This window comes from Leucopleurus acutus (assembly GCF_964270905.1).
Source record: "Leucopleurus acutus genome assembly, chromosome: 8".
Lineage (NCBI taxonomy): Eukaryota > Metazoa > Chordata > Mammalia > Artiodactyla > Delphinidae > Leucopleurus > Leucopleurus acutus.
Window position 1 is genome coordinate 100,797,056 of NC_139151.1, and position 69,970 is coordinate 100,867,025.

General features: G+C 51.0%; 2 protein-coding genes and 1 pseudogene across 4 annotated transcripts in view; all 3 read right to left on the bottom strand.

The window, feature by feature from the left end:
* Positions 1 to 17,599: 17,599 nt before the first annotated feature.
* LOC309965515 (solute carrier family 22 member 6-like) lies at positions 17,600 to 35,754 on the bottom strand (annotated as a pseudogene). The gene is made up of 6 exons: positions 35,386 to 35,754; positions 30,095 to 30,198; positions 27,920 to 28,069; positions 26,433 to 26,601; positions 18,006 to 18,209; positions 17,600 to 17,662 (listed from the first exon to the last, which is right to left on the bottom strand). The product of its transcript is annotated as a solute carrier family 22 member 6-like (transcript).
* An 8,502-nt stretch (positions 35,755 to 44,256) lies between these two features.
* On the bottom strand, positions 44,257 to 51,073 carry LOC309965367 (solute carrier family 22 member 6; the record flags this gene model as incomplete). The annotated part of the gene is made up of 10 exons (XM_082844811.1): positions 44,257 to 44,344; positions 44,655 to 44,858; positions 46,177 to 46,285; positions 46,396 to 46,610; positions 47,666 to 47,781; positions 47,924 to 48,047; positions 48,470 to 48,638; positions 49,860 to 50,014; positions 50,269 to 50,372; positions 50,705 to 51,073. The coding sequence occupies 10 exons, from the start codon at positions 51,071 to 51,073 to the stop codon at positions 44,257 to 44,259; spliced, it is 1,653 nt and encodes a 550-aa protein (XP_082700937.1).
* An 8,179-nt stretch (positions 51,074 to 59,252) lies between these two features.
* The window catches only part of SLC22A8 (solute carrier family 22 member 8), a 20,640-nt gene continuing 9,922 nt past the window's right edge, over positions 59,253 to 69,970 (bottom strand). The window contains exons 3-11 of one of the 2 annotated variants that reach the window (XM_082844805.1): positions 65,794 to 65,897; positions 65,115 to 65,269; positions 64,470 to 64,638; positions 62,220 to 62,343; positions 61,895 to 62,010; positions 60,738 to 60,952; positions 59,918 to 60,026; positions 59,578 to 59,781; positions 59,253 to 59,499 (exon numbers count right to left, since the gene is read on the bottom strand). In XM_082844805.1, coding sequence (XP_082700931.1) covers positions 59,400 to 59,499; positions 59,578 to 59,781; positions 59,918 to 60,026; positions 60,738 to 60,952; positions 61,895 to 62,010; positions 62,220 to 62,343; positions 64,470 to 64,638; positions 65,115 to 65,269; positions 65,794 to 65,897 — 1,296 coding nt within the window. In that variant the 3' untranslated portion in view covers positions 59,253 to 59,399. Of the gene's footprint in view, positions 59,782 to 59,917; positions 60,027 to 60,737; positions 60,953 to 61,894; positions 62,011 to 62,219; positions 62,344 to 64,469; positions 64,639 to 65,114; positions 65,270 to 65,793; positions 65,898 to 69,970 lie in introns of both variants that reach the window. The other variant, XM_082844804.1, reaches the window with a different exon arrangement.

Below are 69,970 nucleotides of genomic sequence, written 5' to 3' on the forward strand. Positions count from 1 at the left end.
CTCCAGATAAGGTTCCTGCTCTGGTCCTTGCTGGGTGACCTTGGGTGAGTCTCCTTATCTCCTTATTGGGGGCAATCCTCTGCCTCTTCAAGGCTACTGAAGGGTCAGCGAGTTGATGGCTGAGAAGGAACATGGCTTCCGGTGATTGTGGCTGATTCCCCTGCGGGGACGAGCTCTGGGCTGAAAGTCAGGGTGCCAGGGTTCAGCCGCAGCTCCAGAATTTCTACGAAGGAGGGGCTTAGGGTTAGCCGTCTGGTTGAAAGGGGGGCTGGAAGCTGTATTTGCATAGCATATTCTGTGAAAACATCCATGGGGTTGGGGGAGTTGGTAAATGAGGATTGCAGGGCCTGCCGGGGAGACTCCTCAAGGAAGTCCTTGCACTGCCTCTGCTTCAAGCCCCATCTCTGCTCTTGTCTTGCTGTGTGACCTTGGGCAAGTGATTGTCCTGACCTGGTCACCCTCCTGTAGGATGAGTGTTTGTATGTGAGGGTGTGTGCATTGCTGAGTGAGAATAAGAAATAATGAGGGTGAGGATGGGTTGGGACTCATCCTCTGAGGGTGTCTGGGGTACAGGAAGGTGGAAAGGAAGCAGGCGGTGCTTTTCTGCCCAGCGCTGTGGCTTCCTGATGAAGGTTGTTGGGAGCTTTTAATAATATTATTAATAATATCACAGCAACTAATATTTACAGACTGCTTACTATAACTAGACACGGCTCTAAGCATTACATACATGATTTAACTGACCTGTTACAAACCCTTGGGAAGTAGGTTCTATTATCTTCAATTTGCAAAAGGGGCAGTGAGGCTTTCAGACCTTAAGGACCTGACGGCTCATCAGCAGTGCAGCCAGGATTTGGACCCAGGTAGTCTGCCTCTGGGGCTAACCTCTTGGGCCCCTACCCTAAACTGCTGTGGGGATTGGGGGGTGCAGAGCCTCCTTGCCCACTTTGACTAGCTAGATTGGCCAAACCCTAGTTTGAATCAGTCAATAGGGAGGAATCAGTCCTTCCTTTAGAATCTGGCCTCTGCGTGTGTATGTGTGTGACAGTGTCTGTCATCTCTCTAGGGATGTATGATCACAGTGCTATGGGAAGGGGGTGGCCCAGCTGTAGCTCTTTGCTTGGCACACATCAGTTGCTCAGTAAATATCTGTGGAGTGAATCCATGAATGTGTACACGGGATTCTCCTGATTGGCTTCGGGACTTCGGGCACGAGGATGAGCCTGTGGCGGCGGGGGTGAGGGCATGGCAGTTTGAACTGGCTGCAGAGTGTGGTGTCTCTGCTCTGTCCAGTTCCTGCATCCCTTCACCTGCCAGGTGCCTGTCCCCTCGGTGAGGCCCTACCTGGCTTGAGAGCAAAATACCCAAGAACATCCTTATCTGTAAAATGGACCAAGGAAACACTGCCTCACCTGCTGCAGGGAAGTCGAGTGAGGTAACAGGACAGGCACGGGCATGGGATGGCGCCTGTCAGCGTTGGGGAGGAAAACTTCAGCCTGGGCTCAAAGAGTTAAGGGATGAGGTCAGAGCCTCTAGCAGAGCAGGCCAGACTGTTGACCGCCAGCGTCCTGGACCAGTCCCCGGGGGCCGGGCATCTGGTTGGTGAGAGGAAGGGGGAGGGGAGAGATTGCTGGGGAGAGGGATTCCTGAACACTAGGGCTTTCTGAATCTTACCACTGGCCAAGGAGAGCAGAAGGGGAGGCAGAGAATGAGGGGGTGCTGGGGAAGAGATTCAGGAATGGGGAGTGAAGCCATCTTGTGATTCTGGACGTGGAAGACGGCAGAACCCTGGCTGGAGAGAATGGACGATATTGGGGAGAAGGAGGTACGAGGTGAGGGATGTGGGGCTGGGCACCTGGGACCTCACAAGTGCATCGAGGGCGCTCCTCTGGCCAGGCCTACTGACCTGTCCCTTCTGCTGGGGCCTTAACCCAGAAGCCAGCCTGTCAGAGGTGGCTCTCTCCCCCGGGCTTAATTTTTCTCTGAAGGTAGCACCATTAAAGGTACATAAAACGTCCACCTCTGATGTCTGGCCTTGGAAAGGAAGGGGTGAACTGATACAATTTATCACCTTTTCAGGCTCAACAGTCACCACTGGGAGTGCCAACTAGCCCTGCGGAGGGCAGCAGCCATCAGTTAAATTTTCATAAACGCACGGCTGAACCGGAAGAGGAGCGTCAGCCTTAGAATCAGTGCCACATACCCTCGCTGTTGGTGGACCTTAACCAGTTGCCCAACTTCAGCCGGACCATGTCAGAGCCTGGCAGTTAGCAGGCTGGGCCCTAGACCTCACTCTGCCAGGTGGCATCAGAAGTGCCCTGCCCCTCGTTCTACACTCCGCATGCCCCCTGCTCTTCACTCCTTGCGCTCCCCTCCCCGCTCCCCTCCCCATTTCCTTTCTTGTCTCTCCCTCCCTCCCTCCCTCCCTCCTCCATCTTTCTAGGCATCACCATGGCATCACAGCAGAACGGAAACCTAGGGAGATATTCACCCACCTCTCCCCCGCCCGCCCAGAAGCCCAAGCTCCCGTTCACAGAGCTCGCTGCTTCCCCCACCCTGTCATCCTGATCAGGGAGGTAGGAGTTCAGCGCCGTGCTGAGGGTGAGGAGTATGGGGTCCAAGCCCCAGCTGCACCCCTAAATATCCCTTCTGTGACCATGAGCACATCCCTTCCCCTTCCTCAGCCTCAGTCTCTCCATCTGTACAATGGGGAGGCTCCTTTTAAGTCTGATGTGACCTCTACCTACTCCCTTCTTGACACTCTGACTCCTCTTCGCACTTGGGAATCTAGTTCTCAGACCTCAGGCCCCAGCCGAAGAGCCAAGAGTCACACCTTCTGCAGCCCCACTTCGTCATTTCCTCCCCTGCCTTCCGGAATGCAGTGGCGATCATGGCTTGCCTGGTGGCTGAGGTCAAGGGGCAGAGAACTAACTCGTACCTGACAGCTCAGTGAGCAGCTGATTTCTCAGGGGCAGGAGACTGTCCGGCTGCTTCCAGCCAGTTGGGCAGGAGGCCCTGGGTCCATCCGCAGGTATGTTTTGTGGGAAGCAGTGAACCCCTGTCCACTGGCACTGATAACCCCAGGCAGCATTTGTCTGAGTGACCCAGTGAACGCCGCCCGACCCCTCCCCGCTGCCAGCTCAGGAGCTGGCGCCCTGCGAGAATCAGAGCTCCTGGCCTCCAGCCCATCCCCACATTGTGCTCTGGGGGTCCTAGGATGGGTACCTGGCATGGGTGCCCATTAGTAACTATGCATCACCTGGACTTAGGGTTGACACCTGCCCTGCGGGAGCCCGAGGTGCTATGGACATAGGGAGGGCCCTCTGGGTGGCTGCACACACCGGGACCGTGTTCCCTGGCTGGCACGGCCATCCATGTGCCCATACGCCCCAAGAGCCCGGGAGCTCTTGACATGGTCTCCTGCTGGCTTCTGGCCCGGCACCCACCTTGGTATCCTGCTTGTCCATCGGGCCAGCAGCCTGGTTCAGTCCATCTTGGAGGGGTTGAAGGTGGATGGGGGTGGTGGGATTCAGGGTTCCCTGAGGGAGGAGAGGAGGAGGTTCTGGGACTGGCACCCCAGTTTTTTTGGGGGTCAACTTCCCACAGGATCCTGGTGGCAAGGGCTACCCCCTGGCCCCCTGCCCTCCCCACTCTGTCCCTGGGATTTGGGGACTCTGACTGCTATGTGGCAACCTAATCCCTTCTGGGCTCCAGGTCCAGTTTCCTAAGGGGGTTTCCATCTCCTTTCCCAGCTGAATCCCAGAAAAACATTAGGTGTATCCACTCGAAGCCAGGAGATGGGGTACTTGGAGCAGCCAGTGTCCAAAGCTACAGAGCCCCCTTGGCCTCTAGAGCCCCCCCGGCCCCCTCGTCTGTCTGGGGTCCATCCCCATTTCCTTCTGGTTCTGGTCCCTGCGTTGCTCAAGGACCCTGCTTCTCCTGCCCCCACCTCGGTGGAGCCCCTCCCAAATGTACTCACCATGGGGCTGGAGAGAGGGCTGAAGGTTCCTCAGTTCCACTGCCTCTCCGGGGGCCGACGGTGTCTCCAGGGACCCAAACACCTGGCTCCTGGGGGGAGCTGTGCCCTGTGCTGGCAGCCGGAGAAGCACAGCTAGTGATTGGCATGTCCCACCCCCTGGCACGCCAGCCTGGGGGGGGGGGAGGGAGGAAGAGAAAGAGAGGGAGGGAGAAAAGAGAGGAAAGGAAGGGAGGGGGAGCTGGAGGGAAGCCTTAGGCAGCGTCTGGGGTTGGACTGGGTCCTGGAGCGTGGCCCCCTTCTCCACTAGGGCACCAAATTCGAGTCCTGAGAGGGAGGGTGTAGGGCATGAGGAAGATGAGCCCAGGAAGGCTAAAAGTCCAGAACGGGAGAGAAGGCAGATACAGGGAGACAAACACCCACACCCAATGCACACAGACTCGGCGGCGCACGCACACGCGCGCACACACACACACACACACACACACACACGTACACCCTCACAAAGGCATACTGTTTCCCGGGCTCCTTCCCCCCCCAACCTTAGAGACCCCAACCCGCGTGCACCATGCCCCACCATACACACCCCGGCATTCGCATGCCTGTTTCCCTCCACATACGCCCTGCCCCCTGCACATGCCCACGCGCCCGCCCGCCCAGCCCCACACCCTGCTCTTCCTCCCTACTGCGAAGGAGCTAGATTCCTTCTGTTTGGAAATGACACATTGGGCCTCACGTGAGAGGCTCCAACTTGGAACAGACCCAGAGGGCTGGCTCACCCGCCCGGGGCCGAACGGATGAGCCCGCATGCTGGGCGGTGCGCTGTTTTCTGTCCCTGCCACACAGCTGGGTGTGAGGGCACACGGGTGTCTGGTTTGCGGGGACGAGTGGGGGGCCGTATGCCTGCTCCACGCGTTGCTGAGTGCCCCGCACATGTGTGTCCCTGAGTCGCATGTCATCACGCAGCCGGTGTAAATGCAGGTGTCGCCCTGTGGGTCTGGAGCCGGGACGTGTGTGTGTCTGTATTCGGTGTGTGTCTGAGTGTTGCCCAACTGTGGGACTTGCTAATTCTGACAAGGGAGGCAGCCTCTACCACCCTGCCTGTTCCACCCCCAGCTTCCACTCGGAAGACAGACAGGCAGACAGACAGCTCTCCTCCCAGCTTGTCAAACTCCGTCTCCCCTGACTCCCACTCGGGGCTCACAGGTGTGCACCTGGGAAGTGATGAGCCTGCCCTTCCTCTCCACATCCCTTAGTCCAACTGCTTGGCCAGCACCCCTCTCCCCCAGGCCGGTTTGGATTTCTGTGTTGAGTTTCCTCAGAGATAGAACCCCTGGGGGCCTTTAGCTCTAGAGACCTGGGTCCTGCCCCACCCTCACCTGGCCCTTGAGACCTCCTGGGGAGCTGACTGTGGAGCAGACATGGGGAGGCTGCCGCTGGGCTGCCGGGCCTTTGCTTCACTGGGCCATGCTGAAGCCCTGGGTTGGAAGGTGGGAAGGACCAGGGTCAACTGTCATCCCCACGATGTAGATGAGAAAACCGAAGAGCAGAGAGGCGTGTTTAAAACGTGGTTGGCAGGTGTCTGCACTCAGGTTCCGGGCTCTGAGCCCACGGCTCTGGAGTGGGTCAGGCGGTTGGGACCTGCCCCACCGCTTGCCCCCTGCCCTTTCCGCCACCCAGCACCCCCTCTCAATCCTGATGCCTGGGGGTAACCTGGGGCTTCCTCAGGCTGGAGCCCGGATGCCAAGGGAGGCCGGTGGAGCAGAAACTGGAGTCCCTGGGGCGTGGCCAGCAGCCATCATGCCAGTGGTAGGCACACGTGGCAGGTCCATGTGGGGGCATCTCTGCTTCTCGAAGCCAGCTGAGGCGAGAGCAAGCGCCCTGTACCCCTCCCTTCCGAAGTCCAGGAGATGCTGCCGCTTGGAGAGGAATCTGAGCAACCCCTCCCGCCCCGGAGCCAGCTGGCGGGTCAGGGGCGGGTCAGCGCTCCACCAGTCCCCGCCCGCGGCCGCGGACTCCCGCTGCCCCTGCTGGGTTGTGCTCGGTTTGCGGCTGCGGCTTGTGCGCGCGGTGGGGCTGCGTGTACTTGTGCGCGTACACGTGGCTGAGTGTGTGGGTGTTAGGCCTCCACGCTCAACATCCATTTCCGAGTCTGAATCAGGCTCTCTCCTTGCCCCCTCCCCCCAGTCTCCTTGGTCTCCCTTCTCTTCTCCCACCGCCTCTGCACACGTCCCTTTAGAAATAAAAACACTTATTTTGTAGGCGGGAGAGGAGGGTGTCCAGCTTTCCCTTGCCTCCTCCTGAGCGCCCCTCTTGTCCCAAGAGGTTTTTGCGCCTTAAGTCCGTGCAGCCGCGGAGGCAGGGGGTTGATGCCCCCCGCCCCAACCCCGACTGTATGGCTGTTCTAGGCCCAGGCTTGGCTAGGTCCCCTCACCAGATGGGGAAACTGAGGCAGGAAGGGAGAAGGGAGGTAGGGCCGGGAGAAGCTCTCCCGCCCGGCTCTCTCGCCGCCCCCGCACCCGCGCCGGATTTAGCCGCAGGGAGGCTGGGAACATTGTCTTTATTTTAAGCCACCGAGTGCTGCACGAACGCGGCTGCTCCCGACAAAGGGCTCGGCTAAGCAGCGGCAGGCGGCGCACGTGGGGGTCCAGCCGCGCCCCCGCGCGCCCCCCAGCCGCCCTCGCGCGGCCCGGCCTGACCCCAGCCAGTTCTCTTTTCTCTCCGGCCGCGTGGGACCCCGGTCGGTACAGGACCCCTGGGCATCGGCTCCTGTCGGCTGCTGTTTTTGGTCGCTGGGCGGAGGGGTCACTCCTCCAGGCCACCGAGGGAACACGGGGTCGCCCCGCGTGGCTGGGCCCCTCTCTCAGCTTCCTCACGTGGGCGAAGAGAGAAGCTGCCTTGGGTGCGAATCCAGGTTTGCCTCTTGCCAGTGGAACCGCGCAGAGCAAGTCGGTGCCCCTCTCTACGACTGTTTCATCAGCGACGGCACTAGAACTACTTTCCTGACAGCCCTGTTTGATCATCGGTTGCAGGTTAAACTTGGCACTGGCGTTTGCTACAAGTGACAACCATTATCATCGTTATTTATAACTCGTATTGAGCACTTACTACGTGCCAGGCGCTGCTAAGGGCTCTTAATTCATTAACTAGTTTGTTTCTCACAACAGCTCTCTGAGGGAGGTTCTATTATTATTCCCATTTTACAGATGAGTAGATGTATAAGCGGCGCGCATCCCCCGGGGGTTTCGTGTGGGGTGCGGTCAGTGTGCCTGGGGGCATCCTGGGACTGGGGTCGGGGTGGGAGCGTGGAGGCTGCAGTTTCAGGGTTGCCAGAAACCTGTGACAGCATTTTTAAAAGGTCGGGGATCCCGTCTGAATGCCGCGCGGGGGTGGGGAAAGGAAGTGAGCGCGCTCATGCTGCGCGCTCGCAGCCCCTCAGTTTAACCCTCACCCTCGGCTTGAACTCACCTAAGGACCTCAAACCCAGATAAACTTGCCGCTTCTCAGAGCTGCTTCCTCTGTTCTGGGAGAAGGAGGCGGCAGTGGGCTATCCTCTTGGCCCCCACCAGACCTAGGAAGCTGAGCTGGTTGGTCCTCAGTGCCCTCTGGAACGGGCCTGGGTTGGTGGTCTCACCCGCGGTGGGAAGTGACCTCCATTCCGACCCCAGGAGGGAGGCAGCCCGTTGTCCTCAGGGCACCCTTCCTTGATCCGCCCCCATCCCGCCCCCCACCTCCCAGCCCCCATTGCTTTAGGCCCCCAGTCTCGTTACCCCCTCTGTCTCACCTTCCCGACGGCGGGGATTCCGGGAGGGACTAAGTCCCAGATTTAAAAGGAGAAACTAAAATCCAGGGCGGGGCTGCGGATAGAGCAGGCCTAGGAAGGGACCCCCGCAGTCCCTGCTGCCCGAAGGCCGGGGCGAAAGTGGCCACAACAAAGGCATCATCTTGGACAGGAAATCGGGGTTTTCCGAGTCTAGTTCCGAAGTTAAGCCTCTTAGAAACAATCTCCCCTTCACCTCCCGGGCGCTTCACCTCCCCGGCCTGGCTCTGTGCTGGGAGCCTCGGGGCACGTGGAGAGCCCTCAAGAGCCCCGCTCCACCAGCCCCGAAGCCTCGAGGTCAGCTTCCGAAGAAAGGATGGGTTCGGGCGGCCCGGAGAGGGGCTTCTCGCGCCGCCTGAACCTGCGAGGCGCTGCCTAGTCCTTTTGGCGGGTGGGGCTGAGTTAACAGGACGCCCGGGGTCGGACGGTGGTGGTGATCGCTGAGAACCGAGGCAAAGCATCCTGGACGAATCTCTGGATCCCGGCCGGACTGGGCCGCGGGGAGGAACTGTGTTCCCACAGGGCGCCGGTTAGCATTCTTTGTCCTGCCTATGAGGACAGGACCTCGGAGTCCAGGTCACTTGCTGCCGCCTAGGAGTCGGACGCACTGTGGACGTGCGGCCCGGATGGAGGAAAGGCGCACTTTTCCTCGCACTGTGGAGGCCCGTGCCTCTCGCTCAAATCTCTATGGCCAAAAACAGCTCGAAAAATCTGATTAACAGAGTCGACTTTGCTATGCTTGGTCAGTGGACATTGGGCACCCATGTCTCCCGCCACATGGTATAGGGGCCCCGGCCCAGCACTAGGACGACATGAGGCTGCTGGAGAGAAATCGTATGGAGCTTTGGGCGGAAACTTCAGGCGGGATCCCGGCCCTGAGGTCCGGATGCCCAAGGCTTCTCCCAAACTCTCTGTAGCTGAGTCCGCGCGCCCAGGGAGTGACCGGGGGAGGCAGACCGATTTCGGGGTCCCCTGCCCCCGACACAGCTAAATTTGCTTCTTTTCCTGGTAACACCCCTCCCTCCGACTCCCGTGGGCGTGTACGCTTTGTCTTCGAGTTCCCCACCGAGGCGGAGACCGAAGCTCGAAGCCCACGAAGGCGAGGAGTGGGACGGAGCCAGGCGAGTGGAGCCTACGCCGGCTCACTCTCCCACCAACCTCTCGGCGACAGCCTAGCCCCCGCGCGGGCGCAGCGCGTCCGTCGGTGGGCAGGGGGCTGCCTCTCACCCTTCCCGCCTGCCGCATCGCGGACCACCCAGGCTCGGCTCGGGGTTCCCCCCTCCTCAGTGCCGGCTGCCCGGGACGCTCCAGCGGTACCCACTGCGCTCCGCACCTCCCGCAGCGCCCCCTAGCGGCCCGCCCAGCTCTGTGCCCGGGAACGGGGCAGCGAGAAGCCGGGGTGCCGGGGGCTGGCGTGTGCCTGGTGCCCAGCGCCCATTTTCCTTCGCAGGGAGAGAAGTGATAGTACACATTCATCCTTCATGGCCTACAGTGCGGGCCTTTCTTTGGCAGGGGTGGGTAAAGGATGGTGCAGATCCAGCTCTAGGAAGAAACAAGAGCTGGCTGCCCTTCCTTGCAGCGCTCGCTACTGGCTATCGCATTCATAAATGCTTTCATGAACTTTCTCATTCAATCCTCCTAACAACTCCGTGCTATAGGCGCAGTTATGATCTCCATTCGACAGAAAACTGGGGCCCAGAGAGGTTAGGTTAACTCATTCTGCCCTCCTGACTCCACCAGAGTTTGCAGGTTTTGCAGTCTAACTAGACGAGAACTCTTTAGGCCATTTATAAGGCAGAGGAGGATTGCCGGAACTTGCTAAGCCGGTGTCTCTCCCAGTCATTCATTCTCTTGTCCCATTTATTTAACAAACACATAGCCCCAACTGTGTGTGGGCACCGTTCTCAGTGTTGTACCTGTTTCCACTAATTTAATTTTCATAGCAACCCGAGGAAGTAGATAGAATTATTATCCCCATTTTATAGATGAGGAAACTGAGGCACTGAGTGTTTCTGTAATCTGTCAAGGTCGAATGGCTACTAAGTCCCAGAGCTAGGCAGTTGATTCCCGATCATTGCTTTTGCCCCTATCCTAAAGATGCCCCAAATGTCAATGTCAGTGTACCCACATCTCTCCTTTCCTCCTCACCCATATCCCTGGCTTGTGGGGCAACCAGACTTTCTGCCAGGGTCTAACACGACCCTGGTTCCGTGGCCCTCCTTCCCCGCCCCCTTGGCGCCTCCTGCCAGCCCCAGCGCCAAAGGAGGCCCGACCAAGGCAGGGATTGATGAGTTTGAGAGGACCTCGGAGGCCGCCTGTTTACTCCACCGGCAGGCACAGGCACACGCTGTGATTAACGGTGCACAATCGAGTTAGGGCCCGTAGCTCCAGGGCTGAGGCCAGGGTGGGGGAGGGGCCTGCTGGCTGGAGCTGCCTTTCCCTCGGGCACATCGGTGGTTTGCTTGAAGCTGGAGTCCCCTGGGGAGGTGGAGAAGGGGATGTGCCCAGCCAGCAGGGGTAGGGAGCACACAGCCCTCAGCGGTGGGGGACCAAACTTCCCCACCCTTCTTGCCCTTCTTCCCCTTCCCACAGAGGACCAGAGACTCAGAAAGGGAGGGATTGGGTGCATATCAGAGGCAGGAAGCCCTTGTCTGAAGGGAGACCTCCCAACAGAAAATGGCGGCAGTGCAGGGAGGGAGGGAGGAGGCCGGGCTGGGTCTGGGTTTTCGATGGTGGGGAGCAGCCTTGCTTGGGCCTCAAGCTGCCTCACTTCTGGGGTGAGTATTTATCTCTGTGTTTTTCTCCCAGGGATGTGAACCTCTTCCTTGAGCACACGCTCAGCCTGCTCTAGCTTTCCTGCCGCCAACAGCCAGTGGGCCGACTCTGCAAACCACCTGGGGTGGGGGGAAGATGGGAAGAAAAGCCCACTCCAGTTCAGCCCTCCTCCTGGGGATCTTTTGCTCCCTTGCCCTGCATTCCAGGGATAGGCCTCCAGAGCTGTCAACCAGTAGTTCCTGTTTAAAAACCACACAGCGCAGCCTATAACATATCCTACTTCCTCCAGATGGATAATGCAGCCCCATCCTGAGGGAACAGTCTGGAATCTATGCCCAGCACTGTGTTCAACACTGGGGAGGGAACAGGAGAAACCAGGACCCAGAAGCCGTGGGGTTGGTGAATGAGCTGAGGAGATAAAATGATCCTGAGAAAGGTACCAGGACAGACCAGAGTCCATGAACTTCCTAAGAATAGGAAAAAAGGTGAAGAAAGGTTGAGGGACGGTCAGTGGGAGCTGGCCGTAGTGGGGTGAGTGTAGGCCTGGCTGGGGAGGATGATCTGGTTCCAGAGTTGTCAGGGCACCAGGCTGAGTCAAGTTGGGGGCCCAGTCTAGACCTTGTGGGAGAGAAATAGTCATGGCCCCTCTCCCAGCCTCAGTCTACCCATCCATAAATGGAACTGAGGGCAAAGGCAAAGAAGGACTAGATGCACTAGATGGTCCCAGAGGACTTTCCCAGCCCTGATGTTCTTTGAAAATGGGACACCTGGGGCTTTACTCAGCTCTGCCTCTCCTGGTCATGAAACCCTGGGCACATTACTCTCCTCCTCTGAGCTTTGGTTTCCTGGAAGTAAAATGGGAGGCTAGTCTACTGTTCCTCAAAGTCTATGTTGCAGGACATTGGTAGGTGTAAGTTATAAGAAAAAAGACTTCCGTGACAAAACGGAAAATTCATTAGGCTTTCTTTACTGTAGGAACCTATCAGAACCTTTAAATGGCAAATGTACACTAAAAATCTCGGAGAGGCAGAGAGAACACGCAGTTTTCCAAACTGACTTCACCACAGAACCAGCTTTCTGTAGAGCATATTTTAGGGCTGGCATCTGAGGAACATACTTGACTCACTCTGGACTAGCTTATCTAGAAACCCTCCAGGTCCAGTATGTGATCATTTTAGGCATTCCCTCCATCTTTCAGTCCCCTGGACTCCTGCCCCTTTGAGGGCTTGTCTCCCTGCCCCAGTCTTTCCTGGACACTTCCATCTCTGGGGCCTTGCTCTGCTCACCTTAGTGTGTCCTTTGTGCGTGGCCTTCTGTGACTTTCCCTGGCTCAGCCCTGGGAGCTCAAACTCCATCCAGCTGCCCCTTCTCTCATCTTTTCTGGTCCCCAGAGGCCTGAAGGTGCTGTCTGGGCCCTCCTGGCAGGGTTCAATGTGATGGCTTCCCATAGCCCCAAGTTGTGTTTCTCTGGTTCCCAATCCCATGCCCCAGCCTCAAGTTTCCCACACCCAGCCTCCAGTCTCTAGTCCTCAGTCAAGAGACCTTACTCCCCAGCCCCCTATGAGGCCTCTGGCCCCAAGTCTCCTGGTTCTCAGCCCCAGACCCCTGCACCTTGAAACTCAGCTACCGGCCCTCGTCCCATTTCCCGCCCATGGCTCCCAGCCTTCCCCTCTGAAGCCACGTCTGAGATGTTGGGTTCTAGGCAGTTGAAGTTGAGGCAGCACCTTCTCTCTCCCTAGCTGCATCTCTTGAGTCTTTGGGCCCGAGCCAGGGTCAAAGGAGAGCCAGGGCCCAGAGGAGAGGCAGGATGGGAGGTGAACCCTACAGGTATTTAAAGTAATTACCCTCCTCGCCCCATCATAAGCCTGGTTCAAGATGAGGGAACACCTTGGAGGCAAAAATATAGATTATGATCTAGAACATTCTAGTGAGGCAAGTGGCAAGGGGTGGGGGGATGGTGGGAAGGTCAGTGCAGAGGGATGAGGGTGGTAAGCCTAACTCAGCAGGTGGCCCTGGGATGGGACTGGGGATAAGGACCAGTGACAGGTGTAAAGATCCGTTTTCCAGATGTGGGAGCTGATGCCCTGTGACCTGTGGTAGGCTATGTAACCACTCAGTGGCTAGTGACTAACCCCAAATCATCTCCTTGTATTGAGATCTCAATTTGCGCTTTCCAAAGTGCTTTCTCTTCTTTCATCACTTCTTCCTTCTAGAAATATTTTCTGTACAGAGCCTCTAAGGACACCCCCCCATTTTTTTCTCCTGCTACGTCCCTGGCTGTTGTTCCTCAAACTCCTTTGCTGATTTTCCTCATCCTCCCACTGCCTAAACTTTGGAGTATCTGGGCTCAGGCCTTGGACCCTCACACCCACTTCACAGGTGACTTATGCCACCCACACACTGATAGCTTACACATTCATGTCTCCAGCCCAGCCTCTCCTCTGAACACCAGACTCGTATATCCAATATTTCCTCATCTGTAAAATGGGGACAATAATAGCTCAACATCACAGGGTTGTTATGAGGATTAAATGAGTTAAGACATGTAAAGCATTGGAAGAGTGCCTGCCTCCGATTAGTACTACGGCTGGAGCTATGATTATTGTTATCGCTGCATTATTGCTGCCTGCCAGCTCCACTTGGATATCTAGAATCATCTCAGACATGACTCATCCCTAACCCAAAACTGCTCTACCTTCGGCCTTGCTTATCTCAGTAGATGGCAACCGTCTCCTTCCAGTAGCTCAGGCCTCCAACCTTGCAGTCATTCTTGACTTTACTCTTTCTCTCACATCCTGAATCTAATTCATTAGAAAATCCTGTTGTCTCTTCCTTAAATATATCCAGGGTGCAGCCACTGTGGTCTCGGCCAGGGTCATCTCTCACCTGGATAACTGCCTCCACACTGGTCTTCCTGCTTCTATCCTGACCCATTGTACAGTCTGTCCTCAAGGTAGCATTCAGAAGGTTCCCTTTGACATAAGTCAAATCATATCCCTCCACCATTTGAGATGCTCTAGCAACTTATCTTCTTCAGAGTAAAGCTCCAGGACTTATAAGTACTTGCAAGGCCCCTGTGTGATCAGCTTCTTCTCCCTCCTTGATCTAATTTCCTTCTACTGCTTCCTTGCTACTCTGCTCCAACCACGTGGGCCTTGTTATTCCCAGAACATGCCAAGCACTTTCCTTACTAGATGACTTTGCACTACTGTTACCTTTGCCCGTTAATAGTAAAGAAACCATCAAGTTTCTGCAAGATAAAGATGATAATGAGATCATACAAAGGGCTAGGGCTTGGGGCAGTGGGCACAGAGAGAGGAACCCAGAGACCTTGGCAGGGGCCAGATCATGAATGTCCCTGAATGCCTCCTAAGCAGTGGGCAGCCAAGGAAGGTGGTGTGTGCAGGGCAGGGCTGGACTCCCCTCAGGTGCAAAATCTCAGGGGTGCCAAAAAACTCAGTAATCAAAATATGTAATTTTTAATGTAATATTAAAAAAATCAAAATTAATGCAAAAAAAATCTACGCTGAACAAAATGTCAAACTTGAAAAAAAATGTATTTATTTAGTTTTGGCTGCATCGGGTCTTTGTTGCTGCGTGCGGGCTTTCTCTAGTTGCGGCGAGCGGGGGCTACTCTTTGTTGCGGTGCGTGGGCTTCTCATTTCGGTGGCTTCTCTTGTTGCGGAGCCCGGGCGCTAGGTGCATGGGCTTCAGTAGTTGTGGCATGCAGTCTCAGTAGTTGTGGCTCACGGGCTCTAGAGTGCAGGCTCAGTAGTTGTGGTGCACGGGCTTAGTTGCTCCACAGCATGTGGGATCTTCCCAGACCAGGGCTCGAACCCATGTCCCCTGCATTGGCAGGCAGTTTCTTAACGGCTGTGCCACCAGGGAAGTCCCAAAATGTCAAACTTTGAAGGGAAGACAGGGGCAGGGTGAGGCAGGAGAGGTGAGTCCAAGTGCCTTTCATCCTAGTCCCAGCCCTGGACTCAAAATCCTTCTGGGAGGAAGAACTGGACATGGATACCACTGGGAAGGCCCAGGGAGGAAAAGAGGTGCAGAGACCCGGCCCAGGGACTGGACAGGACTTTCCTGGTTTGTAAAATGCGGGTAGCAGGTCTTGTCCCGCAGGAACCCCGGAGGATTAGTGAGATAATGGAGAGAAACCCTGCATTGGTGGTGGTGCAGGTTGGGTTGGGAGGCAGGTAAAGGCCAGAGAGGGGTGGGGCATGGCACAGGGGCGGGGCTGCATGGGGGAAGGGGCACTCACCTGGCTCACTCAGGTGAGGACGGTCCCGAACCAGTCATCCGCCCAGGAAGGGAGGAGTGCAGCAGGTGAAGGAGCTGAGAGGTGGGACCAGGTGATGAGGCCTCGAGCTCGAGCTCGAACCTGGGGCCAGGTCTCAGGGGCAGCGCCAAGGCCGAGAGGCGGGGCCAGGGCCGGAGACGCAGCTGAGGCTCTGAAGGCTGGGTTGGTAGGATGAGGGGGTGGGGCCAGAAGCCGGGGTCGGGGCAGGGCCAAGGCTAAGCGTCCGTAGAATCAGAGACCAGAACCAGTGGGATTCCGGCGGGTACCTGCGGTTTCGATGCGCGATTGCACATTTCCGCCAGCAGCTTCAGAGCCAGGTACAGGTCGCATGGGCCCTCATCCGCCCCTCCCTGGGGCTGGGACAATAGGTGCCTGTCTGTGGATGCGGCAGGAGGCAGGCTTCCTGGGCCAGTGTAGAGTCCCATCAGCTCAGGAAGGAGCCAGAGCAGGCCTTGGGTAGGCAGCTGAGCATGGATGAACTGTTAGCTTTCCGGGCTGGGCACCACAGCTTGCGTCCACCCGCTCCTGCCTCTCTGCAGCCGCTGCCAGAGCCCCTCATCGCCTCCACCCCCAGCCCAGAACGGGTGCAAGGACCAGGAATCCTGGGTTCTCTTCTGGACTGCAGATCATGCCATCCTCCATCCCTCTTTCACGTGGTCTTCCCAGTGCCATCAGTACCGGTTCCTGCCATCCCGGGAGAGGCAGGCAGAGGCTGAGGAGGAAGAAGGGCCTGAGGGATGGAGGGATGAGACCAGATCTCAGTGACTCCTCTTGCTGTGTTTTGCCTTCTTGGGTCTCATCAGTGCCAACCCAAGGCTCACTGGAGGCGGAGAAGAAGAGGAGGAGAAGCGCCTGGAGTCCAGCAGGAAAGCTTGGATGAGCTGGGAGGCTGAACTTCCTGGACAAGAGCCCAGGTGTAAGAGGCACACTGCTCCAGCAGCCAGGATCCGGCCTGGAGGGCTGAGACTAGCCTGCTTCAGCATTCTTCTCCCCTTTCTTCTTTTCTCCTTTGTTTCCAGATGTTAGCATCTGCCTCAGGGAGGGGGAAGAGTTTCACAGCCTCCTGATTGGCTGCGTTCATTTTAGTCCCTTCTCTGCTTCCAGGAAAGACTGAATAGGGAGGTGGGGGAAGCGAGATGCATAAAGGTTTTCAGTGTAACTAAAAGAAAGCCGTGAAGGGAGCAGAGAAAACTGGCGAGAAACGTGGGAGCGCGGTGTGTGTGTGTGTGTGTGTGTGTGTGTGTGTGTGTGTACACACATGATTTCTGCTGTCAAGTCAACTGAGTCCAAGTGGGGGCTCCGTTGTTTCTTAGCTGTGTCTCACGACCTTCCTCAGCCTAAGGATAATACTACTACTTACCTTGTAGCTTATCAAGCATTTTGGCACATATAATGACATTATAGTGTCATATAGGATCGTTTTCCTGCCCTAAAAATCCTCCGTGTCCCTCCTATTCATCCTTCTTCCCTCCCTCTGAGCCTTGAGCAACCACTGATGTTTTTACTGTCTTCATAGATTTCACTTTTTTTTTTTTTTTTGCGGTGTGCGGGCCTCTCACTGTTGTGGCCTCTCCCGTTGCGGAGCACAGGCTCCGGACGTGCAGGCTCAGCGGCCATGGCTCACGGGCCCAGCCACTCCGCGGCATGTGGGTTCTTCCCGGACCGGGGCACGAACCTGTGTCCCCTGCATCGGCAGGCGGACTCTCAACCACTGCGCCACCAGGGAAGCCCCATAGATTTCACATTTTTGATGCTACTGTAAACGGTATTCTTTTTAAAATTTCAAATTCCGGTTGTTTATTGCTAGTAAATAGAAATACAATTCTTTTTTTTAAAAAATGTATTTATTTATTTATTTATTTATGTTTGGCTGTGTTGGATCTTCGCTGCTCCGTGCAGGCTTTTCTCTAGTTGCGGTGAGTGGGGGCTACTCTGTTTCGGTGCGTGGGCTTCTCATTGCGGTGGCTTCTCTCTCACTGTTTTTTTTTTTTTAAATAAATTTATTTATTTTATTTATTTATGTTTGGCTGTGTTGGGTCCTTGTTGCTGCGCGCAGGCTTTTCTCTAGTTGCGGTGAGCGGGGGCTACTCTTCGTCGTGGTGTGCGGACTTCTCATTGCAGTGGCTTCTCTTGTTGCGGAGCACAGGCTCTAGGTGCACGGGCTTCAGTAGTTGTGGCACGTGAGCTCAGAAGTTGTGGCTCGTGGGCTCTAGAGTGCAGGCTCAGTAGTTGTGGTGCACGGGCTTAGGTGCTCCACGGCATGTGGGATCTTCCAGGGCCAAGGCTTGAACCCATGTCCCCTGCATTGGCAGGCGGATTCTTAACCATTGCGCCGCCAGGGAAGTCCTAGAAATACAATTCTTTAAAAATATTGATCTGACAGCCCACAACCTTGCTAAATTTGTTTTCATTGTGGTAGCATTTGTGTAGATTCCATTGGATTTTCTACATAGACGATCGCTGCATGAGTTTTTGGTCAGAGAGTTAGCTGAAGTGGAGCGGCCTCTGTGGAAACAGTGGGAGAAGTTGTGCATAGCTACTTTTAATGAAATGGTAGGGTGGATCTGGCTAGGAGTGGGGGGCCCAGGGGAAGTATTCCCTGGAACCACAGGTCCAGTGGAGGTCCCTCCCGTCTTCCCCTGGCTGCCATTTCTGCATTCCTCCACTTGGTGTGGACGTACAGGAGATGCAGGGGCTCTGGCCACTCTCTGCCCCTTCTCACTTCTCAGGAGGACTGGAGTGGGACCATCTGCTGCTCTGCTGCATGTGCCCCGATTTCTCTTTCCACCTACGGGGGAAGGAGAAGCAGGGTGTGGGAGTAGAGATGGGGGATCCTTTTTAGATGTTTGTGCTCAGCTGTCCCATTTTATGCCCAAATCTCCCACTGTTTCCAAGAGTCCCAGAAAGGATTCTAGGGGACTCAGCCTATCTGTGAGAACAGGACCAGGAGCCAAAGGAAGCAGGAAGCCTGGATTCTGGCTGTGGCTTCACCAGAGTCCAGCTGAATGACCCCAGGTAAGTCCCTGCTCTCCCCTGGGTCTGGCCTTTTTTTGTTTAATGGGGCTGGATCAAGGATTTGTGAGGGCCTTATAGCTCTGACTGTAGGGAGGGGAGGGGAGCGGGCAGCGTACCTTCTCTCCACGTCCTGCAGTGTGTTGGGCAGTGGCAGCCCCAGAGTCTCTGGCAGGAGAACAGGGATGGGGCAGGCAGCCACAAGGACCGCTCCATAGATGAAGAGAGGCAGGGAAGGGTAGAGCTCAGAGGTCATGCCCACCAGTGGGCTCAGAATGCTGCCTATGTTGGCCAAGGTGGTTGTCACACTCAGACCTCTCTGCCTGTGGAGAGGAAGAGCACCTTGGTGAGGCCGGTGAGGCTTGTGGGTGCCCTAACTCTGCCTGCCAATGGTGTTTTCTTTTTTCACATTCCGTACACAGCCAAATGCTTGCACTTACCTTGGCTAAGAGGAAAGTTGGAAGCAAATGGTTTTGGAACCAGGAAGCCTGGGTTCCAGTTCCAGTTTGAACCTGCTGTATAACTGAACATGTCCCCAACCAACCTCTCCCCCAAGCTCCAGATGCTATATCTAGCTTCCTACTTAACACCTTAATTTGGATGTCCAGAGGGCCCCTCAAATTGTAGATGGCCAAGAACTTTTCGTTTCTACCTCCAAGTCGTTGCTCAGATTTCCCCATCCTGGCACAGGGTACTTCTAACCACTCAGTTGCTCAAGCTCAAGTATCTGTAATTATCCCCGATACCTCCTGTTCCCTTATTTCCCCACATCCAAAGTATGAATTTGGTTGGCTCTTCTTCCAGAACACATTCAGAATCAGTTCCTCTTCTCCATCTCTACAACCACTGCCCTCCAGTTCATGCGAAGCCATTTTCACCTCTATTTATTTTTTTAAAGATTTTTTTTGTATGTGGACCATTTAAAAAAAATTATTTATTTTTGACTGCGTTGGGTTTTTGTTGCTGGGCGTGGGCTTTCTCTAGTTGCGGTGAGCGGGAGCTATTCTTCGTCGCAGTGCGCGGGCTTCTCGTCGCGGAGCATGGGCTTTAGGCGCGCGGGCTTCAGTAGTCGTGGCTCGTGGGCTCCAGAGCCCAGGCTCAGTAGTTGTAGCACACGGGCTTAGTTGATCCGCGACACATACGATCTTCCCAGACCAGGGCTCGAACCCGTGTCCCCTGCATTGGCAGGCGGATTCTTAACCACTGTGCCATCAGGGACGCCCGGATGTGGACCCTTTTAAAAGTCTTTTATTGAGTTTGTTACAATATTGTTTCTGGTTTATGTTTTGTTTTGTTTTTGGCCACGAGGCATGTGGGATCTTAGCTCCCCGATTAGGGATTGAACCTGCACTCCCTGCATTGGAAGGCAAAGTCTTAACCATTGGACTGCCAGGGAAGTCCCCATTTTCACCTCTTGACAGTACTATTGCAGTAGCCTCCTGACTGGTTTTCCCATTTTCACTGTTGGCCCTTCTATCCCCAGCCTATTCTCCATGAGGAAGCCAAAGTGATCTTTAAAACTGTAACTCAGATATTTTCACCCTCTGCTTAAAAACATCCTGTGATATCTCATCATGCTAGAATAAAATCTGACCTCCTTCTAAATCCCTACATGATTGCTCCTTGCCTACCATGTTCTTATCTTGTGCCCTATCCCTTTGTTTCCTCATTTATTCCTTAGTGTTTGCCTTTGATCTTTACCAAGGAGACCTACCCTGATCATCTTATCTAAAGCTACCCAGTCACTCTCTTTTTCTACTTTTTTTTTGGATCTCAGAGGCAGAGGGTTGAGTTACTCATAACCCTCAGTTCATGACCCTCACCCTCTATTATCATTTGTCCTTGAAAGGCTCCCTTATTCCCCCCCCCTTAATTGTTTACTCCTTTTATTATCATTACCCACGCCTAATCCCCTCCTTGCCAAAGTCAACCATTCTATTGCGTTTGATGTGCATTTTTTTTAAGGTTTATTTATTTATTTATTTATTTATTTATTTAGCTGTATTGGGTCTTTGCTGCTGCATGTGGGCTTTCTCTAGTTGTGGCGAGCGGGGTCTACTCTTGGTTGTGGTGCACGGGCTTCTCATTGCGGTGGCTTCTCTTGTTGCGGAGCACGGGCTCTAAGCACGTGGGCTTCAGTAGTTGTGGCACACGGGTTCAGTAGTTGTGGTGCACGGGCTTAGTTGCTCCAAGGCATGTGGGATCTTCCCGGACCAGGGCTCGAACCCGTGTCCCCTGCACTGGCAGGCGGATTCTTAATCATTGCTCCACCAGGGAAGTCCCTGCATTTTTTATTTGTATATGCTCTTGTAAAATGTGTATTGTTTTGCACGCAAATATTTTAACTTACCTAAATGGTAGAGGTAATAGATCATTCTAGTTCTCATTTCACTCAGCACTCTGTTTCCCGACCAGGGATTGAACCTGGAACCTGGCAGTGAAAGCGCCGAGTCCTAACCACTGGACCGCCAGGGAATTCCGCTCTGTCTTTTAAATTTGTCCATTGTGTCCTTCAATAAGCAGAAGTCCTTTTTGATATAATGAAATTGATATAGCTACCATGTTTCTCTCTTCCTCTTCCTCCCTCTCCCTTTCTTTCCCCCTCCTTTCCCCGCTCCCTGCTCCCCTCCATCTCCATCTCCATCTGCGTCTGCATCTCCATCTCTATCTGTCTATCTCCAAGCCCTCTCTTCAATTCTGCTTGTCTCTTCTTGCACCAAGAAAGCCATAGACATGCCATGGCTTTGTTGTATGTCTTAATAGATGGTAGAGTGAGACTCTCTTCTTTGCTTTTCTGTTTCAGAATTGACTAGCAATTGTGGTCTTTTTTCTTCCATATAAATTTTAGAATAAGTTTTTGGAGTTCCTAAAAAATGATCTAATTGAAATTCTGATTAGATTCTGTTGAATTTCTATAAATTTCTAAAAGTTAACTTCGAAAGGATGGACATCTTTATTATGTCATTCTAAACAAAAGTGTGGAATGTCTCTCCACTTACTAAAATAATCTTTGTGATCTTAAAAATGTTTCAGAAATTTTCTCCATGGAAGTCTTGGCTGTCCTCTGTTAATTTCCTGATAATATCTAGCTTTTGGTGTTATTCTGAATGGTGTCTTCATTTTCAAAGATTTTCTATGTTATTTTCTGGATTATTTCTCTAGATTATTGCTTCTAGGTTATTGCTATTGACATTTTGGTAATTTGATTTTGTATCCAGCATCCTGCTGAACTCTTTTATTAGTTTTAATTGCTTATTGATTTTATTGGTTTATCTAGGTCAATGATCATATACTCTCTAAATAATAATGTTTTAAACGCTTGTCTTTTAAATTGCTTATTTCCTTCCCAGTAGAGCTGTGCTGTCCAGGACCCCCAGTACTGTGTTAAACAGTTGATTCTAAGATCAAAGAGAATGCACGTGACTTTCTTCATTATGTATAGTGTTTGTTCAGGTGCTCTGCTTAACTCTCTGGGCTCCCAATTTCCCTTAGATGGTTGGCCTAGTTTTCCCTGACTCTTATTCCAGCTCTTTGGTGGACATTTAAAAATACTTTAAGGATATTTAAAAATACTTTATACTTTTTGGGGGTTATTGTCAATGTTATTTTTTTATTTTAATGGAAATAGAAGTCCTTTTTTTCTAATAGATTTCCAGAAGTTCTTTATAAATGCTGCATACAAATCCCTGTAAATGCCTTCTTTTTCTCTTTTCACCTTGTTTATAGTGAAACAAATGACCAGGATTAAAAAAAAATCCAACGTAGAAAACTTTATCAATGTGCCTTTTTTGGTTAGCCTTTTTTTCTTTATGTCTTCAGAAATCCTCCCCTCTTCAGCAGAAATTAACTTTTCTTTAAGGTTGAAATATGATTGCATTTTATTTATTTCCCAGATGGGTTAGTAGATGTCCTGGTACTATTTGTTAAATAGGCCACGTTTTATCCTATCATCTGCAGTGCTTCCTCTGCAAGTTTTCCTACGTGTGTGTCTGTTTTGGAGCTTACTATTCTTTTCCATTGGACAATTTGTTCTTTCCTGCTCCAGCATCCACTATCTTAATTACTACAATTTTATAATAAGAGTTTATAATATGCCTTGATTTCTGGTAGGGCAAGTCCTTCCCCTCTGTCCTTTTTAAAAAAGTACCTTGGTTATACTTGGTCCACAGCACTTTTATATACATTTTAGAATTTGCTTGCTAGTTTCTTGAAAATATCTATCGGGACTTTTTTTTTTTTTTTTTTTCGGTACGCTGGCCTCTCACTGTTGTGGCCTCTCCCTTTGCGGACCACAGGCTCCGGACGCGCAGGCTCAGCGGCCATGGCTCACCGGCCCAGCCGCTCCGCGGCATGTGGGATCTTCCCGGACCGGGCACGAACCCGTGTCCCCTGCATCGGCAGGCGGACTCTTAACCACTGCGCCACCAGGGAAGTCCTATCTATTGGGATTTTGATCAAAATTGCATTGAATTTATAAATCAATCTTGGAATCACTAACATTTTAATATCATCTTATGTCAATTATGAGTTGACATATTATGAGATTTCCTCTCCATGCACATAATACATTTATTTACATTTTCTTTAATACCTTTTAATATAATTTAAAAATTTTCTTGAAAAAAGTCTAATTTTTAGAAGAGTAGAGAATGCAGTTGATCTTTTGTTTATCGACCTTGTATTTAGCCACCTTGCCAAACTTTACTATTTCTAATCATTTTAGATTTTTATATAGATTTTTAAAATTAATTTTTATTGGAGTGCAGTTGATTTAGAATGTTGTGTTAGTTTCTGCTGTACAGCAAAGCGAATCAGTAAAGTTATACCTATATATAGATCCACTCTTTTTTGGATTCTTTTCCCACATAGGTCATTACAGAGTATTGAGTAGAGTTCCCTGTGCTATACAGTAGGTTCTTATTAGTTATCTATTTTATATACAGACAGTTATATCCTCTCTAAATAGTGGTAGTTTTGATTTTTCCTTTCCAGTCCTATTTCTGTTATTTGTTATTCTTATCCTAGGCATTGACCACACTCTCCAGGATAATGTTGAATAGAGGAGGAGACAGCAGGCACATTGGTCTTATTCCCAAGTTTAAAGAGAATGTTTCTAGGGCTTCCCTGGTGGTGCAGTGGTTAAGAATCCGCCTGCCAATGCAGGGGACACGGGTTCGAGCCTTGGCCCTGGAAGATCCCACATGCCGCGGAGCAACTAAGCCCGTGCACCACAACTACTGAGCCTGCGCTCTAGAGTCTGCGAACCACAACTACTGAGCCCGTGTGCCACAACTACTGAAGCCCACGCACCCTAGAGCCTGTGCTCTGCAACAAGAGAAGCCACTGCAATGAGAAGCCCATGCACCGCAACGAAGAATAATCCCCGCTCTCCGCAACTAGAGAAAGCCCGCGCAGCAACGAAGACCCAACGCAGCCAAAAATAAATAAAATAAATTTAAAAAAATACAAAAAAAGAGACAGTGCTTCTAATGTTTCACCATCAAGAAATAATATTTGCTGTGGATTTTTGGTAGATGTTCCATATCAACTTAAATTTCCTTCTATTGTTGTTTTACTAAGACTATTTTTAATGGATGCTAATTTTTATTAAATATTTTTTGTTTTTATTGGGATGATAATCTATTAATATAGATTAATAGATCTATATTAATATATTTTAATTTTTGTGATATTAATATATTTTCTAAAGTAAAACTACCCTTGCTTTCCTGAGTCAGCTCTCCTTGGTCATAATGTATTATCATTTTTTATACATCACTGGATTCATTTTTCTAATATTTTGTTTAAGATTTTTGTATCTGTTTATGAGTAATATTGGCCTGTAATTTTATTTCACAACTATCCTCTTTTGGTTTCAGGATCACCTGACCTCACAGAATGTATTTGGCATAATTTCCCTTTTTCTCTTTTTTGGGGAAGCGTTTGTGTAACATTGGAAGATTTGTTCCTTAAAAGTGTGGTGGAACTCACCTGTATTAATATCTGGGTCTGGTGTTTTCTTTGAGGCAAGATTTTAAAGTTTACTCTTCAGAATTTTTTTTTTCTTTTTCTTTTTTTTTTTTTTTTTTTGCTGTACGCGGGCCTCTCACTGTTGTGGCCTCTCCCGTCGCGGAGCACAGGCTCCGGACGCGCAGGCTCAGCGGCCATGGCTCACGGGCCCAGCCGCTCCGCGGCATGTGGGATCTTCCTGGACCGGGGCACGAACCTGTGTCCCCTGCATCAGCAGGTGGACTCTCAACCACTGTGCCACCAGGGAAGCCCCCAGAATTTTTATTTATTCTAGAATCAGTTTTCCTATATTATTTTTTTAAGGAATTTGTCAATTTCATCTAAATTTAAAATTTATCAGGACTTCCCTGGTGGTCCAGTGGTAAAGAATCTGCTTTCCAATGCAAGGAACGCGGGTTCCATCCTTGGTTGGGGAACTAGAATCCCACATGCCATGGGGCAACTAAGCCCACAGCCTCGACTACTGAGCTAACGCGCCTCAGTGAGGGAGCCCGCATGCTGCAAACTGCAGAGCCCACATGCTCTGGAGCCTGTGTGGCCCAACCAGAGAGAGAAAACCCACACGCCACAACTAGAGAGAAGCCTGAGCCACAACGAGGACCCCGATGCAGCCAAAAAAAAAAAAAAAAAAAAATTTATCAGTATAGACTGGTTTATAGTTTTTTGCATCTTTAATTACTTAATTAAATTTTTGCATCTTAATTTCTCTAGATCTATAGTTCAGTTTTTTTTAATTTCTAATATTTATTCGTGTCCAGTTTTTTATTTTTTTTATTATTATTACTAGGGATTTGTCCATTTCACTGATATTTTCAAAGATTGACTTTTTGTTTTGTTGACCCTCTTTTTTATACATTTGTTTTCTATTTAATCTGTTTCTGGTACTATTATTATTGTGTTTTATAGATAAGATGACTGAGCATTTGGACTAGTTACCTTTTATACCAGAGCCATATTCTTTTTTTTTTTTTGGCCATGCCCTGCGGCTTGTGGGATCTTAGTTCCCCAACCAGGGATTGAACCTGGGCCCCAGCAGTGAAAGCGCCGAGTCCTAACCACTGGACTGCTGGGGAATTCTGAGCCATATTCTTAACCATTGTACTTCTTTTGGTCTTAAAGTCTATTTCGGCTTCTATATCTACCTAACTTTCTTCTGGTTAACATTTGTCTAGTATAACCTTTTCTATTTCTCCACATTTAAGATTTTCATGGTCTAATATTTTACATGGGTCTCTTGTAAACTTCATGAACTAGACTTAAATAAAATCAACTTGGACAATCTCTGCCTCTTAACTGGTAGGTTTAATCTATTTATATCTATTGTTGTGACATATATTTTGAGTTATTGATACCATCTTACTTTTTGTCTTTAATTTGTTCTAATTTCTGTATGTTTTTGTTCTCCTTTGTTGCCTTAAAAAATAATTGATTGACCTTTGTGTCCTTTCTGGCTGGAAACCTTTTGGCTCTAGGACCTCATTGTTCCATTCCAGGACTCCTCCCCAACACCCCTAGGAGAAAACAATGTTTTTACCTTGCAATAGGTCCTCTTCCCCTCCTTCCAATTCCCTGCCCTAAGGGACCTGCTTTGGATAGGCGCATACTTTGATTAGTTGTTTGCACTGGGAGAGGGTGTTTTGGAGAGACCCCTCCTCATGGGGAGGCTTAAGTAACAACTGATGAATTATAAGAAAGAAGCATTCATTAATGCCAAGAGTTTTGCTTTGCTGAGTGATGTATGCAGATATACAGCCAGAGATGAATTCCTAGGAGGAGATTTTAGCAGTTATGTGGAGGAAGTATCAGGAGAGAGAAAGAGGAGAAGAATAAGTGACTGTTAGCCAAGAATGGATTTTTTTTTTTTTTTTTTTTTTGGTACACGGGCCTCTCACTGTTGCAGCCTCTCCCGTTGCGGAGCACAGGCTCTGGACGCGCAGGCTCAGCGGCCATGGCTCACGGGCCCAGCCACTCCGCGGCATGTGGGATCCTCCCGGACCGGGGCACGAACCCGTGTCCCCTGCATCGGCAGGCAGACTCTCAACCACTGCGCCACCAGGGAAGCCCCCAAGAATGGATTTGAGGGACAACAGAAACACCTATTAAGTGTTTTGGCTGTGTGGTATGTGATATAAGCATCTCTTCCATCCCCCAAGGAGTCTTCATAAAATCAACAATGACACTTTTTAGGGCATTTTTCTCCTTAGAGATGTGCCGAAGTACAGTGTCCTGTCTCAAGGTTGGTAAAGGGCACAGTGAGAAGCTGTCCATAGAAGACAATCTTATATGAGCTACACTGAAATTAATTAAGAATTAAACAATATTATTGGCACCAGAATAGACAGACAAGTCCATGGAACTGAATAGTCCAGAAACAGTATAAGATAAGGGTGCCAGGCAGGAAAGTTTGGGTTACTCCTAGTGGGGGAAGGTAGTGGGTGTTCTAGGTGTTCTAGGAGATGCTATGCCCATCTGTGACTTATTTTGAACCCTCTACCCTACCCTGAGGTCCCACGCACCTGGAGTAGTTGAGGATGACAAAGAGGGGCAGAGAGACCAACAGCTGCAGGTGGCACCGGTGGGGCACAGCATAAGCCATGCCAGCCAGGAAGAGCTGGCCTACAGTGGGGACAAATCCAAATAAGAGGCCCAGACCTGGCCGGGCATGGGTGGGCAGCCACTCCAGATCTGGGGAGAAGAGCAGAGCTTAGGTTGAAGTCAGGGCTGTGTGAGTACGTGTGTATTTGGGGGTGGTTGTCACTTCCAGAAGGAGGACGACCCTCACATTGGAGTAGAAGGGCTCTTCTCTTGAGCCCAGTCCTACTCTGCACCCCTAGGTCCCTCACAGGGTAAAGCAAGGGTGGTTTGATCTCTGGTTAGGTTCCGTGTGTGTGGAGAAAGGAATGGGCTAGAAGACTCTGAATTCCCAGGCATGCTCCTATTCAGTGTCCCCAACCCCAACATTCATGTTTCCTCACTTCTCCCAAACCTCTTTTGAATGGCCTACAGCCACTCCCTCTGCACCTCCTTCAACTCATTTTAATTCAGCAGTTATTTAGAGGTGACGACCCTGTGCCATGCCCTTTGCTTGACCTGGGAAATAGAGATGAATGAGCCTTACCCTCAGGCCATTCTGCACCACTGTCGTTTCTTCCAGTGGGTCACTCTCTGGTCTCTGGGCCTTGTATATTCTTTTTAAAAATAATTAGTTTATTTATTTGGCTGCTCTGCTTGGCTTGTGGGATCTTAGTTCCCTGACCAGGGATCAAACCCAGGCCCCCTGCAATGGAAGCTTGGACTCCTAACCACTGGAATGCCAGGGAATTCCCTATTCTTTTTGTCTAGAACTCTGCCCCAGAACCTTACTCCTTTCTTTCTGTCTCACTTTTCGTTCAGTTCTGAGCTTAGCTGTCACCTCTTCTGGGGAGAGTTCCTGGTTCCCCAAGTCCTGATTGAACACTCCACTTCTGAACTCCCACATCACCCAGGATGGCCCTGGTCCTAGCCTTCAGTAAACCAATTTGTAACTGCTTGGCACTCTCTCCAGTCAACTATTAACTCTTTGAGGTCATGGGTAGCGTCCTCTTGTTCACTTGTGTATTCCCAGTGCAGGATGTTACACAAATTAAATGCCTTTCAAAATTGTATTGAATAAAGAAATGTTGAATTCAAGACTCCCTGTGTGACTGGCTTCTCTAAGCAACCCCACTCCAACCTCTGAGCCTTTATTTAGTTTATCCTTACAATGATCCCTAAATATCTAGGATGAATTCCAGCCCCCAATAATCAGAGCTACCAAAGAGGTCATGATCTTATCTTTTTTTTCTGCTCGGGGCACTGCCCACTCCAGGAGAGGCCCAGATAGGTCAGGATCGGCTGGAACAGGTAGACTCCACTTCGTACTCAGGGAAGGAACTGAGGTTTATATTTGTCAGGTCTGCTGGTTCACTGGATCCCTGTGATTGAGGAGTCCCCACGAGCCTGGCCCTCCCAGGTTCCCTGTCACTCAAAGTCATGGAAGTGCTGCTGGCGCCCGACAGCCATGCCTGAGAGGAAATGGAAAGCGCAGTAGGTTGGGAAGTTGAGTGCGAAGGCAGCACAGGTCCCTGAGACTAACTGCAGGTAGCTCCAGATCAGCACCTTCTGACAGCCCAGCCTGTGAAAGGAGGGGAAACCTGGGTCTGGAGAGCACATTGCTTGCTCCCCTGCCCCATGTCCCTGGCTGTCTTATCCTTGGTGCCCTGGGCAACCTAACAGCTGCTTGTAAGGCTACCCACCTGTGCCCATCAGGTAGATGCTGAGATGGGAGATAGGGAATAATTGGGTAAGGGCTGGCATCTAGGGGACCTGGTGTTGGGAGGATCCTTGGGTTGCTGCTGTCCAGGGTCCTGACGCATCCCAGCATACCTCTGTGGAGAGAGCCACGCGCCTTCATCAGTATCCTAGAGGGTGTGTTGAAAACAATCCACATACCAGAGCCCCACTTAAGGCCTGTTGGATATCTGGAAGGTAAGCTAGAAACCTGATTTTTTTTTTTTTTTTTTTTTTTTGCCGTACAGGGGCCTCTCCCTGTTGGGGCCTCTCCCGTCGCGGAGCACAGGCTCCGGACGCGCAGGCCCAGCGGCCATGGCTCACGGGCCCAGCCACTCCGCGGCATGTGGGATCTTCCCGGACCGGGGCACGAACCCGTGTCCCCTGCATCGGCAGGCGGACTCTCAACCACTGCGCCACCAGGGAAGCCCTAGAAACCTGATTTTTAACAAGCTCCCAAGGTTTGGGAACTACTGCTCTGGGGTGTGGTTGATTGTTTGAATGTTGGTCGATGGTGACTCCGGTTAGGAGACAGCCTTTTGTGAGTTTTTTTAAAAACATTGAGGTATAATCAACATACAACAGTATAATAGTTTTAGGTCTATAACATAATGATTCTATATTTGTATACATTGTGAAATGATCACCACAATAAGTCTACTTAAAATACACCACCATAGGTAGTTACAACAATTTGTGTGTGTGTGTGGTGAGAACACTTAAGATCTACTCTCTTAGCGACTTTCAAATACGCAATACAGTAAGAGTCACCATGCTGTACATTATATTCCCATGACTTATTTAGCTTATAACTGGCATTTGGACTTTTTGACCCCTTTCATTCATTCTGCCCACCCCTTACTCCCTGCCTCTAGCAACTACCTATCTGTTCTCTGTATCTATGAGCTTGGTTTATGTGATTTTTATTTCTGGGAAACCTATGCAAGGCTTATAATTTTGCAAAATGCATACGATGGTGGCTTATATTTTATGAATAATAAAGCCGATTGTGTCTGCTGAAATGTCTGCTGTGACATTTATAATATTTTTAGATATTATTCTTTAGAAAATTGCCTCCTAGTATTCATCCCATGATCTTTTTATGGTCTTGGAAGATAGTCAAGGTTAGGGTATTAACACTGAGTTGCAGCTACCAATTTAACCCTCACCATAATCCCTATTTTATAGATGGAAAAACCAAGTCTAAGAGAGTGTGTATAACTCCTCATGGGCACACAGTTGTGGCTGACCTGAGACTTGTCTCTAGCTGCTATTGGTTCCTAGGTCTTTGTTTCTGTGACACTCACATGTCACATACAAGGCAGAGTGGTGGGAGGTGACTTCTTCAGGATGTTGGAAAATCCGGATTCTTGTCCTGCTTTGGCCACTTATTAGCTGTGTGACTGTACTTTTTAAAAAAGTAAACATTAACTATTTACGTTATACAATTATAAAGGTAATGAATTATCATTAAAGTTCAAATAATATAGTAATGAAAAGTGAAAAGTTCTCTTCTTTTCAATTCCACTCCTCAGAATTAACAACATCATTTTCTTGGGTTCCTTCTAGGCAGTTTGGGCAAGTTATCCAACATCCCTGAACCTAAGCGTCCTCATTGGTAAAATGCAGTTAATAGTACCATTCATGCTGGCTTCACAAGGGTATTGTGAGGAGGAATTGAAATGAGGCAAGACATGGAAAGTGCTGATGGACGGTTGTGGGATTCCTACAGACTTTCCAGATGTGGTCAGCCTTGGGTGGATCAGTCCTGTGTTCTTCTCTGGATTCTCAGGGATGCCAGTCTCCCCTCTGTGTCCAGCCTAGAGGGCTTATACCTTTGCTCCTTGAGCCAGCTTTGTTCACCACTGACCTGTCTGCCATGATCCCCAACGTCAAGTTTCCGACCAGTACTCCTGCCATGATGATGGACTGACTCAGCTGTGGCAAGGTCTTGTGTGTGCACAAGAGGTCCCACTGTGAGGAGGGAAGAACTGGGGTCAAGGAGAGATGGGCCGGCCCCACAGCAGCCCATGCCCTCTCTCCTGGTGGGCTGAGGGTCTTGGATTAGGACAGGCACATAAGGAGGGCTTGCCTCCCTAAGTCACACAATCTTCCTCATCATCTTCTCCTAGTGAGAATGATTCAAGTTATTTCAAAACATGTAAGAGGTATCTTTTGGGATGACAGCTCAGACTACTCGCCCTTTTCTGAACATTAACCCCTCACCCTCTTTCAGGGCTCTTTAACCTGTCCCTCCCTGGGTGCAGCTGAAGAAAACTGACCCTGGAGCTGGACAGAGCTAATTAGTTTTTTTTTTTTTTTTTAATATTTATTTATTTAGCTGTGCCGGGTCTTAGTTGAGGCATGTGGGATCTAGTTCCCTGACCAGGGATTGAACCTGGGGCCCCCAGCATTGGGAGCACTGCGCCTTAGCCACAGGACCACCAGGGAAGTCCCCAGGTTCGCTTTCTTACAAATTTGGAAAAGCGACTCAGAGAAGCAAGGTTGGTTAAGGGCACCCAAAGTTGGGGTGGGAGGACCAAGTTTGGAATGATGAAGGGGAGCTGAGAAATCATGAGACAGAGAGTGGGAAAGGGAGAGGGAGAGGGAGAGGGAGAAAAAGATGAGGGAAGGGGAGAAGGAGGGATGGGGGAAGGGAGGGAAGGAGGGGCATAGGGGAAAAGAATGCAGTAATTTAGTCAGAGGGAAGTGGAGGTGAGATCTTAGTGCCCGAGAGGTGAAGATAGAGAGTTCAGCTCTCCTCGTTTTCCTCAACCACCTGATCCCAGTCTTTCATAAGGCTGGGCTCAAGTTCTTGACCTTGGGTTCTGTGAAATACCTTTGCATCCTTCCGTTAACTTTCCATAAGCAAATTTGAGAGGGGTGTAGTTATTTGCAATCCTGAATAAGTGGCAATTGAATACCTCAACTAATAGTTTAAATTTTGTTGCTCTTTTTAATGAATATAAGAAAAAAAATTCTCCTTTTAAAAGTACTTCCTTTCTAGGTGGAGTAAAACAGCTCCACAGCCTGCAGGAAAATCATACTAAAATCAAAAGTCACACTGACGGATGTGACTTAAAGGATGTGACTTAAATCAAAATGACAAATAGGTGTGGTATTTCCTTTACATAAAAGCGAATTTTTGTATACTTTTGAGTGGATTTTAAAACTCATTTCTTTTGTTAACAGAAGAAAAAGGAAAGGGGGCAGGGATGACCAGGACGTTTAGGGAATGTTCCTTAAGATGTGTTAATATATATCCAAATGAATTCATCCTTCAAGTGTAATTACTTGATAATCTTGATTTGATTGGAGAGAAATCCTTATTTGTGAATTTAATTATTACAGTGAGACTTTTAATACCCTGTGCACACACCATATGATGTAAAATTTGGGTGGTTGGCATTTGAACACTTTCTCTGAAGAGCAATGGACTTTATTGCTGTTTTATTCAAATAACTGCTATTCTGTAGTTCTCTGATATAATTTTTATTTAAAAAAGATTTTGGGGCTGTGTCAGACTGGGAGTTCATTTTTAACAGTACTTTAATGGAAACTTGTGAATGAAATACTACCGTGGAGATGCATGTGGGACACACTGTAGTGTGGAGTTAGGGATATGATAGACCAGAACTGAGGAATGGAAAGATGAGAAGCAAGAGGTGTAGGAAAGAGGTAAGAGGTCAGAGGAGCGCTGGAGGAGGGACGGGCTGGGAGTGTGGGATTGGCAGATACAAACTATTGTATAGAGGACAGATGAACAACAAGGTCCTACTGTGTAGCACAGGGAACGATATTCAATAACCTGTGATAAACCATCATGGAAAAGAATATGAAAAGGAATATACACATGTGTAACTGAATCACTCTGCCGTACAGCAGAGGTTAACACAACATTGCGTATCAACTATACATCAATAAAATTTAAAAAAATCGGTGTATTGATTTTAGAGAAAATGGAAAAATAAGGATTTGTTTAAAAAAAAAAAAAAGAACCAAGGCGTGCAAAGAGAACAAAATCTGTATGCAGTCTGGTGATGAAATCTGGGTGTCGTCCAGAATAGAAATTGATAAATGAGTATACAATATGTACTCAGAAAGAATTTTTCTGCCTCTGTTCTGCCCTAAGGTGCTTGTCATCTGTAAAAGCAACAACTGGGTGGGGCTTACATCACCCTAGGTTTAGCACTGGCTTTTACTATATATATTCTCTTCACGTGCACCTGAGACTTGAGGACCGTATAGTTGTGTGCTCCTGGGCCTCATGTATATAGAATTACTTTCTCAGTAACAGGAACCAAAGTCTAGGAATAGGCAGGGATGGATTTGAGGGAGACTCAGAGAACTGCTGCCTAGGAAAGCTCTGCACTGCTAACTTGACAAAGGCTGTGATAAATGACAGACGCTGTGAGACTGGCCTCAGGGGAAAGAAAAAGAGGAACCGAATGACAGTGGCACCAGGAATTAGAGCAGTGAAATGGTAACTGTTGTTCATCTGCAAAACAGAAGTGAACGGGAGACTCAGGCCGGTCATTCATAACAACTCATGCCCTCCCTGCCCTACAGCCATTGGACCCAGGGGTGGGCACCTGACCCAGGCCAGCAAATAAGTCTTTCCTAGAATTTTTCAAAGTTGAAGCGGAGAGACAGTTATTAGGAGTGAGCCCAGAATGGTCAATGGCCACATTGTGAAGGATCCGTGGCGGAGTCACATGCCCAACATGCAAAGGAAAGTAAAGATGAGAGCCAGCAAGGGTCCTGCTCGCATGGCCCTGGTTCCCACAGCTCCTAGAGCAAGCCCTGCCTCTGCTCATCTCGTGGTCTGGTTATGGGAGCCTTTATACACTCTCTTCATGCTCAGATTAGCTTGAGTTGAATTGCAGCCACTTGCAAACAAGAGTCTTGACTAATATAGTTCAGATAGAAGCTGCTGGTTACTACTTAGGATACCTTAATTCAGAAGAAAAGAAGAAGAGCTCAGACAGAGTTTTTATCAGAACCCAGAGATAGCATCTTTTTCTTATTATATGTATTTATTTTTTACTTTGCATTTAGAGTGCAGAAGTATCCCTTTGGGATACTGGGCCATTTGGGAGTTCTTTCCAAGAGGCAGGCTGAGACTTATGTTTCTCAGGTGACCTGTGCCATTGTGCCTACCAGATACAGCCATGTGGTCTGGGAGGAGTATCTTCACTGCGACTAAGCTTCTTGCTTCTGCGACCCCTGATAACTTGTGAGCCGTTTCATTTGCTTCACAACTCAGAAGGCCCAGCTTCACATTAGGTTATGCATGTAAGCTGCCTATTATCCTAATGAAATGGTCTCTGGTGCAGCCTTTGGCATTATTGGCCCAAGGAAGAAGTATCCCGGTTGTGTTTATGAAATAGACCTTTTAGTGCCCTACGTCCATGTGTGGTGGTGGAGAATGGTCCCATTCACAGTGCCTGTTGGAAGAGGATTGGGTTATCCTTGGCATCTCCCCACAACTCAGGAAAACTGTGTGCATCTGGCTTTGTCAGTCATTGAAACCCAAAATGATGAGATTACTACCAAGCCGCCATCTAGAAGGAGAGCTAAGGTGCACACTTACCCGGATTCTTTGTTCCAGAGGGCAAGAAATTTGAGCTTTGGATCAAACTGCCTGCTGTTTTGAACAGAAGAACAGCAGCCAGGTTGATAGTTCCCGGAGTATTGTCAGACTTGGAAAGCAGAGTGTAGAGTTCTAAGAAGGGAAATGGAAAAGCAGAATTGGAAGCCTTGATAACATACACGTTAAGGTGGGTGGAGGGGAATGCCTCAGGATTTGGGTTGAGGCTGGAGAATAATGAAGAAGGTTCTTCCCCAACTCTGCAGGGGTGGGATGGCCTATGATGCCTGCACGCCCAGAGGGAGGACTAGCCATCCTTCGTCACCTTCTGCTTCTGCAGCTTGGGTCTGTCTGGTGGGAAGTGTGGCTTAACTTTTATCACTTTCAGACAGATGCTGCGTCAGGCGAGTTTGGGGGCTCTGCTCGACCACAGCCTCTTCTCAAGGCATCTTTTCTGCAGAGCCCTGACTAAAGGACAAGGGACCACGTAATCCCACTGTATTGTCCGTTGGCATGGTGATTAGATGAAGTGTGGACACCTGAGCCAGCTGCTGGGCTGGGGATGGGCTGCTCCCCAGTGTGTTGAGCTGGGCCAGTTGAAGCCTTTTCTGAATTAAGATTCACAGACATGTTCTGCTTGGTGGTAGGCCCTAAATCTGAGGGGTAATGGATCAGAGCTGGGACCAGTGGTTGTCTTGCAAATGGGCACACAGACGAAATGGGGTGAGGAGAGAGTTACAGAGTAAGTGTATAGGGATGTCTCTGGTGCTCCCATCCCTGGTTCCAGTTTCCATGAGGCCTGGACACACTTTGTTTCCTGCCCTTGCGTTCCCTGAAATCCCTTTTCTCGTGAGCTGACTTGAGAGAGCTTCTCTTCCTTGCAACCAAAAGATCATTGACAAGCACAGATGTTAAGAGCACGATCCATGTGACAGCTAGGAACTGCAGAATTCAGCCGGATGAACCACTTAGCAGGCCAGGGAGACGCTACAGTCGACTGTGTGTGTGTTTCGGGGGAGGGGTGTTAAATCACTAGAGATGAAAGGACCCTCCCATAACCCTGTTCTCTTTCCCGTCTTAGTTCCTTGGCTGCTCTCCATCTCCTGGCCCCAGCTGCCGAGAGCTATTTCTAGATGAAGTCAGGAAATTGTTTTTGTCTCTAGGACTCTGAGCCCAGAATCCCCTGCTCAGGAACACCCTCCTTGCCCTCCACTATCTGCATGCCTCCTTTCTAGCTTCCTCTGAACCACCGCCCCACCTCCCTACCCTGTGGAATTGCAACCTCTCAGGGAAACCAAAGTAGAATATCAAACTCCAGTAATAGTGTCTCTCTCTCTGGTGGAGGTGGAGGGGCAGGGAGTAGCTTTCTGCAAGGAGTTCCATAACCTCCTCTACCAGGAAGACCTCAACTCCAACCCCTGTTCTCTTACCTGCATTTAGGCAGAGCTCTTCATAGCTCCAGGGTCTTCAGACAAACTCAGGTCAGGTTCACACAGTCTGTGTGGGGGGTGGGGGGGGGATGGTAAGACGGGGACACAGGGGTTGGAAGGAGGAGGTCCAGGTCTCCTCACGTCAGTCACGATGGTGGAAGGGAAGGTGCTATTGTCATAGATCCAGCCGTGGGCGCAGGGCTCTGTGGCCCCCGTGCCATTGGTCTCTGTGCCATTGGGAAAGGATGGTCCCTGCTGAGGGGGAGGTGAAGAGGAGGCAGATCTTGGGCCGGCCCTGCCCGTCCCGGGGCAGCCAGGCGTCCAGCTCCCCGTCCTTGCTGAGGTTGGTGTCGGCAGGTGAGCGGCAGTGGTGGATGGGGATGGCAGTGGTGAAGTTCTGCAGGGTGTTGTGCAAAACCGTTAGGAGCAGGGGCACAATCAAGAGTGGTCTGGATCTGCTGGAAGCGGCCGATGTCCCCCAACCTGCAGGAGGAAGTCATTGAAAGCCATGGGGCAGGATCTCCCAGGGGCACTGGAGCTGAGGCCTCTCCCTCCCACAGCCTGTTTCCTGTCTTTCGGTGCAGGGGGAGGAGACAGACTGCCCTTTGCCTCCTCAGCTCATCAGTTCCTGGGTCTGCTGTGGCCCTAAGTCACCTGAGCTAAAGACTAGTGTTTATAACTTCTTTTGAGGCACCAAGTTAAACTGTGACTTGAAAGTAAGACGTTCAAGTATTAAGACTCATCGGGTCAGTGATTTGTTCAAGGGGATCTAAAGGGCAGGTAAAGTTGGATGGGGTGGAAGAAACCACCTTCTTGTGAAGGAGGGATATGCGTGATGCCCCAAAGTTTGGTGGTTTGACTCTCCCCACCCCAGGCCAGAGCAAGCGACCTCCTTCTTGGAGGAGATAGGAAAGGGCAGAGGGAGGCCCAGGCTGGTTTGAGCGCAAAGCCCCAGCTGAATTCCCTTTTCTCAAGGCCACTTGGGCCACATGGAGTTGGGTGAAAGTTCTGAAGAGCTCACATAGAAATGCCATTGTGCTGCGGTTGTCAGCACCCCCCAACCTGTGAGCACTGCCTCTGTGTTAATCCCAGAACCTGGGCCTTCAGCTAAGCCACAGCTTAACCTCCACTCAAAGAGTGAAGCCTGGGAATTCTCTGGTGGTCCAGTGGTTAGGACTTGGCACTTTCACTGTCGGGGGCCAGGTTCAATCCCTGGTGTGGGGAACTAAGGTCCAACAAGCACGACATGCGGCCAAAAAAAAAAAAAAAAAAGTGAACCCTCCTCAGAGGTAAATACCAGCAGGGCCTCTTTTCTCATTATAATATAATCCACCCCCAATTTTTCTCTTTCCCTCAATGGTAACAGCTAAAACCAAGGAAATGTCCACCACCGTCTATCCCATTAGCTGCTTAACCATCCTCAAAACTGGGAAAAAAAAAATCTTTATTGAGATTTAGTATATACAATAAAATGCTTCAATTTGGGGGCTCATTTCGACAAGTTTTGACAAATTTATACACCCATGTAACCACTATATAGAACATTTTTATCACCTCCAAATTTCCTGGTACCATACTCCAGATAGCTCTACCTAGTCCTAGGCAATAAATTTGTCTTTTCTAGAGTTTCAAATGAATATCATACAGTGTATACTCTTGCGTCTGGCTTCTTTTATTTATTTTTTATTTTTTGCGGTACGTGGGCCTCTCACTGTTGTGGCCTCTCCCGTTGCAGAGCGCAGGCTCAGGACGCGCAGGCTCAGCGACCATGGCTCACGGGCCCAGCCGCTCCGCGGCATGTGGGATCCTCCCGGACCGGGGCACGAACCCGTGTCCCCTGCATCGGCAGGCGGACTCTCAACCACTGCGCCACCAGGGAAGTCCGCATCTGGCTTCTTTTATTGAGCCCAATGTTTCTGAGATCCGTCCATGTTGCAGTGTACCAATAGTTGATTCTTTTTAGTGCTGAGTAGTGGTTCAGCATATGGACATACCACAATTTGTTTATTCATTCACCTGTTGACGAACGTTTGTGTTGTTTCCAGCTTTGGGCTGCTGCAAATAAAGCTGCTTTGATCATTTGTGTACAATGTGTGGACATACGTTTTAATTTCTCTTGGGTAAATGTCTAGAGGTAGAATTGCTGGGTCATAGGGTAAGTGTATATTTAAGTTCATCAGAAACTGTCAAATTGTTTTCCAAAGAGTTTCCAAATTATATATTTCCATCTGCAATGTGTGAAAGTTCCAGTTACTTCATGTTCTTTCCAACCCTTTGTATGGTCCATCTTTTGAATTTTAGCCATTTTTAGTAGGATGTGTAGTAATATCTCATGGCCTCGTTTGCATTTTCTGCATGACTAATGATGGTGAACTTCTTTTCATTTGCTTATTGGCCATTCCATTTATTTTCTGTGGTAAAGCGTATGTTCAGGGACTTCCCTGGTGGCACAGTTGTTGAGAATCCGCCTGCCAGTGCAGGGGACATGGGTTTGATTCCTGGTCCAGGAAGATCCCACATGCCACAGAGCAACTAAGCCCGTGTACCACAACTCCTGAGCTTGCACTCTAGAGCCCGCGAGCCACAACTACTGGGCCCGTATGCCACAAGTACTGAAGCCTGCACGCGTAGAGCCCATGTTCCACAACAAGAGAAGCCACCGCAATGAGAAGCCCTTGCTCGACACAACTAGAGAAAGCCTGTGCACAGCAACGAAGACACAATACAGCCAAAGATGAATAAATAAAATTTAAAAAAAAAAGTGCACGTTCAAATTTTTTTTTTTTGCCCATTTTTGAATTGGAGCACTTGACTACTTTTTATTGAGTTGTGGACTTCTTTATATACGCTACAGATTTGTGCAACTATGTTTGCATAGCTCTCTCCTCTCCAGAAGTTTGTCCTGCAGATTCTAGCTGCCTTGGCCACTCAACTTTTTTGTTCTCAACTCAGTGAGATTGCCAGGCTTCTTTGGAGTCCACTTCCCTTCACTAAAGTCTGGAAACTGCTTCCAGGAAGAAAGCCTGGGTGATGATAGGTAGGTCTCACATCATTTGTTTCTATTATCAAAGAAATTACAAATCTCCATAGCCTGTTGTTCGAAGGCTGACTATAGTTTCCCACATTTCCTTCAGTTTTCTTTTTTCTTTTTGTTTTGCGGTATGCGGGCCTCTCACTGTTGTGGCCTCTCCCGTTGTGGAGCACAGGCTCCGGACACGCAGGCTCAGCGGCCATGGCTCACGGGCCCAGCTGCTCCGCGGCATGTGGGATCTTCCCGGACTGGGGCATGAACCCATGTCCCCTGCATCGGCAGGCAGACTCTCAACCACTGCGCCACCAGGGAAGCCCAAAATTTCAATAGTTTTTCAGGTAAAAATTTACAAGTTGATTTAAAAATTTATATGGAAATGCATACGATCTAGAGTAGCCAAAGCAACTTTGAAAAAGTTAAAATTAAAGGATCTACACTGAGTTCAAGACTAGTTATGAAGTTATAGTTATTAAGACAGTGTGATATTCATGTAAAGACACATAAACAGATCAATGGTATAGAAGAGTCCAGAAATAGAGCCACACACATAGCCAGTTTACCTTTGACCAAGATACCTAGGCAATTCAATGAGGAAAAGAAAAATTTTCAACAAATAGTTCTGGAATAATTGGTTACCATATGCAAAAAACAATGAACCACAACCCTCTTTACAAAACTAACTCAAAATGGATCATAGACCTGAATATGAGTTAAAACTATAAACTTTCAATAAGAAAACATAAGAGAAAATGTTAGTGTCCTTGGGTTTGGCAAAGATTTAAAAAATAAGACACAAATTATAAAAGAAAAAATTAAAGAATTTTATTTAAAAAATTATAAAAGAAAAAAAATTGGACTTCATTAAAATTTTAAAACCTTTGCTATTCAAAAGACACTCAGAAAAATGAAGAGACAAGCTATAAACTTAGAGAAAATATTTGCAAAACACATAACTGGCAAAAGATTTTAAAATTTATGTGGAAATACAAAGTATCTAAACTAGCCAAAACAACTTTGAAAAATTTAAAATGAAAGGAGTATATTCTTGTTTCTAGAATACACTAAAAAACAGCTTCTAACTCAATCATAAAAAATCAACCGAATTAAAAATGTGCAAAAAGTTTTGAACATATACAAAAGAAGAGATCTAGATGGAAATAAGCACATAAAATTTTCTTAACATCATTAGTCATTAGGGAAATGTAAATTAAGACTACAGTAAGATACCACTACACATTCCCTCCAATGGGTAAAATTTAAAATATCTATCATACCAAGAGTTGGCAAAGATGTGGAGCAACTGGAACTCTCACATTCTTGGTGGGAATGTGAATTGTGACAACCACTTTGGAAAATTGTCTATTTCTTAGAAACTTAAACGTACATCTTGCATACTACTCAGCCATTCCACTCCTTAATGTTTGCTCAAGAAAAATGGAAGCCATGTCCACACAAAAAGGGGCATGAAGAAACTTTGGTGGCAGTGGCTATGTTCATTGTCTTGATTTTGGTGATGGTTTCATGGGTATATGCATCTGTCAAAACTCATCGAATTTAACACTGTAAATATGGGCAACTAATTGTCTATTATATTTCAAAAAAGCTGTAAAAATATATTAGTTAACATGTCTTTGGCTGCAAATCACAGAAAAACCAACTTACAATGGCTTAAAGAATCAAGAGGCTAAGGAGAACTTAAATTTAAATTCTTACCTTCTACCATTAGAGCAGATGTATGTGGCTCCAGGATTGGTTAAATCAGCGGCTCAGTGACACCATCAACCCCCTAGGTGAGTTCCGTCTTTCCACTTGGTTACTCTTAGTTGCTGCCTTCCTCTTTGCTCTTGTTTCCCTCTTGGGTGACAAGAAGGCTGCCACGGTTCCAGACATCCCATCCAGACTCAGCATTGTCTGTCAGCTAAATCTAATCTAGCCTGAACAGGCTATTTGGTTTCTTCTCTGGGTGTGGCTTACATGGAACTTGCTGCTGGGGTGTGGGTTTCTCTTGGGGGAGACATTTAGGAGAAGCAGGAGCAGACCTTGCTAGAGCTGGTCAGGGAAACCGAGGCTCAAGGTCATCTAGCTTATTACTCCAACTTTTTGCAGTGGAGTCAGCTACTGTTCCACGATTACAGCATGAACTACATGGAGACGGTCACATCTCAGAGAATAACATTAAGTGGTTTTCTTGAAAGAGGAGGAACAATGGGGCAATGGGGCCCACCCAGTGTTTTTCTTTGGCTCTCTATACCTATAACAAAAATCTTTCCTCCAACAATTTAAAAAATGTGAAGGTAAGGTAGGGGTTAAACAGAGAGGGGTCTAGGAGTCCTAAACTTAACTGGCTACAAGGGTCAGAGGGCAACATAAATATGTGAATCTGTCAGATGTAAGACAATAGGCAGTGGTGAGGCCTATGGTGATTTGGACAGTACAGCCCTATCCCCACCAAAAACATAATGCATGGGAAAATAAAAGTTCTATGGGCCAGTTTGAGACTCCTGGAGGAGTCTGAGAATAAGGGGTGTGTATTCGTTTCCTACTGCTGTTGTAACACATTGCCACAAACTTAGTGACTTAAAACAGCGCACATTAATTTTCTTAGAGTTCTGGAGGTCAGAAGTCTAAAATCAATGTGTTGGCATGGCTACATTCCTTCTCGAGGCTTCAGAGGAGAATTCATTTCTTTGCCTTTTTCATCTTCTAGAGGCTGCTTGCATTTCTTGGCTTGTGGCCCCTTCCTGTATCACTAGGACCTCTTGTTTCTGTTGTCACATCTCCCACTACCCACTCTGATCTCCTGCCTCTCTCTTAAAAAGACTATTGTGTTGGGACTTCCCTGGTGGCGCAGTGGTTAAGAATCTGCCTGCCAATGCAGGGGACATGGGTTCGAGCCCTGGTCCGGGAAGATCCCACATGCCGCGGAGCAACTAAGCCTGTGCGCCACAGCTACTGAGCCTGCGCTCTAGAGCCCGCGAGCCACAACTGTTGAGCCCATGTGACACAACTACTGAAGCCGGCACGCCTAGAGCCCGTGCTCCACAAGAAGAGAAGCCCGCGCACTGCAACGAAGAGTAACCCCCATGTGCCGCAACTAGAGAAAGCCCGTGCACAGCAACAAAGACCCAAAGCAGCCAAAAAATAAAATAAATAAATTTATTAAAAAAAAATCACTATTGTGATCACACCAGGCCCACCCAGGTAATCCAAGATAATCTCTCCATCTCAAGATCCTTAACTTATTCACATCTGCAAAGTCCCTTTTACCATGTAAGGTAACATATTCACAGGTTCCAGGATCAGGACGTGGACATCTTTGGGGGGCATTATTCAGCCTACCACACAAAATGAAAGCTTAACTGGCTGGGCGTTTGCTCTCCAAGGGGCCATGTAACTCCTGGGAAGTGGGGAGAAGAGGCTGATGGAGGAGCTTGGTGTGGGTGTGGACTGAAGCTTGAGTTGTTGAGGTGGGACCTGGGATGCAAGGGTGGGGCCCTGGGAAGGTGGCTTCCCGTGAGCCCTGTACCAGCGTCATGCAGGTGAAGAACCTCTTGAATGTGCCTTCCTGCCCAGGAAGTGCTCAAGGCTGTAGGCAGAGAAATTGAGGGTGGCCTCAAAGGCTCTACCTACCCTGGCTGAAGATGGGACCTTGTGTTCAAAACTGGGGACAGCATCTGTGGCCACTGGGGTGGTGCATGACTGTGTTAGAACTTGGCCCTCCAAGGCAAGAGGATGAGATGTGAGCCAGTGTTTGGGGGCTGACTCCTTGGGGAGACCCGGTCAGAAGTCCCTTACTGGTGACTTAAGAGTGGGAGGAAGGTAGAATTCCATTTGGTCAAGGGCATGGGGTGAGTGCAGGAAGTCTCAGGCCAGGAGCTGGGGAAACGGAGTCCGTGCAGATGGTGCAAGCCACCTGAGTCAGCACCAGGTCTTTACCAGTTGGGGGTGTATGCAGCTGGGACAGGCCAGGGACTGGCTCTGGTTGAGACAGATGCAGGTACCAGGTGATCTAAGCACAGAGATGACAGACCTACAGGAATCAGAACATGTCAGAGCTGCTAGCAGGGTTTTGAGGCAGGGGTAGGGCAAGTCACTGGTCCCCAAACCCCTACATCTGCAGAAGCAGAAGATGCCATCCTAGGTGCCCCTCATCAGCCCCGAGGGCAACACTGCCTGAGAAACAGCAGCAGGGGTGGGGCTGGTGGTGCTCTGGCATCTGCTGGGTCCTACAATGGCCAAGAAATTCTTGGGGAGCATGGGAATGTCAGCACCATCGGGGAACACCGAGGTTTCAGATGTTCCAGGATGTGGGGTGGGTTACGGTGATTTCAGCTCTGCCCAGTCTGTCCTCTGGCTTTCTGAGCTGCCTTGAGCTCTCCCAGGGCTTTGTGGCTTTTTCAGGGGAGCTCCAGGCCACCTTCCCTCTCCAGGTTGCCCTGACTCAGCTCGAGCCCTCGGGTCCCACCTGGAAGGCAATGTGTACAGCTTGAGAGTGTGAACTTTCTCCAGGGGACGAGGGTCTGGGCGGCTGGGTCGCTTGCAGGGGAAAGAGTAAGGGGCAGTGTGTCAGCAGACAAGCATGACTAAGCAAGTACACGTACTAGAGGGCACGGCTGGCCCCCTCCTTCCTGCCACCTGTGGGTGTTAAGAGGACTATCTTTTCCCATGGCCTCCCCACTCTAACCCCCCACCCCCAGCCTCCCTGAAGGGAGCTCCCTTGCTGATGCAGGTGACTGGATATTCCTCTTTTCCTGGCTGTGATCCCTAAACTGCCTTCTATCCCTCCTTTCACATGGTTGCTACCATGTGATCCGGTCTCCTCCACCCTCCCCCCCTTCTCGGTCTCTTTTCAGCTCAGGAGGGAGGAATAGAAGCACAGCCCTGGGGGTGGAAGAGGCCAAAGTCTCAGTGCCTCACAGCCCCCGGGGCATTTGGTGGGGAGGGGGGGGATGTCCTGGCACACACATTCCACGTGGTCTACTTCTAACCCTGACTCTGCAATTTAATAGCTGTGTGAATTTGGGCAAGTTACTTAACCACTCTGTGCCTTGATCTCCTTCCCTGTAAAATGGGGATAATACCAGCACTTATCTCTAGAAGGCTCCTGGGAGGACTGAATGCGTTAATACATGCAAAGTGCTTAGGACCGTGCCTGGCACCAAATTAGCACTCAGAGGTGGCTCTCTGGCTGGGTTCCACCCTCCCTTTTCCTCCTCCTTCCCCTCCACCAACCCAGGGCCCGCTGGAGGCAGAGCAGCAAAGAAAGGCCGGGAAGTGCAGTGCGGAGAGTTAGGACAGCTAGCAGGCTGAATCTCCAGGTGCACAGCTGGAAGTGGCAAACTGGTTTTGAGTCCAGACCCTGCTGGAATCCAGAGGAGCAGGGATCAGCATCCTGACGTCACAGCTGCTCTCTTTTTTCTCCTCCTTTGCTGCCAGAAGTTCCCAGGAGCTTTCACAGAGAGGGAGGATCCTGAAACAAAGCCTCTGATTGGCTGCTTTCATTTTAGTCCCTTGTCAGTTTCCAGCCTGATAGGGAAGGGGTGGAGTGTAAGGGATTTAAAACTCAGAAATAGCAATATTTAGATAGGTTAGAGAAGGAAGGAGGGAAGAGGGAGGAAAGCAGGGCCAGGGGAGGGGGCCGAGGTAAGAGGTTCTTCTCCAGTTGCCTGGGATGGTTTGTAAAGTCCTGGGGATTGAGGGTGGGGGGACTGGAGTGTATGCTCTTTTGGACTGGAAGCTGACTGAAGCGGAGTGGCTGTTACTTTTGAGACAGGAGAGACAAAGGGAGGTGCTGCACACAAACCTTTTAATATGCGGTCTTCGTGGTGTCTGTTCAGAGAGGGGGGCCCCTGGGGAGTGCTCCCTGAACCATAGCCCCAGCACTTGGGCCACCATTCCCCCTTCCCCCTTCTCCTGCGAGTGGCCCAGGACCTGTAGGACCCTGTCTTCCTTTAGGGCTCTGTAAGGCTCCTTTTCAGCGCTCAGAGTCCGTCCTTCGCTTGTGCTGAGGCCTGGAGCGGGACCATCTGCTTTCGCTCCTGTCGCTGCTGCCTCCTCTTCCCTCTCCTCCTGTGGCAGGTCGGGGTGGGTGGGTGGGCAGGAGAGTGGTGCCCTCGGTATGCAGCCCCCAGGCCAGCCTGGGGCTCCCAGGGGGCTCTCCATTCAGCTGTGCCCAGCTACCAGCTCTCTGCCCCAAGCATCTACCACTCCCTGGAGCCGCGAGCCCCAGGAAGGACTCCAGGAGACTCTCAGCCAGTTGGGGACACAGGGACAAAGAGCCCTGGCCTGGAAGAGGAGGCCTGGGTTTGAGTCTTAATGCCACCCCAGCCTGGATGTGTGACCCGGGGAGAGTCCCTGCTGTCTCTGGGTGGAGGCCCACCTGTCTTCCACGTCCTGCACCGTGTCTGGCAGGGGCTGGCCCAGGGTCTCCGGCAGGAAGGCAGTGGCAGCGCTGGCGGCCACGGGGACAGCGCCGTAGATAAAGAGAGGCACGGAGGGGTAGATCTCGGCGGTCATGCTCACCAGTGGACTCACAATGCTGCCCACTCGGGCCAGAGTGCTGCCCATTCCCAAGCCTGTCTGCCTGCGGGACCCAGGGGGGTGGGTGCCGGTTAGAGTTCTGCATGAAAGCTGCGGTTCTGGCTGAATTTGGGGCCAGGGCAGCTCGGGCCCAGCCCCGGGAGACCCACTGGTGCCTGCTCTGTTGCATTTATTTTGGAGATTAAAAAAAAAAAAACCAAAACAGGTTGGGAAAGGCTCTGGGCAGAGAATCAGGAGATTGAATTTTGCCTCTGCCTTTAACTTGCTTTGTGACCTTGGGCAAGTCTCTTGCCCTCTCTGGACAGTTTCCTGAACGGTTGAGTTAGCTTAGTTCGGCCAGTTGTTCTCAGATCACCTGAGGGATTTGATTTACAGTTGCCCCAGCTCCACACAGACCTGTTGGATTAGAATCCCCAGGGGAAGGGACCTGGACTCTGCACGTTAAGAACATTCTCTATGAGAGCAGAGGTTAAAAACTTTGACTAGGGAGATAAACTGCTTGCTTTCAAATCTAAGCTTCCTGACTTATAAGCTGTGTGACCTTGGGCAAGGCACTTAACCTCTCTGTGGCTCAGTTTTCTCATTTGGAAAATGGGAATTATCATAGTACCTACCTCATAAGCTAGTTATGAGGACCAAAAGAGTTGATATTTGTAAACAGTTTGACAGTGCCTGGCACATAGTACTACTTTATACTATCGTTCTTTCAGCTGAAATCCTTTGAAGGTACAGGACAGTAACCATGACCCCTTGCAGTTCTCATTCCAAGTAGCCTAGGGAAGCCTGGCATTTCTTTGACATCTCATATGAATTTTGCACCCCATTCTATTTTTTGTTGTTGTTGTTTTGCATTCCATTCTTAAAATAGATATGTGTTTCTGGTGTCTTAATGCAAAAATACCCTCTCCCTGAAACCTTGGCACTCAAAAAAGCAGTGCTGTATATATCCATACAACTCCCAGAACCACCGTTATTAAGTGGTTGCTCTGTGATAACAAATTACTTTCATGTTTGTGGTCTTTGGTTTTAGACATACTACCTGGTTAAAGATGGAATTTAGATTTTGTGGCAGCTTCTAACTTGTGCTTTGGAGATCAAGGAGGGGACTTCAATTAACTGCCTCTGAGATGTGTCTTCTTGGCCTCCAACCCTGTCCCAGTTGGTGGCTCAAATCTTCCCCTTATGTGAGGTAAGAGGTTAGTGGGCAGCCTACGTGTGTACTGAGCGGCTGATATAGACCTTTCACTGTTAGGTGCTGGGAGGGGGCCTTGGGCTGGGGCATACTGGACTGTGCTCTGGGTCTGACCTGTGTGCGGGGGAATGTCTTGTCCCCAAGCCCCTCCCATTAAGCTCCCACTCACCGGATCACTGTGGGGTACAGCTCCCCAGTGTACAGGAAGATGCAGTTGAAGGAGGCGGCCAGGCAGCCCTTCCCCAGCACAGCAAGGGAGGTTCGGACAATGGACTGATCTAGAGAGAAGAGAGGGGGTCAGCAGATCTCGGGAGTGTGGGCTGAGAAGTTGGGTCATGTCTGGGGGTGTGGCCAAGGATGAGGGGCCAAGATGTTCATGGGTGCTTACCCTGGGGTACCACCCCATTGATCAGGATGCAGACGCCTGCCAGCAGCAGTGAGGCCATCTGGGCAGGCCGGCGGCCCATAGAGTTGATGACAAGGAAGCCCACAAGCTTGGCAGGCAGGTCCACAGCACCAAAGATCACCTGGATTAGGTAGATGCTGACCCCAAAACCCTGCAGGTCCATGACCAGCCCATAGTAGGCAAAGCTAGTGGCAAACCTGGTGGGGAGGGATAAAGGGTGTGGAGTTTGTTAGGAAGATTAAAGACAGGGGAGTGCTCGTCCAGAACAGGGGTGAGCTGCACAGGTTACCCTGTTTAAGAACCTGGAATCTACCTTGCCTAATGTTTCTTCTGTCATTTAGTATGCACTTTAAGTATTGGGGTAGTTCCTCCAATACCCCAGATTTCTCAGTCTTCTGATAGTGTCCCCAGTGTATTAGGGAATTTTCACTTAGTCGCCATGTAGGATTTACACAGTTTTAGTCTTTATTTTATCTATTGATACTGGACCGAGGGAGGACAAGTGGATATCCGAAGCCATGTATTTAGGGCCAAGGTGTTGGGAGAGGCCAGTGTTCCGGGACCTGTCCGTGGTCCTGGGATGGTGGTTGTGCTTCTTAAGATGTCAAGAGCCCAGAATATAAAGCTCAGGTTGTTGGACAGAACCCACAACCTGGAGTAAAGCCCAAACTGGAAGCAAAGAATTCATTGGCAGGATTGTTCCTTCTGATCATGTTTCTCTTAATTGTCATGGGATTGCTATGATGATGGGGTTGGGAGAGTAGCACGTAAGAGGGGTAATGGGTGATGTTGCAGTGGGAAAGGAAGATTTTTGGCTGGTCTCAACCCTGGCCAGAGTGTACTTTCAGAGACGAGTTTTGCCTGTGCCTGTGTTTCTGGCAGGCACCACAAGGCCAGTGATGTCTCTCAAAGTTTTACAAGCCAGCCTTGTCTCTGCCTTTGTGATGTAATTCTGTTGACTCTGCGGGCCATCAGTACGGATGAAGTGTTTCCATATTGGAACAGAGCTGATAAAAGGAGAAGAATATGGAGAGATTGATGCCCAGTTTGGGGATTGGAGGCAAACTGAAGCTGGAGGTCATCTGGTTCTTTAAGACTCTCTCTGGTGGGGGATTCCTGCCTCTCATAGCTGGTCTGCAGACTTCCTCCCTCTTGTCTCCCTTCTTCCATCCCCTGCATCCACTCTTTCCCCAACCAGTCTTTAGTCTCTTGGTCTGTCTGTCTGTCCATCAGTCTGTCTGTCTGGGCCTACCACAGCATGGAGAGGCAGAGGAAGAGGCGGCGAAGGGCAGGACAGCGCAGCAGCTCCACGGCCGAGGCCTGGCCCTTGCCCAGGGTCAGCTCCTTCTGCAGACTGGCCCGGAGCACCTGCCGGGATGGACCGGGCTCAGGGCTTGGACTTCCATAGGAGCTCCTCCCAGCCTAGCTCCTCACTCAGAGAAGCCCTGTGGGTCCTCGGTTTAGGGATGGAGCCCTGGTGCGGTGTCATAGGAGGTCTCAGGGGTCTCACCTCCATACTTAGACTGGCCCCCTCTTCCCGCTTCCCATTGATCCAGGCCACTCTTTGCAGGGCCTTCAGGGTGAGGTCCAGCCTCCCAGAGGAGGAGTACCAGCGGGCCGACTCGATGAAGAACCTGGGAGCAGGGGTGAGCGTGGGTGTTGGCGTGGCTTCAGTTCCAGTCACTGGGGCTGGAGGTAGGGCATGGGCTTTCCAGAGGTCTGCAGTGGGACTTTATGTAAGATTGGGAACCCAGGACTTTGCCACACCCCAATCTCCAGGACCATGAGGCAGTGCCCAGCTTGGTGATGACTTATTCCCCAACACGGGAGCTCAGCCCTTGGGTGCTGGGTATAGGAAACAGGGCAGGTAGGCTGGAGAGCTGGGGGGAGCTGGGGAAGCCAGAGAACCGGACACCCTGGGGCAAGTCCTTCCCCCCAGAGCCTCAGTTTCCCCATTGGTCACACTGAGTCACTGGCCTGGGTTTGACCTTCTCTGATTCTGCGGGCGACACCTGGGGGAAGTCTTGTCCCTCGCATCCCTCTGGGCCCCACGCACCAGGAGTAGATGAAGAAGGCAAAAAAGGGCACGGAGACCAGCAGCTGCAGGTAGCGCCAGTGGGGCACAGCATAGGCCACACCAGCCAGGAGAAACTGGCCCAGGCTGTAGACATAGCCAATCAGGGTGCCCACGCAGGCCCGCGTGTGGATGGGCATCCACTCCACATCTGAAAAGAGGGTTAGAACAGAGTGGTGGAACTTACTGGGTGCCAGGTGGGTGGAGACCCGTGGAGCCCGCCAAGACCCCTCTCTCTGTTCAAACCTTGGTCTGTCCCAAAGCTCAGGGGAAGATACATCAAACGAGGTTGGGGGCCATGGGAAGGGGAGTGGGGGGCTTGTGATGGAGGTGGGGACGGGAGGTAGGTTTGGAATCCCCAGGACTTGTCCCCTCCACTCCCCTGCTGTGTGTTTTTGCTCCTCTCCAACCTACTGTCCTGGCCGGGGTCCTCTTTCCCTTCAGAGCATCTCTGACCATTCATTCCATCCTCAACAGCACCCGCCCCTCTGGTCCTTCTCAGTCTGGGCTGGATTTCAGCCTCAGTGGCCAGAGCAACGCAGAGGAGACAGTAGCTTTCCTCTACTCTGGAGAATTGAGGTGGGAGTGGGACCACCTCTCTGCTTCTGTCTGAAGAGGTCCAGTTTCGTTCCTTGTGGGCTCCTGATTTGGCAGCTGGGGCAGTGGCTTGAAGACTTAGATTGACCTTTGGGACTGGATTCTCTAGGTGTCCTGCCCCAGCCCTAGCCTTGTCCTGGTTAATTCCTTCAGTCTGGAGAATCCCAAATCCTTAGATTCCCCTCTGGGCTTGGGTAAATCCTTTCCCTTCTCCCCAGCCTCAGGTTCCTCATCTGAGAAACAGGGAGAAGGGGGGTGACTTATCCAAAGAGGCACACGGATGACTCATGGACAGGCCATGCTCAGTCCATAAATGTGTTTGGTCTATATGATGCTGGCTTGCCCTATGTTAAAAATATGAGAATTAATTGCAAATGTTAAAAAAAATTGGGATATTTTACACTGATAAAAAAGGGTGGGGGAAGATCTGACAGCCCCGAGACTTCTTGGCTGGAGCAACTGAGTGGCTGTGGCCCCTCTGGAGGGATGTGACTATCTTTCAGAGACGGTCCGCACCACTGCCTAGGGCCTGTTGTCTGCTTCAGTCACTTATGGGAATTACCTGGCCCTAACAATGGACTTTACAATCACATGTTTAAATGAGAGGTCAGGAAGGTGTGAGCCCCGGGAAAAAGGCTGTTATGTTGGCTGGAAGGGCAGGACAGGCTGAGTGCAGGAGGGGTGGGCTGGGAGAGGAGGCTGGAAAAGGGCTGCAGGGCTGGGTGGTCGGAAGGGAGTGGGTAGGGGCCTGCCCTGCCCTTCCGGCCTCCCTCACTCAGTGTCATGCAGTTGAGGGAAATGCCAGCCAGCGACATGCCCGAGAGGAGCCGGAAGGCGCAGTAGACGGGGAAGTTGGGAGCAAAGGCGGCGCAGGTTCCTGACACAGCCGTCTGCAGGTAGTTCAAGATGAGCACCTTCCGGCGGCCCAGCCTGTCGGGGGAAGGAAGACCTGCAACACGGGTCCTGAGGACCAGCAGGGCCAGGCTAAGCTGGAAGAGGGGCGCTGGCTCTGGGTGAGTCCCTGGGGTGGGGGTCTTTGCAGGACCCTTGACTGATCATGGGGCTGTGCTATAGGTCCTCAAATGAGCCCCAGCTGGTGATGCCAACCTCCCACCTAGGCCCCCCAAGCCCAGCTGAGGAGCCCCCAGTCCCAGCCCGGCTCCTTGGCCCTGCCCAGGACTGACCTGTCTGCCAGGTGCCCGAATATCATGGCTCCGAGAAGCACCCCTACCATGTACAAGGACTGAGCCAGCTGGCGTAAGGCCCTACGAGAACACACGAGGTCCCACTGTGGGGAGAGGGGGCAAGGGTCAGGCCAAGGTGAGCCTGGGCTGCAGGGCAGCCCCTCGCCCTCCTTCCGGCTGGTCCTCTGAGGCCTGTGTCACCCTCTTCCCCTGACTCTTCTCTTTGGCCCCAGGAGCTGAGAGACTTTTCTTGACCCCTACAACTCCCACCTCCCCCTTTCCTACAAAGACCCCCATCTTGAACCCCTTTCTCCATTTTCCCATCTTGGCCTCTGGAGAATTTGAGACAGACTGTGTGTGTGTGTGTGTGTGTGTGTGTGTGTCAGAGGGGAGAGCACACTCTGGATGGTGTACAGAGGGGCCCAGGTCTCCTCACCTCCATCACGATGGTGGAAGGGAAGGTGCTATTGTCATAGATCCAGCCGTGGGTGCAGGGCTCTGTGGCCCCCGTGCCATTGGTCTCTGTGCCGTTGGGAAAGGGCAGCCCCCGCTGGGGGGAGGTGAAGCGGAGGCAGGACTCGGGCCGCCCCTGCCTGTCCCGGGGCAGCCAGGCGTCCAGCTCCCCGTCCTTGCTGAGGTTGGTGTCGGCAGGCGGGCGGCAGTGGTGGGTGGGGACAGCGGCGGTGAAGTTCTGCAGGGTGTTGTGAGAGGCCATCAGGAGCAGGGGGAGGACCACCAGAGTGACCTGGATCTGCTGGAAGCGGCCGGCGCCCCCCACCTGCAGCAGGAGGTCATTGAAGGCCATGGGGCCAGGCCTGGCCGAGAGGCTGGGGGCTGAGGACTTCCAGTCCCAGGCCCTCCGTCTGTGTGCCGGTCCGCCCGCTGCCCTTCCCTGGTGGAGAGGGACTGCCGTTGCTTCCGCAGCCAAGCTGCTCCTGGAACTGAATCTGAGCTGGCTCTGTAGGGGGGACAGCAGCCCGGCCAGGCAGCCCCTCCTTTCTTCTCTCTCCTTGTTCCGTCCCTCCCTTTCCTTGGCAGCCTCTCCTCACTTGGTGTGAGTGTGTGGGGTGTTTCTCAGCGTTCAGGGTCTGCTGTAGCCCTGACCCCTACAGGGGCAGTATTTAAGCCTTGGCCTGGAGGGAATGAGTTAAAGTGTGACTTGGTATCAGAAGGATTAACCCTCCAAGTATCCTTGTATCAGTGGAATTTCTCCACGTGGGTATAAAGGGCAGGAGAGGGTGGACTGAAGTGGGGGTGATGGGAGCAGATTGTACTGGGCACCTGGGGGCAGGAGGGGAAAGTGTGGGACATTTTGTCTTCCTTTTAGTGAGGGGATTGGGCTCTGGGAAGTGTGCTGGCCTCTTGTGGGGCTTCTGTCCCTTTTAGTGGGCAGGATCCAAAGGGACCGTCTTGGGGAGGGGTTGCCAGAGAAAATACAGGTTGCCCAGTTAATTTGAATTTCAGATCATCAAATAAATTTTTTTCTTCAGTGTTAAGAATGTCCCTAATATTTACATGGGGCATACTTCTACTAAAAAAGTATTCATTGATCTGAAATTCAAATTTAACTGGGTTTCCTGTATTCTTTTTTTTTTCTTAACATCTTTATTGGAGTATAATTGCTTTACATTGTTGTGTTAGTTTCTGCTGTATCACACGGTGAATTAGCTATATGTATACATATATCCCCATAAACCCTCCCTCTTGCATCTCCCTCCCACCCTCCCTACCCCACCCCTCTAGGTGGTCACAAAGCACCGAGCTGATCTCCCTGTGCTATGCGGCTGCTTCCCACTATCCTGTACTATTTGCTAAAATAGGCAACCCCGGTCTTTGGTCTTCTGGGGACAGCTTACATCTTATAGGACCACGGTTTTGTTCAATTGGAAGACACAGTAGAGGTCAGTGGCTGCTTTTGAAGCAGTGGGACCTAAGACCGACATCTTGTGTGATGTAGACTGAGTCTTCCAGTATCTCAGCTTTTACTCTCTTCCTCATCCCCATTCAAAACTTCCCTTTGTCTTGTCTTCTGTCTATAGCTTCTCCTGCCCCTCCTCCCCCTCCCCCTCCCCTCCTCCTTTTTCCTCTTCTTCTTCTCCTTCTCCTTCTCCTTCTCCTTCTTCTCCTTCTCCTTCTCCTTCTCCTTCTCCTTCTTCTCCTTCTCCTTCTCCTTCTTCTTCTTCTTCTTCTACTCCTTCTCCTTCTCCTCCTCCTTCTCCTTTTTCTTCTTCTCCCCCTCCTCCTCCTCCTCCCCCTCCCCTCCCCCTCCCCCTTCTTCTCCTCCTCCTCCCCTCCCCCTCCCCTCCCCTCCCTTCCCCCTCCTCCTCCTCCTTCTTCTCCTCCTCCTCCTTCTCCTCCTTCTTCCCAATGAGCATGAACTTATCTTACTTTTAGCCACAACTCTAAGACATTCGCTTGATTTCCCCAATGGTTTGGTTCCTGTGTCCAGTTCACTCCTGCTCAGGGCAGTGCCAAGCTCTGATTGGATGGGTTTCTATGGGATCCGATTGGTTGGGTCATGGGATGGGGAGGTCAACAGAGTGGATTACAGCTTCTTGCTTTTACTTTGCATAGTGTATATTATATAAACCATGGACTCTGGAGTCAGCTTACTTGGATCCAAATCCTCACTCCACACTTGCTGGCCATGGGCAAGTTGCTAAACTTTCTGTATCTCAGCGTTCTTGTTTGCAAGATGGGGATAACGGTTGTATATGCCTCATCGGGTTGTTGGAGGGTTAAATGAACAAATACAGGTAAAGATCTTAAGGTGGTCCCTGCCCTGTGGCTCAGTGATCATGAGCTGTTCTTATTATTTGTTTCTGGTAAAAAGGTGACACTATCACACTGATTTTTAGAGAGAAAATGTGCCTAGGCACATCTTACCCTCAGAACTGTGATTCCCGATTGGGGGAGATTTTTCCCCAGGGGACATCTGGAGACATTTTTAGTTGTCACCACTGGGGGTGGTGGTACCACTGGCATCTAGTGGGTAGAGTCCCAGGGATGCTACTCAGCATCCTACAGTGCATAGGACAGGCCTCCATAACCAAGAATTTTCTGGAGCTAAAATGTCAATAGTGCTAAGAAACCCTACCCTAGAAGATGTCCTCAAACTTCTTCTGTATAGTGATCAATCCCACACCTACTTGGCAAAGGACGACGCAGTCAGACGGATGACTCCCACCAACATATTTCTAAGAATCCCCACATGCTTATGTGAATGGGCAAATGTTTGCAAGGTGAACATGAGAACTCCTCTGCCTCCCCAGAATAACAACAGACTTGCAGGCTCCAAAGTGCTGCAAGTCTTCCCCTAGCTGCGCCTACCCAGCCAGTTTTGCCACTGGAGTGGCTGAATCAAGACCCTGGTCTCCCTGTGTCCAGGCCAACACCCTTTCCCACCATGCTCTAACTCGATCGCTGGGCTTGGGTTACCATATTAGACTCTCTTTTGCCCTTCGTGGTGCGTTTCCATTTGGGGTCTCTGGCTGTCCCTCTCTGTAATCTGCCACCCATCAATTGCTCCTCTGGCCCACTACAGAGATGTTGGCATATGTCTGAACACAATGGATTATTAGGGTTCCATAGTTTTACAGGAGGTATGCCAGGCCCTGTACAAATTAGCTGATGCCAAGGGCTGTGAAGGGAAGGGGCATTTCTCAATTCTTCTGGGCACAAATCTCCAAGTCTTATTGAGGGGAAGCAGTTTGACTTCTGACTTCTGTTGTAAGGAGTCAAGATGCTCTGTTAGCATCGCACAGTTTACACAAACTACACTTTTGTGTATGAAGTTGGGGGAGTATATATTGTCTATCGAAGTCCTGGGTACATAAAGTCTTAGGCTAGTTCAAACCTATTCTGTCTAACTTCAAAGCCAACCAAGTTCTTAACTGGTACTCTGGAGGTGTGGACTGCCCAGCTAAAGAGCTCTTGGTGACCATGTGACCTCATATGTACAGAAGAGAATAGGGGAGGCCCAGAGAGGTATGAGACTCAGCCCAGCTTCCCTCCTCCCACCTTGTGTTGGTTCTGGGCTGGGACCCCATGGGTGTCCAGATGCCTGACAACATTTTCCAGGCCAAGGTATATAAGAACCTTGTGGCCTGGGGATGTGAGGACAGCTGGACAAACAGCTTGGGGGTTCTGGGGCCAGTCTCCTGCCAGGACTTGGTGCCCTTATGGGGGAGTGGGTGGAGTGCCAAGTGCAGTGGGGGAGATTGTGGGCCCCTACAAGCACCCTTCTTCTCTGAGCCTGTGTCCAGTCCTGCCCGGGAGAAGAGCTCCCTCCCTAGTGTCTGACCAGCTCCAAGCCAGCCTAAGTCTGGAAAAGGCTCAACTGGAAACTCTAGGGACTGAACTGTGGTTGGCTCCTGGAATCATCTGGTTAGTGAGGGGATTCCCCACCAGCCTCTCAGCTCATGGAGAGTTTCTGGATGGAGTTGCTCCCTTGGCAAATGATTTATAGAGCCAGGAACTATCCTTTAGGGACATTCTGGGTCATTAAACACCCAGAGTTGGACTCCCCTGTGCTCACTGGAATGTGGACTTAAGTTCTGGCCACGCTCACCGAGAAGGGGTCAAATCTGAGGGCTTCCGACTGGCCAAGAGCCACAGAACCACGTGCCATTAGTGATGAACCCCATCACCCAGGTGAAAACTTCTATTGTGCAGATGAGGAGACCGAGGCCCAGAGTAGGCAAGGGATTTGTCTAGGATCACACAGCAAGCAAATCTAGAACTCAGGCCTCTTGATTCCATTGCTTCTTCTACTGTGTTAGCAGCCATCACATATCCCAGACTTTCTGAGACATCCAGATTTTGTATAATTTTGTTCCGTTAAATAAGTGGGATTTAAGGTGTGTGACTACCTGTGATTTTGATGTTGATTATTTTGTGAGACTTTTCAAATAAAATAATTTACAGAGAAAGAGAACACTCTGGCTCAGATCACAGGCCCTAAGTGTGAGTTGAAATGATTGACCTGGAGAGAGGTCTGGCCGACTCCAAGCGCCCGCCAGGTCTACAACATTCGGAGCAAGGAACCAGACTGTGAGATTTATGCCTTGTGGCTTGGCTACTCCGGCCAATGGCTAGTATATAAGTTAGAAATGAATCCAAAGACTGCCATTTAGAGGCTGGATATGAGTCTAGTAACCAATGAAGTGGCTCAGTATGAGGACGCCCCCCAAGTGAGGTGCTCCACATTGGGCGGCAATTCACTGAGCCAGTTCAGGGACAGAGAGAAGCGAATAGGGAAAGCGGGAGGAGCTGGAGTTGTGGAGGAACAAGCAGACAAGGAGAGAGGGTGAAATCCAGATGGGGAGTTGGGAATGGCCAGAGGAATGGCATATATGGGGGGGGCGGTCAGTACAACCTGACACCAGCATCCCAGGTCACCAGGAGTCCTGAACATGTGACTAGGAGCTGCTTTCCTGGACATCTTCCCTTACCTTCCTGTGTGTCTTTGCAGTAAACCCCCGGATACAGCACAGGAAGAGCTAGGACATCCTGGGAGCCACCCTGAATTCTGGACAACTGAAAGATGGGGATGGGGTGAGAGAGCCAGTGTTCTTCACTGAACCCAATTCTTCTCACTGCAGGTTGAGACCCACTCAAGCCAAGGGGAGACATTGGTGGTCCCATTGTCAGCTGACCCTAAGTCAAATGTTGTGGAGGTAGGATGGAGAGAAGTCAGGTGCCGGGCAGGGATAAGGGCCAGGCATAAGAGGAGCTGTTGCAGTCTAGGAACCGAAAGAAGTGAAATGAGGCTAGATTTCAGGGTGCAAGGTAGAGGGTATTAAAAACTGAAGCCATTGGGGCAGGTTGGGCCCTGATCATGATGGGCCTTGTAACAGAGTTTAGACTTCATCCCGATGGGACGTTACCAAAAAATTGAAGCGTGGGGGCAATATGATTTAGTTCACGTTTATTAAGCACTCTCTCACAAATATCTAAATACAGACTTGAGAGTAATTAGCTCCGTGGCTGATAATTGAAGCCCTGCTGTGTGTCTGAATTGTCCAGTATGGTAGCCACTAGCTACTACTGGGCGCCTGAATGGAGCTAATCCTAATGGAGATATGCTGTTAGGGTAAAATACATATGGATTTTGAAGACTCAGTATGAATTAAAGGCTATAAAATATCTCATTGATAACTTTTCTATTGATTACATGTTGAAATGGTAATATATAGATATATTGGGTTAACTAAAAATATTACTATAGTATTAAAATTAATTTCATCTTTTTAATAGTTACTAGGAATTTTAAAATTACACAAGTGACTTGCATTATATTTTCACTGGACAGTGCTGGTAAAGAATTCTAGAGGAAGAGGTCCTAGGAAGAGTTTTGAGAGATGATCATTAAGAGCTGATAAAGGAATTGCTTTTGGAATTGTTTGGTTATAAGGAACAGAAACACTTGAGTTTATCTTTGAAAAAAAGGAGTTTATTCAGAGAAGTCAAAATAGTTGATAGAACCCAGGGGCAGAAAGTGCATCCAGGGCTGAGAGGGAATTGGGACCTGGAATCCATTAAGAATCAACGCAGGGACTTCCCTGGTGGCGCAGTGGTTAAGAATCTGCCTGCCAATGCAGGGGACATGGGTTCGAGCCCTGGTCGGGGAAGATCCCACATGCTGCAGAGCAACTAAGCCCGTGCGCCAAAACTACTGAGCCTGAATGCTGCAACTACTGAAGCCCGCATGCCTAGAGCCCATGCTCCGCAACAAGAGAAGCTACCGCAATGGGAAGCCCGCGCATCGCAATGATGAGTATTCCCTGCTCGCCACAACTAGAGAAAGCCCGCACGCAGCAACAAAGACCCAAAGCAGCCAAAAATAAATAAATAAAAAAGAATAAATGCAAATGGCCTCACCATTTGTTTATCTGTTTATGTCTTTTTTTCCCCCCTCTGTGCACCTGCTTCATTCTTTCTCTGCAGCTGATTTTCTCTGCTCTACTTTTACCTGGGCCAGCCCACCTTCATGCTAACTTGCCTTCTCAGGACAAGAAACCAGAGACGGACTAGAACCTCCATGACCCAGATTCCAGCCCGGAGGGAACACGTGATTAACGAGGTTTGGATCTGAAGTGCCCTCTGGTCCAGTCAGTCATGACCAGAGGTGCAGGGTCATGTTAGCTGTTCAGTTAGCAGGTTCTGGGGGATGTAGACCCTTGAAGAAGGCGTGGGTGCAGGACAAAGCGATCACCATAGCATTTTACAGGAAACCCCAAAGGATACTGAGAAGGAGAAGCCAGAGTGTGGGAGGGAGCTGTAAGCACGTGGCATCTCAGAAACCAAGGAAGGAGGCCATGACCAATAGAACGAAATCTGCTGTGAGGTCAAGTAAGACAAGGGATGACAAGTGACCTATGGATTTGGCACAGGGGCTGATCAGTGTTGTTGGTGAAAACAATTTCAGAGAAGGGTGGGAGCCAGAGCGCAGTTTGGATGAGGTTAGAGAGTGGAGGCAGGGGAGGCCGACGGGAGCTTTGTGAAGTTTGGCTGTGAAGTGGAGAAAGAGACAGTGTGGCCCTGGAGGGAGACGTGGCCTCCAAGGAAGGTTGGTTGGTTGGTTTGAGTTAAGATAGGAGAGACCCGGGTTTATTTAACTGGTGATGGGAAGGAGCCAGGAGAGAGGGAAAGGGCAGAGACCCAAGGAGAAGGCAGATGGCTGCTGGTGGGAGAGGCTGGATGCAGAGCCCCAATGGGAGGACTGGACTTTCTGTTGTGATTGGGGGAAACTTGGGAAACATGGTGGCAGACGTCGACAATGTTCAGTTACGGCTGCAGTTTTCTCAGTTAAATAGGAGACAAAGCTGCCTGGTGGGTGCAGGGTTGGGACATGGATCAGAGACTCAGGGTGAGCAGGGAGAAGGAGGTCGGGATTGGAGGAGCCCTGGCTTCCGTCTGCAGCCACTCTGGGCTTATCTAGTCAAGTGCTCACACACGTGATGGGACATATAGATACACATGTGGTATTTCCAAGGACAGGACTTGCTATAGACTGCATTGTAACACCCAATGTGATGGTACTAGGAGGTGGGGCCTTTGGGAGGTAATTAGAGTTAGATGAGGTCATGAGGGTGGGGCCCTCATGATGGGATTAGTGCCCTTAAAAGAAGAGAGGGCTTCCCAGGTGGCGCAGTGGTTGAGAGTCCACCTGCCGATGCAGGGGACACGGGTTCGTGCCCCGGTCTGGGAAGATCCCACACGCCGTGGAGTGGCTGGGCCCGTGAGCCGTGGCCGCTGAGCCTGTGCGTCCGGAGCCTGTGCTCTGCAACGGGAGAGGCCACAACAGTGAGAGGCCCACTTACCGAAAAAAAAAAAAAAAAAAAAAAAGAAGAGAAACCAGAAAGCTCGACTCATCTCTCTCCCGCCATGTGAGACACAGTGAGAAGGTATCTGACCATCTGCAAGCCAGGAATGGGGCCCCCACCAGGAACTGAGTCTGCCAGCACCTTGATCTTGGACTTCTCAGCCTCCCGAACTGTGAGGAAGAAATTGTTTAAGTGATTCTATCTGTGGCATGTTGTTATAGCAGTCCAAGTCGACCAATACAGGCTTGGCGTATACACACGTCAGTGTGCTCGCACTGGACACACGTGTTCACATCAGCCCACCTTGCATGTACCTGTGTGCCCATACCTGTATGTACATGCCAGTGTGGATGGGCAGATGCACATGCTCACACGTCCATACCAGGCCCTGCCCCCTTTCCCACCCCTGTTCCTGAGCAGCATGGCTTGAGTTCTTCACTGCTGTTTATTGAAACCTCCCATTGAAGATAGGGGTGGGAGCAAGAAGGGGAAGGGAGTGGGAACAATGGGGGAAGTGTTCAGTGGGGAAGGGCTGGACAGAAGAATGGCAGGGCCTGGGCTGCAGGGAGGGTGAGGGCAAGGTGGGGTGTGCAAAGGCCTGTGGCCAAACTTTTGAACTGGCCAGGGCTGGGTTGGGGAGCCCCGGTGGTGGTGGAGATTCCTCCACCAAGCTCTCAGAGGACTGTGTCCTAGGAGCACAGTTGCACCCAGGGCCCTCCCCAAGGTGCCTGCGGAGCCCAGAGACAGGCAAGGACCTGGCTGGGATTAGTCTCTGGAGGGCAGGGAAAGGAGGGTCTGTTGCCTTCAGTTGGGGCCCAGACCCAGTTCACAAGGCTGCAGAGGGATCCTCTGGGATGCGTTTTCCGCTTCTGGCTCCTGCTTTGGCTCCTTTGCCTGCAGGGACCTAGGGAAAGAGAGCTCAGGAAAAGCCCTGGGCTTCCCCAAGGAGGAGGACTGGTGGGGCCAGAAACAGGGGACTGACCAGTTTTCTAAGTCTTCAACAGTCTCTGGCAAGGGCCGATTGAGCGTCTCAGGCAGGAAGAGGGCTGCACTGCCTCCCAGGAGGGCGATGGTCCCAAAGATGACATTGGGGATGAAGGGCTTCAGCTCCCCGGTGATTTTCACCAGTGGGGCCGTCATGCTTCCCACGCGGGTCCACAGGTTATTTATGCCCATACCTGTTTGCCTGGGAGAGTTCAGAGCAGAGATTGGCAGCCTCTGTGCGGGTTCTCAAAAAACAGCTCTGGGACCCCTGGACAGGGGCCCCAATCCCACCTGCCCCTGTATCCTTTGGCTGGGCCGCTTCCAGGCCCAGCACCTACCTGATGACAGTGGGGTATAGCTCGCTCGTGTAGAGGAAGAGGCAGCTGAAGGAGCTGGACAAGCATCCCTTCCCAAACACAGCCAGTACTGTCCTCAGGGTCAACAAGTCTGCACAGGAAAGAAAAGGCAGTAGACCTTGGGGGCTCAGGAGCCCCTGAGTGTTCTCACTCCTCAGACACCTTGTCTCCCTCTTTGCTTTGGCTGCCGGGCAGCTCACATCCAAACTTAAAGCTGAGTAGTAGCCCCTCTGCTCTTCCCAGTGCTTCGCAGGCTTGTGTCCTGCTGCATTTGGGTTTTTCCCTGGCTCTGATTCCCTATTCTCATAATTTGTTGTATCTGTTTTTGTCCAAAAATATCTCCAGTCCCTTTGGAAGGATATAGGTGTATCAACACACAAACATCTATATAAAGTGAAAGTGGCTTTTCCAAGGTCATGGTGGAGTAGGTTGTGGGGTGTTCCTTGAGCACTGGGCTCTGATGTTTCCCCATCCAAGCTTGTCTTCTGCAGCGATGTCACCCAGGCAACACCCAAATCCCGAGCAATTCCTCTCACTGTGTAGACACCACCATACTTTGCCCTGAGTCAGATCTGAAACGGATCTTTGATGTCATCCAGCCCATCTGTGTTATTTTCTAGACGAGAAACCTGAGCCCCTGGGAGTACAGGGAGCTGCTCAAGGTAACACAGTGAATTAGAGGCAAACTCAGCAGATCTGGCGTCCCTGGAACCCCGCTTCCCAGCCTGTGAGGCCCACAGACACATTGGCCTCACGGGTCAGCCTCTTTCGGAGGGTTCTGGGGGTTGACCCAGCTTCTCACCCGAAGGCACAAAGATGAGAGACAGGATGCATCCTCCTGCCAGGAGCAGAACGACGGCCTCCGTGGTGTGCCGGCCCAGATAGCTTATGGAGACCATAGTGATGAACTTGGCTGGGACATCGACCCCACCAAAGATGAGCTGGAGAACATAGAGGTTGACGCCAAATTCCTCCACACCCATAGCCAAACTATAGTAGGCAAAACCGGTGGAAAACCTGAGGGTCAGAGAGTGAGTGATTAGGACCCACAGCCAGGCGGGGGCCTCTCCCCATACCGCTCATTGGGTCACCAGGATGACGAATAGTTTCATTTCTTGTCCCAACTGCAACAGATCGATAGGGGCTGCTTCAGTGGTGTTTTGAGGCCTCTGAGATTGTGTCTGGGCTCAGTGAGAGAGTGCTGGGATCGATTGGTTATGTCTGACATGGACATGGTCTAGGATATGGTGACAAAGTGTCATATAATTGACTCCAGAGAATATCAGTCCTGGAGGGACTCTTGGAGACCAAAGGAGGCAGTAAACAATCTCTCTTTGTTGGGTAATGGTTTAACATTCAGATGGGGGAGGTGAAAGTCCCCAGGGCTGCACACATGGGTCAGATGCCTCCCCTCCCCGTCTCAGAATTGTGGGATCCCTTTTGAAGAGTTGCTGGATATACTGAATCCTTTGCACATGGGGGTGGCCAGGATGAGAAGGGCGTCACGGAAAGGGCTTTGAAGGAGATGTGGGACGTCGGGCAAAAGAGAAGACTTAGAAGAATCACAATTTCTGTCGTTAAATCTTGAAGCCCTGAGAGCCAGGCTTGTTCTGTGGGGTCCCAGAGGGCAGAGCGGAACCAGTGAGGGGCAGGGACAGAGAGGCACAGCTCACATGGTAGGGATGTGAGCTGGCGAAGGTGTTTGGAGCATTTGCCCTGTGGGTGAGGTGGGTGTGACCCCAGGAGGAAGCAGACCCTTATGGCTGGACCTGGGTGTGGGGCAGGGATGCCAGAGATTTCTGGGGTTGGGGCTGGACTGGGGCAGCCCTGAGGAGGGGATCCCTTGACTCTTCTTGCAGGTATTAGGCCTTGCCCTTAGGTGAGCCTGCCAGAGGCCTTGTTCATGACCCCTGCTTGGCAGGGGTGCTAGGGTGTGGGCAGGGAGGGGTGGTGGGTTACCAGGCCAGGGAAAGACAGAAGGTCACACGGCGCAGGATGGGTGTCCGGAACAGGTCAGCTATGCTGTGTTTGGCCTTGGCCAAGGTGATCTCCTTCTGCAGGTTGAGTTTGATCTCCTTGGGGCAGAGGAAGGGGAGGGGTCCATTAGCGACCAGCTGGTGGGCAGAGGGAGAAGAGAGGGAGGCGCAGGCCTGGTGCCTTTGGAAGAGCTTGCTTAGGGCATCAGATGTAGTTTGTGAGCAGGGGAAACAGAGGCAAGAGGAGGGGACAGTCCAAGAGCAGAGCCCAGGTTCGTGCCCCAGGCCACAATCCTCTGGGTCTCTACCTCCAGGGTGAGTGCTTCTCCCTCCTCCTTCTTGCCATTGAAGGCCGCCACCTGCCGGAATGTCTTCAGGGCCTTGGAGGACCTTCCAGACAGGATCATCCAGCGTATGGACTCTGGCAGCCACCTGGGGGCCAGAACCGAGTCACAGTGGCTCCCAAACCCCCACCCCCACCTTATTCTGAGAGGCTGGAAAACGATCAAGAGCCAGGGCCGCAGGCTAGGAGGACCAGAAACCCGAGCCGCCTTACTGCAGGTTTCATGGAATTTACACTTGGTCAAGCTCTGCACCTGGGCTGCCTGCAGCCGGCACAAATTCCAGAGATCTCTTCTTCCCTTTCCAGAAGAGCCGTTCCCCTGCCCCTGACCCCCGGGGCAGCGTGTTATCCTTGGGTGTTGTTCTTAGCTAGGAGCCTCGGGCCCTAGGCCAAGGCAGGTGGGGCCTGGGGAAGGGTTGGCATGCTCGAGGCTGGACAGCTGGAGGGTCCTACACGTCCATGTCCCCAGCCGTCCTTGGGCCCAATTCCAGGTCCTGGGTGAAGCGGGGGCAGGGCTGCAGTCCCAGGGCCGCTTAGGAAGGGGGCTAAGTTTAGGGCTGTGGTCTAGGGAAGGGGTCCGAGGACGCTTTGATTCTCCCTGCAAAAGGCCAACTCTGCTGGGTCGGGGGACGGTTTGCAAGCACAACATGGGGCCTTGGGGTTGGCAAGCGTGTGGCCAACCTCACTCTCCCCCACCCTCGGGCTGTGCTTTTGGGATTGGTTCACCCCTGAGCAAACCCTGAGGGTCACAAATTGAAGGGAAATGGAGGAGGCAGAGGCGTGGGGAGAAAGGAGGGATGCTTGGAAAAGTCTGGTCCCAGGTGGGGTCCGTTCCGGCTGTGGACCCCACAGGCACCCAGGACCTGGCTCCAGTGAGACCCTCAGGGGAGTGGACACGGGTCACCTGGCCTCACCTGGTCCTGCTGGTAGTGGCAGCTTCCTGGGCCCATTGCTACCTGCCCTCTGGCCTTGTGGTCTTATTTCTGCCCTGACAGTCTTCTCAGCCTGCGCCTACCAAGATGATGGGTGACTTCCTCCCAAATCCCATAGCCAGGGCATGGATTCCATCCCCCTCTCCCTGAGAATAATGACAACAGTGGCTTCCAATCAGTGAGCCTTCCTGTGGACCAGGCACGTGTAACTCTGGGAGACAGGCATCGGTATCTCCATCTTGCCTAGAAACATCTTGAGGCTCAGAGTGGGTGAGGCCCCAAGTCACCCAGTGAAGGGACCTGCTGACCATCGGCCCTTATTTGCCTCCCACCTCTCGGCTCCCATCCTAGGCCGTGGACGTGCCGAACTCCACTCTGGACTCTCGGACCATCTCTCTCACTGCAAGGTTGCCCGTCCCCTTGGGAGCTTATTCTCATTTTCAAATGGAGGCCCCATTCCAGTGCTGCGTCTTTTTGTGTAACCTTGGAGGACTGCTTCACCTCTCTCATCCTCGGTTTCCTCATCTGTAAAATGGGAATACTAATGTCCCCTTCACACAGAGAAGCCGTGAGTGTTGGTATGTTGTGGGTTGGTGCCCAGAACAAGGCCTTGCACGTAGTAAGTGCCGGATAAAGGATCCTCCAGGACTTCATTTCTGCTCCTGGGCTTGTTCATTACTTCCTGTTCTTTGGGCCCAGCTATCAACTACCACCTACAGATGGGTTTCCTGTCTTCCACATGTCCTTACTCGGGGTCTCTGCCCCAGACCCCTTGATTCTCCCAGGTTCTCAGGTTGGAGCTTTCCTTTTCTTTATACCTCAAATCCAGAAGTCCCCACACTCTGAGGATTTCGCCTTCAAAATGCCCCTCAGACTCATCTCCCAGGCTCCTCTTGCCCACGCGGTCACTCCCCTTAGTCTCTCGTCCCCACCCACTTGGGTGTGTCCTTCTGTGTGATTATGTCACGAACGGAAGTTTGGTCAGGCCCCTCAGCACCCCGGGCGCCTTCAGGGGCGTTCTCTGTCCCTCCACGTGAAACCGAGGCCCCTCTGGCTTTCTGTGCTCTTCGCAGCCGGACCCTAACCCCCTCACCGCCCCCCCAGCCGAGCGCTCCCTCCCCGCATGCCTCGGTGTGTGGTTCCTCCTCCCTGGAATGCCCTTCCTGACTCTGGGATGGGGTGTCTCGGGACAGACAGAGTCAGCCAGCCTGGTCAGGCATGGGCTCCTCCTGTTTGATCCCGGCGGCTCTAAGGAGGGGGCTGAAGAAAAGAGGGTCACATACCAGGACAACAGGAAGAAGGCGAAGAAGGGAATGGACACGGTTAACTGGAGCCAGCGCCACTGGGGGATGGCGTAGGCCAGGCCAGGCAGAATGAACTGGCCACTGGTGTAGAAGTAACCGAGTGAAATCGACTTGATGGCCCGCATCCGGGTGGACACCCACTCGACACCTGCAGGAGGAACCCAAGGACCAGATTAAGACCCTACTGGGCGGTGGGCGCCTCCTGAGAAGGGGCACCAGCTCCTGTCCCTCCGTTGGCTACGTGATCCGACCCTGATCCTAAGGTTTCATCGCCCCCATTTTAGAGATGCGGTGACCGAGGCTCAAGAAGGTAGGACTCAAACGCAGGTTTGACTGACTCCCAAGCCTGCAGCCTTGACTGCCTCTCCAGTGGCGGGTGACGTCCCTTGTTTGCCCTACTTGCGCGTATGGGCTGAACGAGGTCATGAACCCGGCAGATGCCAGGCCCGGGGGAGCCGCTGCTGCTCTGCTTGTTGTTACGTTCAGGGGGGGCCTCTGGGGTCCTGAGAGGGGCAGTGCCTTGCCTGACCAAGGTCGCCCGGTGCCTGGGGCTGAGCCACGCTCTTGGCTTCAGGCTGGTGCTCCCCAAACTCCTGGTCCCCGTCCCCTCCCCCGGTGGCTCACTCAAGATCGTGGTGCTCAGGGTGATGCCTGAGATGCCGCAGCCGCACAGGAAGCGGAAGACTGTGTAGATGGGGAGGGTGGGGCTGAAGGCTGCGCCTGAGCCGCTGGCTGCCAGCAGCAGGTAGCTGCAGGTCAGGATGGGCTTGCGGCCAAATCTGCAGCTCGAACAAGAAGAGGGTCGTTAGCTGCTGTGAGCCGGCCAAGGGCAGTGACTCTGCAGGGCAAAGGGCTGGACCCTCCACCTCCCAAAGGGCCAGGCAGGGCGTGTAACTCCCTCCCCAGACAGAGCCTTGCTGGTAATTGCTTTTTTTTGTTGACAAGTTAGACGTTTGAGTTAATGAGTGATCTCCTCCACCCCCAGCTTAGCTACCTGAGCAGGGGTCAAAGGACATCTCCTCTCCAAGCCGTTCATCCACCCACCTCCACGGCCATGCAGCCACTACTGGGTCTGAAAACCCTGAGGCCGTTTCCCCGGGTCTGGGGAGGCTGGAAGACTCAAGCTGTAGGGGTTCTGGGGCAGGGAGAAGGCTGTGGCCCCGAAAGGGGCTGGCCACACAGCAAGGACCATCTCTCCCCCCTACCCCAGCTCTTGGCCTCTTTGGGGGTGCATGGGTGTAATGGAGAGGGGCGGGGGGTCTCCATGGGTTGTGCTTCCCCTGGCGAGGCCCCCGCGTCTCACCTGTCAGACAGGTCTCCCAGCACGAGCCCCCCAATCAGTATGCCTGCCATGAAGATAGACTGGGCCATCTCCTTCAGTTTGTTGGAGCTGCACACCAGGTCCCACTGCGCAGGAGAGAGGGAGAGCCACCCGGCCACCCGGCTCAGCCCAGCCCAGCCTCTCAGCTGCGCTCAGCCTGCGCCCCCATGTGTGCGCTCCCTCCCCCAGCGCCGGTGCTTGGCTTCCCTGAGCCTGGCCCCTGCTCCCGGTGCTGCTTCCCCCTTCAGGCTGGCCCTGTGGTTCTGCAATGACAACATCCCTTCGGCACATGTGGCCTGCCATATGGCTTGTGAGGTCTGCTCAGCTGTCACAGCCAGGTCTGTCTTCAAGCTCCTCCAGGCTCACCTGCGTCCTGTGGTTACCTGTGTGTCTGCTCCCCAACTTCACCTGTGCAAGGCTGGTCCCTCTGCTTGACCCCTCTCTCCTCCAGGGGCCACTCCCGCTGCCACCTCCCTCCATCCCACACCTTCGGTCTGTCTCCTGACTGCTCTGCATCGTCATTTGCTTATGTTCCAGTCTCTCCACTTAAAGCCTCTTTCCCTTCCACATTTGCTTCATTTCTCTCTTCCCTTCAAAGCCAGATCTCTTGAACAAGGAGCCATCCTGGCTGTCACCCCGTCCTCGTGTCCCACTCATTTCCCGAGGCTGCCTCCACCCTCCACTGAAACTCTGCTCCCCAAACCCAATGGAACCTTCTGTTTCCTGACCTGACTTCCCTTCAGCAGCCCGTGACCCCGCTGGCCTCTGCCTCCTCCGGTCTTCCTCCTTCCCTCCCTCTGCGGCCTTCTTTCTCTCTATCCCTTTCTCTCTATCTTCTTTCCCCAGGCCTCTTCGTCGATCTTTCTCTTTTTATTCACTTTCCCCAGGAAATGCCACCTGCTCCTGTGGCTTCAATGACTATTTTATGTGAAGACTCCAAACCCCTCTCTTTAGCCCAACCTTTCTTCTGGCCTTGAGACCCATCGACTCAGCAGCCTACTTGAAATCTCCACCTGGAGGGTGTCTTTTGGGCATCTCAGAGTCAGCGAGACTTGCCACCCTCTCCCTGTAAGGTCTGAAGCACAGTGACTGGCAGCCCTTTTTGGACTCCTTCCTCTCCCATGTTACAATCGCTTCATCCTCCAGTTTCTAACTTTTTAAATACTTCTTTTTTCTCTGGCCGCCGCTAGCGGCATGTGGGATCTTACTTCCCCAACCAGGGATCGAACCCATGGCCCCTGCAGTGAAAGCGTGGAGTCTTAACCACTGGACCACCAGGGAAGTCCTTTAATATTTCTCGAATCTGGATTCTTCTATCTCCACTACTGCTATCTTAGTGCAGGCCTCATCCTCTTATGCTTGGATTAAGAATAACAGCCAATATACAGTAGAAATAAAAGCAATGGGACCTAATGAAACTTACAGGCTTTTGCACAGCAAAGGAAACCATAAACAAAATGAAAAGACAACCTATGGACTGGGAGAAAATATTTGCAAATGATGAGACCGATGAGGGCTTAATTTCCAAAATTTACAAACAGCTCATGCAACTCAAAACCAAAAAACAAACAACCCAATCGAAAAATGGGCAGAGACCTAAAGAGACGTTTCTCCAAAGAAGAAATACGGATGGCCAACAGGCATATGAAAAGATGCTCAATGTCGCAAATTATTAGAGAAATGCAAACCAAAACTACAATGAGGTATCACCCCACATCGGTCAGAATGGCCATCATTAAAAAGTCTACAAATAACAAATGCTGGAAAGGGTGTGGAGAAATGGGAACCCTCCTACACTGTTGGTGGGAATGTGAATTCGTGCAGTCACTATAGAAAACAGTATGAAGGGTCCTCAAAAAACTAAAAATAGAGTTGTCATATGATCCAACAATCCCATTCCTGGGCATATATCTGGACAAAACTATAATTAAAAAAGATACATGCACCCCTATGTTCATAGCAGCACTGTTTACAATAGCCAAGACATGGAAACAACCTAAATGCCCATTGATGGATGAATGGATAAAGAAAATGTGGTACATATATACAGTGGAATACTACTCAGCCATAAAAAAGAATGAAACAATGCCATTTGCAGCAACATGGATGGATCTAGAGATTATCATACTAAGTGAAGTAAGGCAGAAAGAGAAAGACAAAATATCATATGATATCACTTCTATGTGGGATCTAAAATATGACACAAATGAACTTATCTACGAAACAGAAACAGACTCACAGACATAGAGAACAGACTTGTGGTTGCCAAGCAGGAGGGGAGCAGGGGAGGGATGGATTGAGAGTTTGGGATTAGCAGATGCAAGCTAGTATATATAGCATGGATAAAAAAACAAGGTCCTACTGTATAGCACAGGGAACTATATTCAATATCCTGTGATAAACCATAATGGAAAAAAATATGAAAAGAGTGTATATATGGGTAACTGAGTCACTTTGCTGTATAGCCGAAATTAACACAACATTGTAAATCTGCTATACGTCCATAAAATAAATTAAAAAAAAAGAATAACAGCCAATATATATTGAGGGCTTACTCTGCACCAGGCACTGTTCTCAGTAAGCACTTTCCATGCCTTAATTTTTTCAGTCATCATAGCAACCTTACGATGTAGAGCTGCTGTCATCCTCATTTCACAGTTGAGGAAATTGAGCCCAGAGAGTATTATCGGCAACAGTCTTCTGACAGGTCTCCCAACCTTCGACCTCAGTCCTTCCTGTCCATTCTTTCCCTGGTAACCTGAGTGGCTTTTCTGAAGCTCCTCTCACGTCAGCTTGCTGCCTTGCCTAAGGCACCCCCTGGCTTCCTCTTGCCCTCTGGATAAAGAGAAAGCTCTGTTAACACAGATTTATAAAGCCCTCAGGCTCTGGCCCCTGCCCACCTGTCTGGCCTAATCTCCCGCTAATCTCCAGCACGCACCGTTTGTCCAGTTGTCCTGAATTACTTGTGTAATGAAGTGAAGAAGCTCATTCACTGGAAATGCCTGATGAGAATGTTTTGGAAGCAAAACAGTGCGGGGAAAGGACCACACATCCCAGGGAGCTCTTTCTGCTTTCCTCCCGGGAAGCGAGGGGGATTGGGCGAGGGTGAAGTCTCCAGGTCCTCCAGCTTGCTTGCAGTGGCCCAGAGTGGCCAGCAAACCCAGGGCTCTTCTGGCTGGAAAGGGAGCCTGCATGGTACATGTGTGGGGATGGGGGAGGGAAAAGAGTAGAGGAGGAAGAGTAGAGGAGGAAGGGAGGTGGTGTGAAAGGAGTAGGCCAGCGGGTGTCTAGAGAGACATTCTGTACTGTGTAGCATGCGGTGTAAAGGGACAGGCCATCCGGGAGCGAGACGGGGCCGTGTAATTCTTGACAGTGACGTGTGAGTGGAAGAAGTGGATGCTGCTTCCACTTCATTTGAGTGAGAGGGAGTCCCTGGCCTGGACTTGCGTGCTTTCTCCCTTCCTGTTGGTTAGGAATGGTGGTAACTAGAGCAACTCTGGAAGCCACGTGTTGAAGATGGCAGAGCTGCTGTGTGTCTCGGTCCCCGAATGACCTCAGAAGGGGACTGGGAACACAAGAGCATGGGACCAGATATAGAGAGAACTGGAGAGATTTTTTTTTTTTTTGCGGTACGCGGGCCTCTCACTGTTGCGGCCTCTCCCGTTGCGGAGCACAGGCTCCGGACGCGCAGGCTCAGCGGCCATGGCTCACGGGTCCAGCCGCTCCGCAGCATGTGGGACCTCCCCGGACCGGTCACGAACCCGTGTCCCCTGCATCGGCAGGCGGACTCTCAACCACTGCGCCACCAGGGAAGCCCTGGAGAGATTTTTAAAGGCATCCTGGAATTTTGGGGGGGGAGGGAAGATATTTTGAGGGATTTTGGCATGCTTTCTGTGTTAAGAAAACCCGTAGCTGAAGTCTCCATTCTTCAAGGTGTTGAGAGAGTGATTTATGTTTCCTTTGCCCCTGACTCCATGCATAGGCCTGGCCACGTGGGGTCCGTGGTTGTAATCAGGTTTTCACTAGTGATCCTACAAAAGCTTCAGGCTATTGTGTTCCTCTTTGCTTTCGTACTTGATATCTTCCCCTACTCTAGCAAGGTTGTCAGTCCTTCAAAAGACACGTCAAGATCACTTACTCTGGTGCCAGAAGCATCTTT